Source organism: Lupinus angustifolius, unplaced genomic scaffold (genome assembly GCF_001865875.1).
Source record: "Lupinus angustifolius cultivar Tanjil unplaced genomic scaffold, LupAngTanjil_v1.0 Scaffold_29_48, whole genome shotgun sequence".
In the NCBI taxonomy this organism is placed as follows: domain Eukaryota; kingdom Viridiplantae; phylum Streptophyta; class Magnoliopsida; order Fabales; family Fabaceae; genus Lupinus; species Lupinus angustifolius.
The window spans coordinates 1-71,659 of NW_017720593.1; the positions used below are offsets into that span (position 1 = coordinate 1).

Sequence of the window (71,659 nt, forward strand, 5' to 3'; positions counted from 1 at the left end):
TGTTGAGAGATCGAGGATTGAAGATGGAAGAAGCAAATGAGAAATGAGAGAAAAGATGAGGAGAGAATTTACCTTCTCTTTGTAAATTTTGAAAATGAAAAAGTGTGAGAGTGACGTGTGAAGTGTGGAGGTTTAAGGAGAGAAGGGAAATCAGATTTCCCTCTAGGAAATCATCAAAATCCCCTAGGGTGGCTAATGATGATCTCATAAGATCTTTGAGTAAGGGATGTGAGGTTTGTTTTATGGAAAAGCAAATTTCACATCCCAACGCAAAATGACCACTTCGTGGACACGTGCGATAAACATGCCCGAGTATTATCGGCCAATACTCGATCGGGTATTATAAATCGCCCGATTTTAAGATCTGATTAGAATTTCAGATTTCGGCATTCCGAGTGAAAAATATTTAGAAAATAGATATGGGCGTACTCAGGGTCTATATTGACTCGAAATAAAATTACGAAGCCAATGGCGCAATCGGAATTCGATTCCTAGTTACGGAACTCAAAAACCACTTTTTGCGCCGCACCGGGTGAGATTTGGCCCCGACAGCGGTCCGAAACCGTCTGTCTCCGAAAATCATGAAAATTTACCACCAAATTGGAAATAGAATTACAAGACTAAAACTCAACTAGAGTTTCGTTTAATTCCTTGCAGAAAATTCCCAGAAATTCATTTTTGAAAATATAATTAATAACAATATTAATAAAATCTTATAATTCAAAATCGTAAAATTTGCGGTGTTACAGGCAAAATCATGATTCAAAGGAGAGATGGCAGGAGATCCTACATATCCAATATGCTCTATGTCCTCAAGATAAAGAATAATCTACTGAGTCTTGGACAACTACTAGAGAAAGGATACACTATGAGGATGAAGAATGGAGTTATGAATGTGTTTGATGGAGCCAAGCATAAAATTTTGAAGGCACCACTCTCATCAAATAGAACATTTAGGATCCAGATACATATTGGTGAGCATAAGTGCCTCAAGACAATAGCAGATCAAAATTATTGTCTATGGCACCAAAGGTATGAACATCTGAATTTTAAAAGTTTATAATTACTAAGCAAGAATGGTTTTGTGACCGGATTACCAAGCAAAAGAGTACCAAAGTCACTATGTGATGAATGTGTAGTGAGCAAATAAGCAAGAAGTTCATCTGTCTCTAATGTTCCTTCAAGAACAATGAAACCTCTTGTGTTAGTCTATAGTGATGTATGTGGCCCCTTTGAGGTGGAATCTATTGGAGGAAATAAATATTTCCTGACCTTTATTGATGACTACAGAAAGGTATGGATCTATCTCTTGAAAAGGAAATGTGAAGTGTTTGAAAAGTTTCAAAGATTCAAATCTCAAGTTGAAAGGAGTAGTGAGTTGAAACTGAATAAGTTGAGGTCAGATGATAGAGGTGAATATATGTCTGATGAGTTTGATGAATTCTGCACCAAAGAAGGAATTCAACATGAAGTGATAGCCCCTTATACACCTCGACACAATGGCACTGTTGAAATGGAGAATAAAACCATACTCAATATGGCTAGAAGCATGTTGAAAATCCAGGGTCTACCAAAGAATTTTTGGGCAGAAGCAATATCAACTGCAACATATATCATCAATAGAAGTCCTTCTAAAAGACTAGGCTATAAGACTCCTGGAGAAGCTTGGTTAGGCCTTAGACCAAGTGTGAGTCATCTCATGATCTTTGGCTCCATATGTTATGGACATGTACTTGAAGTAAGAAGGAGAAAGCTTGATGATAGAGGTGAGAAGTTGATATTCTTGGGATATTACACAACTGGTTCATACAGAGTTTTTGATCTAGTGAATTATAAGTTCATGATATGCAAATATCTGAGAATTGATGAAGGTCAGAGGTGGTAATGGAGCCAAAATGAAAAAGACTATGGTCTTGAAACAAGGCTGCAACTTGATGAAGATGAGAAAACGATTGATGACAGTGTTGAAAATCTTGAAATTAAAGCTCAACCTACAAGAAACACGATACAATCTCAAAGGGTAAGACAACCATCATCTAGGCTGAGAGACTATGAAGTTTTTTCTGACTCTACAATCACAACAGATGGTGACCTTGTACACATGGCATTACTTGCAAAAATGGGTATTTAAGGTCCATTGAGAACAAACACACTAGGTTGAAGCTATGAAGGAGGAGTTAAGGTCCATTGAGAAAAACAAATCATGGACCTTAACAAATTTACCACTTAGAAAGAAAGCCATAAAAGTGAAATGGGTATTTAAGACCAAACTAAATCCAAAGGGTGATGTCTCTAATTACAAAGCCATAGTAGTTGCTAAAGGATTCTTACAGAAACAAGGTCTAGACTATGATGAGGTGTTTGCCCCAATTTCTAGAATGGAAACAATGAGACTTTTGATTGCTCTTTCCAGCTACAAAGGTTGGGAAATTCATTAGATGGATGTAAAGTCTACTTTCTTGAATGTGTAAGACTAAGATTGCAATTAAGAGGGGGTGAATTAGTTGAATTAAAAGTATGGCCACTTTTTCTGTAAAATCAAGAGTTAAGTGCAACGGAAAAAATTATGCAGAAAATTAACAAGTAAAAATCAAGAGATAAAGGAGAAGAGAGTACACCGAGATTTTATACTAGTTCACCTTCTTGTCCACCGAAGGCTACATCCAGTACTCTTGCAACACAAGAGATTTCTTCACTAAATATTATGAGTTGTAATTACAATATCTCACCCCGAGACCTCTATGTATCTTACACACTCACTAATACTTATGTCACTCTTGGAAAACACTCTTTTCAAGTGACTTTATCCCCTTTCTTATCACACCCTTGTGAAAGAAAGAATTTTGCAATGTCAATGAAGAATTTACAACAATGACATGATTGCTTTTACAAGTTTGGAATGTAATATCACTTGCAATTCGATAACTCGTTGTATACTAAGTAATAATGCTCTTATAAGTTTGTAAAACTTTGAAACACTTTACTTCAAGCAACTCAGAAAATTCACTTTGAAAATTTAAGAAAAAGTTGCAAAAAGTGCAAAAAATATTTCAGAGAATTTTCAAAATTGTGTTTGAAAGTTTGTAAGAAGATTGTGTAAGAGTTATGATTTGATTTTGAGTTTTAATGCCTTTAAATAGGCTTTCCAACCAGCGATAACACCTCTTTGAAAGGATAAGAATTGATTGGAATGAAACCATTTCGTTTGGGATGAAAACCATTCATTTTGAAATCTGAAAACTGATGCAACAACTCTTAGTAATCGATTAAAACCTTGAGTAATCAATTACCCACACTCTGTGTCCAATTGGGAATTTAAAATTTAATTAGAGTAATCGATTACTCAACTTTGCTAAAACTGGGTAATCTGTTACTCACATACAGTAATCGATTACCCTACACAATTTTTGTTGGGTAACTAGTTTTCTCACTTATGTAACCTGTTACTTAGATATTGCTACTTAGATACAGTAACATGTTACACACTATTTTTGAAAATTGTTTTGTTTATACGTGAAGTGTTTCAATTTTCTTAAAAAAATAACTTGAGCATTACTACTATTGTATATTTGAGAGTATAGGATAGACTTAGACTAATTTGTCTTGAAGCTTTGTCTTCATAAGTATTCTTCCTTTTCTTCTTTTTGGTGATGTTGGTGTCTTCATCAAAACCGTGCCAAGGTCAGAAGCAAAGACCTTATTCACAGAATGGACCTTTAGACAAGGAAGTGTTTCTGACACAATCACCGGGTTTTGAAGAAGAAGGTAAAGAAGACTTGGTGTACAAGTTACATAAAACTCTCTATGGGCTCAAACAAACTCCAAGAGCTTAGAATAGGAGAATAGATGCATTCCTGCTGCAACTAGGATTCACAAAGTGCACAAATGAGCATGGTGTGTATGTGAAGGGAAAGCACACAACAGACCTCATCATATTATGCCTCTATGTTGATGACATTATCATAACTGGTGGAGAACTCAAAAATATCCAAGCATTCAAGCATGAGTTGTAGACTGAATTCGAAATGACAGATCTAGGAGAATTATCATACTTCCTAGGCATAGAATTCAAGAGAACCAAACAGGGAATTTTCATGCACCAAAGCAAGTACACTACTAATATATTGGATAAGTTCCAAATGATGAATTGCATTACAGTTGTAACCCCTATTGAAGCAGGAGTTGGGTTGTGCCAAGGAGGAACATATCAAGAAGTTGAAAAGACTAAGTATAGGCAAATGATAGGTTCATTCAGGTATGTGTGTAACTCAAGGCCTGGTATTGCATATGGAGTTGGATTGGTGAGCATATTCATGGAATCCCCTAAACAAAGTCATCTATGTGCAGTGAAGAGACTCCTAAGATACTTGAGAGGAACTATTGGCTATGGCATCATGTATCCAACAAACTCAAACGTAATTTATAATGGAAAGTTAAGTGGCTTCTCTGATACAGACTAGTGTAGTGACAAGTCAGATAGAAAAAGCACAACTGGCAATGTTCATGTGAGCTGGTGTTCCAAGAAGCAGGATGTAGTTGCGTTATCCTCTTGTGAAGCTGAGTATATTACAACCAACATGAGTACATGCCAAGTTGTGTGGTTGGATGGTTTGATGAAAGAACTTAGAATGAAAATAGAAGAAAAGATGCAGTTGATGATGGACAACAAATCTACTATCAAATTGGCAATGAATTCGTGGCTCATGGAAGAAGGAAATACATAGATATTAGATTTCACTACATTAGAGATCAAGTAACCAGAGGGAAGATAAAGTTGGAATTATGCACTTCAGAAAACCAATTGGCTGATGTGCTTACCAAACCATTGAAGAATGGAAGATTTGAAGAACTTAGACACAAGATTGGAGTCATTAGTCTAGCTAGTATGAATTAAGGGAGAGTGTTGATAATAGTGTAATTCATATAACTAGTTTTATTAATCGACTAATAATTTGTATAATCGATTAAACATAGTGTTATTTATGTTATAAAAGGCATTGTGCCTGAAATGAAAAGTGTGCAAAGTATTATTCAATTTTCTCTCTCTTTACACATCTCACTCAATAATTGATTACTCAACACCTTAATCGATTAATTTCTTTCTCTCTTTTCTTCCAACAATTTCTTCATCCATATTCTTTGTTATTAAATATGTTAAACGAGAAACATCCTTAAAATTTCAACACTATCAAACACGTAATTATTAATATGTATCAATGCGCTCTTTGACAAACCTATAAAGTAGCTTTTCATATAGCCTATAGTTTTTGAGTCACTCAAAAGTTATTAAAGATGTTCGATAAACAAAAATTGAAGGTAGTTTGATTTTAAAAAAATGAGTTTGTAGCTTTAAAAAAATGAGCTTGTAGCTTTTAAAAAAATGAAGTTATAGCGTTTGAAAACTACTTTTTAGAAAGGTACCTTAAGTAGTGACTAGGTAGTAAAAATAGCTTTCAATAATTCACTTTTCAATTTTGTCCTTCATTATTTTAACAAATTATATTACATTCCCTCAATTAAAAAAACCTTATTAACCTTATATGTCACTCTTACATTTCATCCATTTATAGGAAAATTTACATGACATGTGTAATTAGACTTCAAAGTTACGATTTTATGCAACTTTTTAAAATATTACAGAACATGTGTAATTTTAGTAAAGTCATGGCCGGTCATGATTCCAATTATTTTGTCATTTTTTAAGAAATCGTACACAATTTCACTATATATATGTTTTTAATTATTTTTCCATTAGGAGCAAATTCCTTGAAGTAGTTGTACCAAAAAAAATCCTTGAAGTAGTTAGTTAGCAAATGACTTCCATTTATTTTAATTTTTAATTAAATTTTATATTTTATAGTAGTATGTAGTGAAACGGGATACTCTCTTATTTAAAAACAAAATTTTATTTAGTAACACTTTTTAAAAGATAAATTAACGATTCTATGTATAAGTAATAAATGGAATTAGATAGATTTTGATCTTAAATAGGAATGTAAATAATTCTAGTTTAAATCACGAAACTGGTGGGACTAAATCAAATCATAAAATGTGGTTCAATTCAATTTTTCGGTTTAATTTAGATTTTAATGAACTATTTAAATTTAATCGGTTCATGGTGTTGGAAAATTAAAAACCATTGAAAACGAACCATATATTCGATTCAGTTTTGCGATTTTTTTAATATATGGTTTCATCTTAACGATTTCTAAATTTCCATCACCATTAAACGAATCAAACTTAAATAGTTCCTTAAAAAACCAAATTAAATTACAAAATTAAACCGAACCATATTCTGTGATCTGGTTCGATCATACTAATTTCGCAATTTAAATCAAAACTACTTACGATCGTATTTATGATCTTAATCCAAATTTATCCAATTTCATTTATTACCTATACATAAAATGGCTGCTTCAAATATACAAATCTTATTAATTTATCCGATAATTTTTTAAATAAGAGTACCCCATTTCACTACTAACTCAATTTAAAGAAAATATTTAAAAATGACTTAAACTCTTATGGTAATATTAAACAGAAAATGTTTATTTAAAAAATTAAAATGCATGGAAGTCATTTTCCAACTACACGACTTCAAGGAATTTGGAATATAAACGACTCCTAATGGAAAAATAATTAATTATATATATATATATATAGTGAAATCGTATTTGTAGTACACAATTTCATAAAAAATGACAAAAAGTAATTGGAATTGTGGCTGCTAGCCACAACTTTACTAAAATTATTTTACAAGTTACACCAAAATTGTAATTTTGAAGTGAAATTACACCCGTCATATAAATTTTCCATTTACATTTCTTTCATAGAGAAAAAACAATTAATCCTTTTATTTTGTGTGACTTTCCATTGATTATAAGTTCATATATGATATACATTATTATAAACTTATGTAACTTAATTTCATTTTTGAAAGAAAATATTGAAAAATATATATTAAAACAAAACAAACAAATAAAAATATATATTACATATCCAATTATAATAAAATATAAAAATAAATAATTATTTTAAATTATTTGTATGTTTAATTACTTCAATTAATAAATAACTCTATTTTCATTTTAATTACTTCAATTAATAAATATATTTATTTATTTTTAAATTTTCAACTTGTTACATAGTTTGTTTTATCGAACAACTATAGTTTAATAAGCTACTTTCACAACTACAAACTCACACCTATAAATTACAAGCTCACACCTACAACCTCCAAGCTCATAAGCTAGTTTTATCAAATATAGCTAAAGTTCAACCAGATATCTAGCTAACCAAATCCTACACTAGTTCAATTTAACATGTATCTTTTGCTCAATTAATCTACTCAAAATCAAAATGCAATCAAATAAGTCAAATTTGGAAAATAGTGGTTAGAACTGTTTAGTACTAGTAAAAAATTTGTTTGGGCATGAAAAAAGTATATTTGTAAAATAAAAAAACAATATATTATCCCAATATTTTAATTACAAATATAATATTTACATACATATGTTTGTTATAATATAAAGATGTTTGTGCATACTAGTCAAGTTACTTTCATGAAGAATCATGTTAATATTATGTATCAATATTTTGAATCAAAATTTTAGATTTTATTATGCTCACACAACTTCATGTTAATATTATATATTATTTTGTTTTTAAATTATTTATTATATTTTGCTATATGAGGAAGAAAATAAATAATATTTGAAGAGAAAAGTTAAGTAATTAATGAGAGAGACAGGATATGAAAGAGAGAGGATTTTGTTAACATACCAATCGATCATGTAAAGAATACGTGAGTTCTAACATCTATCATTTCATATAAGAGGAGATATCTACTTATTTAAAAGTGAGTTTTTTAAATTTATTCTACATATTTTTCATTAATTTTAGGGAAATCTAATGGTTTAGATCTACTCACCAATTGAAACAATTGAATTTCCCTAAAATTTATGGCTAGGACGAGGAGTAAGTTTTAGAATCTTAATCTTAGAGTAAATAGATCCACTATTCATGATGATGAAAGTTAAAAAACTTTCTACAATAATTACTTCAGTACTGAACAAAACACATAATTGCAGCCTATAATAGATATTTTTAAGTTTTTGCACGATTAAATGTTATTATGATTATACTCATAACACTAGTTTAACTTCTAAGAACATCCAAGTATTTTTAGAAAGAAGAAAATATATAGCTATAGATCAAGGGGCTTTAATTGTATGAGTGGTTCCTTTTGCACTTTAGTAGAACTAGTTAAACGACTGTTATAAAGAATTGATTTGTTTTTAGAATGCCACTTTTAAAAGATTTTCATTTGATTTGTGAAGCAACTAGTCTAATCAATATTAGAATGTCAAATCATGATTCATAGATATATTTTTCAAATATTCTACATGATGCATTTGCTATATATGGAAGAAGATAAATAGTATTTAAAGAATAAAAATTAATTAATGCAAATATAATTTACTCACATATATATATATATATAATCTGTTACACACTCTATATGTATGTAGTATACGATGGACTAATCCACTAGAATGGGTAAGACGTATCAGCTAAGACTCCTTCCAACAGATGAAGCCATAATCCATAATCCATTGATCTTTATTTGTATTTTCTTCTTTTTTTGTTACCAAAGTTAATTAACTCAAATTATTTATTTATTTAAAATTAGTTATTTATTTATTTTTCAACCAGTCAACTCTTCCCTTCCCCAGGTATAAGTTATCCTTATAAGTATCGCCTCCACATAGTTATAGTGCCACACTATTCAACTTCAAACTCTTTTCTTCTAATTCCTTTCATTCACCTTCTCCTCCATTTCTTCTTATCCCATCAAAATCTATACACTATCTATATATATATATATATATAAAGATTCATGATATAATATAATTATATACATGGTGGTTTATGTGAATAAACCATAGAAGCATAGCTACTTAATATATATAATCTTATTTACTTGAGGGCAAAAGGGAACATTTTTTTGCGACCCCATTTCAGCTAAGCAAATAATGAAGGATTCAGCCATCACCGGAGATGCTGAGAACGGTGGATACAACGGTTACAAGCCGTGGAATTCTAGTGGTTCTGGCAGTAGTAGCCACCTTTTGGTGAAAAGGGTCATGAGTATCACTGTGTTCTTTGTTGTCTTTGCTGTGTTGTGGATTTTTCTATATAACTCTGCTTCTCCCTTTGGTTTTCCTTCAGTTTCACATCACTTCATTGGTGTATCAACAAAGGTATCTCTCTCTATATATATATAATATAATATTTCTCTTATTTGTTCTATGTTTTTGTGTGTGAAATTGTGTTCTGCAATTGGGATTTTGAGATTTTAGCTTTTGATGCGTATTTTTGGTATCAACCAATAAAAAAGTTGACTTTTTTAAGTCTGGGTATTGATGCTTTTTTTCATGTCATTTCAGTTCATGCTGGTTTTTTTAATCGGTTTGAACTTTCTTTTTGTTTTTTTGGGTCGGTTTGGATTCCTTGTATCCATAACAACCTTGAAGATATTAAGTAAAAAAGACCACGCTTTTTGGATGTTTATGCAGTTAGGTTATAGGTTGTGTTTGTTTTTTGAGTGGAGCTAACTGTTTCATTACAAATTTTATTTTCTGCAAAGTGATTAAGCTTTTTTATCTATGGGTTAAAAGCAGATTCTGAGAGATTTAGGGAGGGTCCGTTGATTTGTAACTGAATAAGGTAAACAAGCCAAAAATAATGAATAATGGCATGTGGAACGTTTTATTCTAATACTTTATGACAAAAATCTTAGCATAGGTTGCATATCTAATTCAACATCTAAATAAGCACTTTTATGAGTTAAAATTCTGATTTTACAGCTGTAAATTCCCCCTCCTCTTTATAGCTCATTTTTGTACGTTTTTTTAGGAGAATGGTTTTAGAGAGAAATGGAAGACATGAGATGACTTTGGAAAAACTCCCCCATATTTGAAAATAAAAAAAATAGTGTTACATTATCATTAATTTATCCATCATCTAACTTTCATACTCCCAAATAATAAATAAAGATAATTTCTTCTTTTTCTCTCTCCTTCCTCCCTTCCTAACTATTTTATCTTCCCCTTTCATTGGTGAAACTCTCAAAACAAAACCTAAGAGTATTATTCATCCTTTTTAGTGAAGAATTAATTTATTTCGGACTATTTTGGAGTGTGTTGCCTCTCAACAAATTTTGCTCAAAAAATTGAACATTTTGATTATCTTACAAATTTAGTGGAACCTTATAACTAGACTAAGACTTTGAATACATTGCAGTGGGTAATTAATTTCCTACTTGCTACTATTGGCATGAATTGAGGTTAGGTAATTCCAATAGGCATGGTTGTGAATTGGAATGTTTTCATAGGAAAGTACTAGAATGTGTGTTTTGGTCGTTTCAAGTTTCAATCAATTTAATTAATATTTCGTGCATTGTTCACTCCTCCTTCTCTCTCTATGAAGAATATTCTACAATGGGTATCACTAAAATATCTCTATGACATTTGATAGGATCATACGCTATATGTGATTGAATCCTTAAAAAATTTAAATCACACCCATAAAAGCTTTATACCACAACAATAAACTTTTAAAACATTAAATAGTTTTTCTGATTTAAATATGTTTTTTATTCATGAAAATATGAGCAATTTTGGGTTTAGTCCTATAATTTTTTTCTTAATCTTTAGTCCATTTAGTTCAAATGGATGTCAGAATTGACTACATTAACAAATAATGTGACTCATGTGGCATATTGGTGTTTGGCATATTATTGCTATAAACTATAATCAAATTTTGAAAAAAATACAAGAACAATCAAATTTTGAAAAAAATACAAGAACAAAACTCAACAAATAAATTACAGGGACTAAAACCAAAATTCATATATTCAAAACGTCAAAAGCATATTTTAATAGTGATTTATAATTTTCAATACTATAAAATATCTCTACATATAAATAACCATATAATCATTTAACAATTTATTCATACCATTTTGCATCTTACTAATAATAATAATCTTCAACTATTACAATCACCACTAATATAATATTTAAAAAATAAATAGACTAATAAATATAAACCTACGATGAAGGAAAAATAAGTGTTATATATTTTTTTCCTAAAGTTTTGTGGGGGCACATACCCTACTTAATGATTGGACAGAGACAACTGTATTCTTGTTTATTTTTTAGGTACACATGTTTCTTTCGGATAATTAGTATATAGGTATATGATTTAAATATTTGTTTTAAATTTTGCTACCTTGTTCCACTTTCTTTCTAAGCTGTTATAGTTGAAAAATTAAGTTTAAGTTGATTTAATTAGGATTGAGCCAGATACATTTCGTTAGGTGTCTGTTGCTGGGGAATATTATAGTCTATAAACATGGGTGTGTATAAACAAATGAAGTTATTCAGATCCCTTTTTTACTGGTCGTTGTTTTATAAGCGATTTTTTGCTTAAATTAATTTCAGATTATATGTATGTTTAGATTATTAAAAATTAGGATAACTTTAAAATTAATAGAGATACCCACAGTCACAAGGGTGATGGATTGGTAGAAAGTGATGGGCTTTGACCAAAAGTCTAGGGGTGCACCAAGTTATAATTTAAATCTTAATCTAAATTCATTAAATAACGATAAATAGAAACATACATAATTTTATCAAAGTTGCAATATTAACAAAAAATAGCTATAATTAAAAATAAATTAGGAATTACCCGGGGGAAAGACTAATAGAGACATGCTACTTAAAAAAAACTTGAACAAATAAGTCTCAGAATATTTTAATCATATTATATCTATGAAGTATTAAATATTAGATATAATTTGACATTGACAAACACTTGCAGATTAAAAACAATTAATAATATTTCACAGCTAATCAATATATAGAATAATGGGTGATTAAACTGACTTCGATTATTTGGAAAATGTCCTCATCCTATTTGTTTATATTTAAGAGCAGAAGATGACTTGAATTGGTTGAATATTATATATCGGAATCTTGAATATTATTCCGTTCCTACATATCAGCCCTTATATCTTAAATATTGCTCAGGATCTCTACCCAGTGTTTTAATTTTGTTTGTGGTTTTTGTTTTCCATTGGTTCAAAAAATATATTAGCTATTATTTATTTATATTATTTTTATTTAAGAGTTAATAACAATTGAAAATGAATAGTGAATAATACATTAATAATATAAAAAAACTATTACACAAATACATCATTTTCTCTTTTAATTTTTTATAGAATAAATGATTTACCCGCAAAGCCTACACTTGGTAAGATGTTTGACTTCCATAGACATAAGGTTTTGATTTTCTTCCTCTCTATTGTTCTAAAGAGTTTTAGCCTTTAGTTTTCAATTGTGGAACATAAGATCCACAACAAAAAATGGTCTCTCTATTTTCTTTTTTAGTTTTCTTGTTTTCAAAGTTAATATTTTATTAAACAAATAATGTTTTTTGCAGTGATGTAACACCTTTAGTGAATATGTGCAAATACAGTTGGCATCATACATCTCCACTTGTTCTCATGTTGTCCCAATGTAGACTAAACGTTAACTCTTTGGGCAACTTGTTTTATATACTAAGCTGTCTTTGATAGTATTATCATTGGCTCAATATTATTAAACATATCGATTAATAATTGAGTATAATATCTATGTACTTTTAGTGTAAAAACTTATATATAGTCAGTATATTATCCATCGTTCATTTATATTACTTTTCTTGTAAAATTAATAATCATTAGAAATAAATGATAGATAATGCATCGACAATATATAAAACTCATACATTAATATGCAATCTTGGCCACTTCACTCATATTTGAGCTGTTGGTAATATTTATGCTAAACTTACTCAGATTGAATCAGCATGAAAGTGACCATGATAACTGATAAGCCATAACTCATGCCCAAAAACTTTGCATGAAAACGTTTAGTTCCAAGTAGTGAAATTTAGATGCCTAGCCAATCTTTTGATTTCTTGTGCCTTTGATGATAAAACTATTGGTATATCTTGTCACCCATTTGATAACTTTGTTTTTTTATTTGCTTAACAAGGTGTTTTTTTTGTTTAGTATTTGATTGTGATTTGAGTTTTGAAGAGGAAAAAAATAAATAAAAGGATTGAGAGTCCTAAAATACATTAGTGAGATGACTTCAAAGTCTTATCTTTTCATCCATTCATTTCTACAACTCAAATCACAAAACAAACCTTAATCACAAAAGAATTTGTATGAAGTAGTGAATATAGAACATTTATATAAATAAATAAATATCAAATTACTCTTAAAAACTGAAAATATGAAATCATTACAAAAAAAAATATAAAATAGATGGGAATGTTGTGGTTCCCTAGGAAATATTATACATCCAAATAATATATTTTTTATTGATAAACTAGTATAGTAGTAGTACTAACAAGGAAAGGGATTATTCCTCACCCTCTTTCCTTTCTTTCCCCTCATTGATGTAATATCAAATAGTGCCTAAAAGTGGTCAATAATTTAACTCAAAACAGGTTGGAACCAATAGACTAGTGGATATATAAGTAAATGGAGGGGACCATGTGGTTCAATAGTTTTTAGAAGTTTATCTATTTTTGATTAATATGTGTAACTTATTAACTTCAAATTTGATATCTTTCTAAAGTACCTTTTGCCTACTTGCTTCTTTTTGGATGTTTTTGTAACACTTGTGATCCACATAATTCACTTTAATTCTTTGCAGACTTGATTCCTCCGCATTTTTGAAAGGGATTGTTGTACCATTTATTAAAAACTCTATAGTCGATATCTACTTTGGTCCTTAAAACATGTTACCTTTAGTTTACATGCTTTTCTTTCATGAACTGTGAATTTTTAATAATGTCTCATGTTTATGTATCAGGAAATCTATGACCCCAAGCTAGAGGGTGTTCTAAAAAATGCTTCTATGGGAGATAAGACAGTGATAATTACAACTTTGAATGATGCATGGGCAGAGCCAGGTTCTATATTTGATCTCTTTCTTGAAAGTTTTCACATAGGGAACCAAACAGAGAAGCTTTTGAATCATTTGGTGGTAATAACTCTGGACCAAAAGGCACATGCTCGTTGCCTAGCTTTGCACCCACATTGTTATCAACTTGAAACCAAAGGTGACAATTTCACAAGTGAGGCATTTTTCATGACCCCAGGTTACCTACACATGATGTGGAGAAGAATTGAATTTCTTGGCTCTGTCTTAGAATTGGGGTACAACTTTGTCTTCACGGTATATATTACTATGTTATGTTTTATTTTGCTAAAAACTAGTTTCAATGTCTTACCATGCACACACACAACCACATAGGCAAAGGATAACAATTGTTGTCCACCCTTGTGTGTCTTTTGCCATAATTTTAGATTGGTCACTTATTTGAATAAAAATCAATAATAACTGATATAAGTATTGGCATGTAAGTAACATATCGTCTACCTCATTGCACTTTGGGTTACTCCTCTCATTACCAATTGGTTTTGAGATGAAACCTTAACATATATTAGAGTTAGAGCCCAACTTATTTCCAATTGTCATGGGCCAAAAGATGTCTTTCAATCATGGGTCAAATGTAACTTTTTATCTGGTCAGACAGAGTGACAAACTTCTTAGAGGAGGAGGCATATTGGGAAGTAAGTCCCACATCGTCTATCTCATTGCCTGTTAGGTTACTTCTCTCATTGCTAATTTGTTTAATTTTGAGATGACCCTTAATATGGTATCAAAGTCTAGCTTATTCCTAGTTGTCATGAGTCAAAAGATACTATTTAATCATGGTTCAAAGGTAACCATTTATCTGGTCTAACAAACTTATATGGAGAGGCATATTGGAGAGTAACTCCCACATGATATGAAACCTTAACAAGAAGGATTTAGGTTCAAAATTAATGAAGAAAATGACTGTTGTTTTTTGTTCTCTTTGCAGGATACTGATATAATGTGGCTTAGAGACCCATTCACAGAATTTTACCAAGATGCAGATTTCCAAATTGCATGTGATTATTTCAATGGCAATTCCTATGACTTAAAGAACATGCCAAATGGAGGGTTCACTTATGTAAAATCTAATGAGAGAACTATTTGGTTCTATAAGTTCTGGTTTGCCTCTAAGAATGCATACCCAAAGATGCATGACCAAGATGTGCTCAACAAGATAAAAAGACATTATCTAATTTCTAAAATGAAGCTAAGTATTAGGTTCCTTAGCACAGCTTATTTTGGTGGGTTTTGTCAACCTAGCAGGGATCTTAACAAGGTTTCTACAATGCATGCCAATTGTTGTGTTGGTTTAGACAACAAAATCAATGATCTTAAAATTTTGCTTGAGGATTGGAACAAGTATATAGCATTGCCTGAGAATGACAAATGGCAGTCTCATTCTTCTTGGAGTGTACCACAAAGTTGCAGGTAATGTAAATCACTTATGTTAAACAATAATGTTACTCACACACACACACAGATATATATATATATATAAATATTCTCTCTCTACATCAAACACTCCCACTATGATTTTGCAGCCTCTATGATGTGAGGTGATATATGCACAAAACATTACTCTTCCCTAACATGAGCACTCAATTAATTTATGATCTAATACCAATTCAATTAGGAATAGAAACGAGGCGTATCGTGGTGAAATTTGTACTTATCCAACCTGAACTCGAATTAAGTGGGGTTGAAAACAATGATACTATCCTCGAACCCATCGGCTTTCGGTAACTTGACGGGAATCCGTCCAAAACATGTATTTCTATAAATGTGGGTTATATATATATATATAGGTTTTCTATAAGTATATATATCTAATTTTGTAATTTTACATATATATATATATATATATAGGTATTGTATTAGTTGTACCAAACCTGAATCTAAAAGTTGAACTCGAGTAAAACCTGAACCCAGTCATTTAGGTTTCCCCGTTAAATTTGGGTTGGGTTTGGACAGTGTGTTGTAGCCGAAAATCTGAGTGCCCGATTTCTGGCTACGCGACAGACGGGTAGTTATGAATTCGGTTTTCATTGCCATCCTTAAATTCAATATTTTAAAATATTTTTTAATAAAACAAAAAATAGAATTATGGCAGAATTTAATAAGATCTCATTCAATTTTGACATGGTTTTCTGTCTTATGTACTTATTATATTTTCCACATTTTTTGCATCATGAAGGACATCTTTCCAACGTAGCAAACAAAGGAAGAATAATGGAAAGAGCTTGTGACATGCTTCTATACTTTTTTCAATGCTTGTTTATATAAAGAGGTATAGAATTTTCTCTTCAATTCATGGGTTCTTATGAAAACCATTGAGATTTGTTTGGAACAAAGTACTAGTATGCTAGTCTTGTAGTCATTTTAGGGTACAAATATATTGGGATGCTCGTAGGAATCATGTATATCAAAAGTTTTGGATAAATCATTTTTTTTTTCATTCACTATAACTCATAACTTTAACATAGCATAAAAGTGAATTATTAAAAACATATTGATGTTTATGTTGTACTTCTAAAATTTTCTCCTGAATAACACTAATGTTAATTTGGCTGCATTTATGAATTGATTTTGAAGGTTGAAGAATGGTCCACTCAAGTTTAGGAATTTAAGTATCAAAACCATGTCTTTTTTATTGGGAATGAAATGTGAAGTGGTAAACATGTTGAAAATGAAGGACTTGGAGAAAAAATTGTTCAAGTTCTCAGAATTGTGATTATCATGAAACTTAATTTGTGAATGTCAATGTTCATATAGTCCAAGTTGGAAGTCTTGATTAAAATTAAATTTTTGTCATTTCTCATGTATTTATTTCAATCTTCATTTGTTTATTTTTGTTTAGAGTTTAAATAAGTTTCACTGGATCTTGAAAATTACAAGTTTTTTCATCTCTTTACAAACTTCCCTGGTTGGGAATAAATATCTTTATGTTTTAGAAAATAAAATTATGTGTAATGTAATTAATGTTTCAGAAATAAGAGAGTAATATTCTCTTAGGAAACATGAAAATGCTCGATCAAAGAAAAATATGCGCCATTCTTTTTTGTTTATTGGGTGAAGTTCAAAATTCGTTAAACACTGTCTGATTCTCACATAGTGAAAAGCCTTATTTGATTCTTATTTTATCTAAGTTAGTTGAAATCACCGTTCTTAAAAACCTCTATTGAAATATGTTTTGTTCATTCTACATGCAACATTATCCTTATATAAAATAGCCAAAACCAGACATCTCCATCAGATTAAACTCATGCTTGACTTGCTTCAAGTGATGCTAAAATTTCTCAACTTGGCATATTGAAGTAACAAATATTCATATACATTCATTGTACGATTGAGGTAATTAAGTATGTAACTCTATTCAAATATGATGTATGATGTTTAATATAATAGATTAGTGTAATTTATATATTATACACAATTCGTTTGTATTAATGAAATGTAAGAGTTTTTTACATTATTAGTGTAAAAGTTTTTTTACATTTTCAGTGTTTTATCTACCATTCATTTTTAATTATCACGGTCTCTAAAAGAAAAATAATACAAATAAATGATACGCCGAATATATATGAATATTTGCTAAATATCATACTCTATTTTTTATACTACTCTCTTTTGATTGTTAAGATAAAAAATGTTACAAAATTAGTAAATATAGATGTAATAATTTGACATCAACAATATAAATTTATACATCATCATTATATGAATCATCATTTATATGTTATTTATCCTGGACTATCTTAAATAAAAGTATAATAATAAATCATGTAACTCAAGAGTTTGAACCTAAATCTTCCACTTTGTTGTACTACAACTCTACTATATTTATGGTCAATGTAATACGTTTAATAGTGATACATTGATGCACAAGTTTTTATTTTACAACTAGAGGAGAGGTAACAAAAATTCTGATTCCTCAATCTCTATATAATTGGAACTTGGAAGTCATTGTAAGACTTATTTACACCAACGGCCATATTGATTAATCTTTAAAGTAAAATTCATATTTCAACGTTCAAAATACATCTTATAAAAAGTGTTCAAAATATATGGGTGGTCATATTGATTAAGATATAATATTTTGCTTTGGTTGTAAAGATAGATTGGAGATTGAATCGAATAAAATAATATGGTTTAGTTTAATTTGATTTCTACTCGTTCATGGTAAAAATAGGAATTAGACCTAATTTATCTGATTTAATTTGGTTTGATTCATGGATTTACTTATTTTGACTAAAATTTAAAAACCTAAAAAATCATAATATATGTTTTTCTATTGCAAAATTCAAGTCATTTTTCATAAAAGCCAAAAGTTTAAAATAATTATTTAGTGCACTTGACACATATAACAAGTGAGATACTCTTCTTCTAAAATGTATTTGGAATAACACATTTCATAAAATAAGTATCAAAGTACATTAAGTGTCAACATAAAAATAGGTTGTGCATTTCAAAAATGCTAAATCGTGAATCAAACCATTATATAATAATTTAACAAATTTAAAACAATTAAACCATGAAACATAATTGAATTAACTTTTCTAATTTGATTTGGTTCGTTTTCATCAATTTCACGATTTATAAGGCAATAACCAAATCTCAAATGTCAAATATTGATCATTATATATGTGCTCATTTTGATCTTTCAATTTTTTATTTATTAAAAATGACTATTCATTTTTTGAATTATTGAAAATAACATTAACCGAGTTTATAATTTTGATATCAAGTTAATCCTTGATATGTAAAAACATCAACCTATCCTCTCAATCTTATGTTTAGACGATAAAGTTCCATTTATTGCACAATCAAAAAAGTTATAAGAAAGTTAGAAAAATAAATAAAAAATAAATACTAAATCTAATGCTTACCTATTTGGGCTAGCCTATATGGGTCTTTAGGGGAAGTGGTTTTTGCAACTCTTTTTTTCTTCATAACCCAAAACTTCCAAAACATTTTTCTATATGAGTTGAGCTATACATAACAATTGAAATCATTTGATTCTTCCATTTTGTTGAGCAAAAGGAAGTTCATAGTGTAACACTTCCTTAATCTCCATCTTATGATTTTCTAATTAGTGACTCAGTCAGGAGTAGGGGTGGCAATATGGGTTGGCCCGGCCCAGCCCGCCTTTGGCCCACCAAAATAAGGGCTGGCCCGGCCCGGTCCGTATTGTTAAAAGGGCTCAAAATGCCAGCCCGACCCATATTTTGCAGGGCTAGCAGGCTGACCGGCTGTCCCGTTTTCCCCCTCCAAAATGTACATAATTAAAGCTTTTAGACAAAAAATAATCAACAAACTTGATAAATATCTTTTAAAACAAAAAATCACAAACATAAGTCTACAATATTACAATAACAACATAACATTTTAGCTTAAAACTTGTAAAAAACCAACATAGTCTTAAACTTTTAGACTATTAGTTCACAATAAAACTTCTAAGTCATAAATTTCAATTTTTAAATATTAGATGCTCTGTTGGAAGAAGATGCCTCTACTTTTCTATTATTATCACCATCAACGTCTTTGAAATTTTCTTCTTCATCATCATCTGCATTATGTATATGATTAAATTAATATATGCTTATAAGAATAAATAAATAATTAACTAACAAATATATGATAACTGTACTGAAAAAATTTGAGATTAGTATGCTAAGAGAGTAGGAAAGTGGAAAATGGATTTGTAGTTTACTGGTTTATGGATTTTTGCACAATGCAAGTGTGAAGTGGTTTATGCTAAGAGAGAAGTAGTTTAATGGTTTGTGGTTTATGCTAAGAGAGCCTGCCAGTTGCCACGCCCCACGCACAGTGTTACACACTTTAGTTTTTTATTTTTTAACAATGGCCTGCCGAGCCAGCCCAGCCCGACCCTCCTTGGCTCATCTAAAAAACGGGCTACTAAAACGGGCTGAATATGGGTTTTTGGGCTAAAATCCTCAGCCCGGCCCGCTAAAAATAGTTATCCGAACGGGCTGGCCCGTCGGGCCAAGCCCATATTGCCACCCCTAGTCAGGAGTATAGTTGTACTTTTTATGAGAGATTTACCGCATACAAGTGATTTTTTTTTGTATAATCAAAAGTATCTCTTATCATGTGGTTAAGAAACTAATCCTTTTATGGCTATGTGTCTGTCCCTCCCAGTAAGTATTATTCTCATAATCAAACCTTTGATCTTTTGATATATATGGAAATCTAGTAAAATCTTGTACCACTAGATCAACACCTTGTTAGTAAATGAAAGTGACAATTGTAAAATTCTGACCTAGATTCATTAACTATATTATATTTATGACTTCTCCCCTATCCCATTAGGATATAATACAAATTTGTAATAGATGAAGTATATGTTACTAAATGTTGCACACTAACCCATCATTTAATTCTATATTCATTTTGTTAATAACTGCTGGGGAGTAAAGTAACGCTGAAATGGTGTATTTATTAAAACAAGGATGATAGGTCTAATTTTCCAATTAAAACTTTGGATGTTTGGTTCCTTAATCATTCATCTGAGAATAATGGTTAGCACAACCCCATTTTATATCTAATTTTTTATGATAAGTAAGTCATCAAATTAAATTTCATCTAAGTCCTGAATGGAATTCTATTTTGCACTTGACCCCTATCACTAATTTTTTTTTATTTAGGTGTAGATTACAATTACAACAAAAAATAGTATTTTGATCTTACCATTTCTTCACATTACAATTATCATTATCATTTTTTGATCTCACATTACAACAAATAAAGTTATGGTTATAGCATGATGTCACCCTATACATTCTCATTTCAGGTATAACTTCTTTGTTTAAATTTTATAACATGTGCTAGAGTAAGCCTAAAAACACTATATAGGTGTACATAATCTAACTAGACACTAATTCTCTTTTTCTTTGATTGTAGGAGTCATGGAAGAAGAGCAAAATCTAGTTCATGGAAGCACATCTTTGGTGAGAAGTGAAGAAGTAACAACAAAACTTGAGCTCACAATAGATGAAGTTGGAGAAGGGTATGTAGGGTCATTAGGCTTATCACAGTTACTACATGTGTTCTTGGTGTCATTGGCATGTATATTTGATGCCGAAAGTACTTTGGTTACAATCTTCAGTGATGCACAACCACATGCTTGGAGGTGCAAAAATGGAATGTGCAACAACAACAATAGTGCTTTTAAAAGTGGTGGTTCTGTTTGTAAGTTGGTTTTAGGGACTTGGGAACAGGTTTATGGTTATTCAAGTTCCACCATAGCTGAGTGGAATCTTATATGTGAGCATAAGTTTCTGGCTGCAGTACCTGCTTCTATGTTCTTCCTTGGTTCTATTATAGGTACAGGTTAACTACTAGCTCCCTTTATTCAACTTACTCATATAATTCATTATATAAGTGTATCATGTGTTATAAAATAGTGAAGTTGCAGTTGAATTTAATGAATGAGGTGGAACTAAATCTGTTGGACTGGACTACGATCATTGAAAAATCTCTAACTATTGGGAAGTTCTATTGTTACTGAGTATGTGAAGAGTAAGGAGGAGATACTACATATTGAACCAAAACCTTAATGCATGATTTTATGAGTTTTTTTCACTTATAAACATTTTTTGCTCCTCCCTATATCAGATGTGGTACTTCACACTTGAAGAAACCCAATAATCTCTCATTCAAGTGTAGGTATCACACATTTGTAGGTCCGCTCCTCCTTAAGTCCACCATGTCTCAACCAAACCATTGGCTCTGATACCATTTCTTGGACCCGACCGCGATCGTGAAGCCTCCAACCACTAGAGAGTTTCATTGTTATCGGGACACATGAAAAAGAATGGAAAGCCACAAGTGAGGCACCCATGTCTTGAACCAAAACCTTAAGACATATGGTTTCATGAGTCTTTTCCACTTATAAACTCTTTTGCTCCTCTCCTCTTATCCAATGTGAAACTTCACATTTGAATAAACTCAACCAATCTTTATTTCCAATGAACATTGATAGGAATAAGGCTAGGCTTCCTATTAAGCATGTGTATGTAAGAAGAAATAAAAGAAAAGAATAATGATTATGTTTTCTGTTTTTTCAGTTTTCTGTTAAGAGTTAGTTAGGGAAGGGAGTTTCTATAAATAGAAACTATGTTGTAACTAGAAATTAGTTTTGGAGAAAGTAGGAAAATGAGGTAATAACTGATTCAGGAATCAGTTATCAACTTAGAGGGATTCTTAAGCACAATTAGTGTAAACCACAATTGCAATTCTATATTGATAATAAGAATTATTCAAGATCACATTGATCTTGAATATCTTATCTTCTACCTAAAGTCTATCATTTCTTTTTCTAAAAACTAGTTCTTAACACTGGTATCAGAGCACCATCCTGGTGCCTTGATCATACGCTTCTGAGAGAGAATTATACGTATGGTTTCAACAAGAGGCATGGCGAGAAATGTGGAAGAATGGTTTCTGGAACGCGAGGAGATGAGGAAGGAAAGAGAAGAGCAACGCATTCGTACTGAATTGAATGAGGCAATGATGAAAATATTGGAGGAGACACTTGCTCAACTCACTACGAGAGCTAGGGTTTATAATTTGTGGGATGAAGGAAGTGAATTTGGGGGTGAATGTGAAGGAAGGGACAACCGAGGAAGGGAGAGATGGAGGAAGCAAGAGATTCATATCTTTTCAAGGGATAATGCTTTCGGATGGACCTAGAGGCTTGAAAGATATATCTTGCTCAAAGGATTGGTGGAGGAGGAGAAGATGCAGGCCACAATGATGGCATTGGAAGGGAAGGCCCTCAATTGGTATCATTGGTGGAGCAGATGCAAATCCTCAAACATCTTGGGAGGGATTTAAGATAGCTGTGGTCAGGAGGTTTCAACCATCAATGGTGCAAAATCCGTTTGAGCAAATCTTGGCATTGAAACAAGAGGGAACAATGGAGATTTATGTGGAAGAGTTTGAGAAATATGTGGGGGAACTCAAAGAGATTGATCTAGACTTTGTGAAGAGAATTTTCCTGAATGGGCTCAAGGAAGAAATCAGGGAAGAAGTCAAATTATATGAGCACCCTACTCTATCCGAGGTAATCCAAAAATCTCTTATGATAGAGGAGAAAAATATAATCTTGCAGAGGAAATTAAATCTTACAAATTATTCTAGGTATACTAATTTTTCTAGGAGCACTTTTCCTAGTAAATCAATAATAGTGGAATCCAAGTCATGAACAAATAAGAGGAATGAGTCGGGTGTAGGAAGTAGTAATACTGTGACCATGAGTAGTGCAGGGTCCAGTAACAACTCTAGAGGAGGAAATTTTAAACACCTCACATGGCCTGAGTTGAGAGAGAAAAAAGAAAAAAGGTTGTGTTTCAGATGTGATGAACCCTATAGCAGGGATCATAGGTGCAAGAATAGACAGTTGAGAATGATCCTATTAAAAGAAGAAGAAGAAGATGATGAGGAAGAGTTAGACAGTGAAGGGTCTGTAGTGGCCAATCTTAACTCCTTACAATTATATCTTTGGGTTATGGCTGGGCTAACATCTACTCATTCTTGGAAAGTGAGTGGTCATTTGGAAGGCAAGGAAGTTGTGGTGTTGATTGATTGTGGTGCATCACACAACTTCATAGCTTCAGATTTGGTGGATAGGTGGAGGCTTAAGGTGCATGCCACTCCTAAATATGTAGTAGAAGTGGGAGATGGACACAAAATACACCGTCAGGGGAAATGTGAATAGTTGAAATTGGTGTTACATAGTTTAGAAGTAAAGCAAGAGTTGTACTTGTTTGCTTTACACGGGGTGGATGTGGTTTTAGGGCTAGAATGGTTAGCTAGCCTTGGGGAGGTCAAGGCAAACTTTGGTAAACTAGAATTAACTTTAAGGATGGATGGCATATAGTACACCATCAAAGGGGATCCAGCTTTGGCCAAGACCCAACTCTCTTTGGGAGCTTTCATGCAAGTTTTGAAGGAAGAAGGTGAGGGGATGATGTTGCACTATGTGGAAACAGAAGCTGATTCTACCTCAACCAAGGTTATTCCAGCATAGATTGTAAAAGTATTGGACAAGTTTGAAGGGGTATTTGTAGATCCTCAAGGCCTTCCTCCTAGAAGGAGGCATGATCATGCCATCCATCTCAATGAGGGATCAAAAATTCCTAATCTTAGGCCTTATAAGTATCCTCACTACCAAAAGACAGAGATTGAGAAGTTGGTTCTAGAAATGTTGAAGGCAGGTGTAATAAGGTCAAGTATCAGTCCTTACTCAAGTCCTATCATTATAGTCAGGAAGAAAGATGGTGGTTGGAGATTTTGTGTAGATTATAGGGCTCTCAACAAGATAACCATTCCCAATAAGTTTCCTAATCCTATTATTGAGGAATTACTGGATGAGTTAGGGGGGTCAATGTGTTTTCCAAGTTGGATCTGAAGTCAGGTTACCATCAGATCAAGATGAGGGAAGAAGACATTGAGAAAACAACTTTCATGACACACGAGGGGCACTATGAGTTTGTTGTAATGCCTTTTGGTCTCACCAATGCACCCTCTATCTTTCAAGCTTTGATGAATGAGATTTTGAAGCCATTCTTAAGAAAATTTGTATTGGTTTTCTTTGATGACATCTTGGTGTTCAGTAGAGATATCCCAATCCATGTTGAACATTTGTAGTTGGTGTTGGAAGTTATTCAAGCAAATTCTCTAAAGGAAAACAAAAGAAGTGCTCTTTTGCTCAAGAGAGACTAGAGTACTTAGGCCATATGATCTCTAGGAAGGGGGTAGAAGCAGATGCAGCTAAGATTGGAGCAATGTGTTCTTGGCCTATGCTCAAGGACATTAAAGGGTTGGGAGATTTTTTGGGTCTCACTGGATATTATAGAAGGTTTTTGGAGAATTATGACAAAATAGCAAAGTCTCTTACTGAGTTATTGAAGAAAGATAGCTACAAATGGAGTGTCCAATCTACTGAAGCTTTTGAGACTCTCAAGACGACCATGAAGAATCTTCCCTTATTAGTTGTGCCATATTTTTCTAAGAAGTTTGTGGTAGAGATAGATGCCTCTAGTCAAGGGTTGGGGGCTATATTAATGCTAGAAGGTCGTCCCTTAGCCTTTTGGAGTAAATGGTTATCACCAAGGTCTCAACACAAATCAATCTGTGAAAGAGAGTTGATGGCTCTGGTTCAAGCTGCGCAAAGATGGAGGCACTACTTATTTGGCAGACACTTTATTGTCAAGACTAATATGAAAAGTCTTAAGTTCCTCATTGATCAGAGATTATTTATAGAAGAACAGTTTAAATGGGCATTCAAGCTTATATGCATGGACTTTGAGATTCAGTACAAGCCAGGAAAAGAAAACTCAGTTGTTAATGCTCTATCTAGAAAGGGAATGTATGCATCCATTTCTTTAATTTCTGTGGCTGAGATAGAAGATTGGACTCATGAAGTGGGCCAAGATCCTAAATGGAAACAAGCAATACAAGACCTGACCAATGCACTAGAGTCTCATAAAGAGTTTTAGTTCAAGGGAGGATTGTTGCTGAATAGAGGCAGGTTAGTCATCTCAAGGAATTCTAACATGATTTCTCTTATTTTGAAGGAATGCCATGAAACCCCTATGGGGGGCCACTCTGGGTTTTCAGGACTTATAAGAGAATAGTTAGTTGTCTCTTTTGGCTTGGGATGAAAAAGGACATCAAAGAGTATGTGGAAGGGTGTGATATATGCCAAAGGAACAAGCATTCTACACTGACACCTGGGGGTTTGCTACAACCATTACCCCTGTCCACACAGGTTTGGATGGAAGTCTCAATAGATTTCATTAGGGGCCTTCCTAAGGTCCAAGGGAAAGACACTATCTTGGTAATAGTTAATAGACTCACTAAGTATGCACACTTCTATGCTATGGGTCACCCTTTTACTACTAAAGAGGTTGTTATGGTTTTTGTGACTGAGGTAGTGAAGCTACATGGGTTTCCTTCATTCGTCGTCTTTGATAGGGATCCCATTTTTGTGAGAAGCTTCTAGAGGGAATTGTTTAGGTTGGCTGGAACTCATTTAAAACTTAGCACATCTTATTATCCTCTAACTGATGGACAAACAAAGGTAGTTAACATGTGTTTGGAGAGTGACTTAAGATGTTTTGTGGGGCCAAGGCCTAAGTAGTGGGCAAGGTGGTTGCATTGGGCTGAATTCTGGTATAACTCTACTTATCACAATTCTACTGGCATGACTCCTTTCAAGACTTTATATGGTAGAGATCCTCCTATATTAATCAAGGCTGGGGAATTTCCATCCAAGGTATCTAATGTGAATCAACTAACGCAACAAAGAGATTTGATACTAGGAGAACTCAAGAAGAATCTAACTAAGGCACAAGAACAAATGAAAAAAATATGCTAATAAGCATAGAAGGTAGGTAGAATTTGAGGAAGGAGATTGGGTTTACTTAAAGATACAGCCTTACAGACTTAAATCTTTGGCTGCAAGGCCTTTTGCTAAGTTGGCTGCTAGGTACTATGGATCCTATAATGTGATTATAAGGATAGGAGAAGTAGCCTACAAGCTGGAACTTCCTAGTCAAGCCAGAATACATCTAGTTTTCCATGTCTCTCTGCTCAAGAACAGGGTAGTTAAAATCACGTCTCTACTCGTGAAATCGCACGAGTATACACGTTGAGAAGCCATGGTCGTGCTCGATCCCAAGAACATGTTCTAGAGCAGGTAAAATCGTGGAATCATAGTGTTAGGACGTAAACTCGTTGGAATCAGCGTGTTTACCGTTTCAACTTTGTGGTTGTGCAGTTGTTGAGCCTCGACCCGGCTTCAGAAACCATTTCTGCAAACCAGGTCAATGAAACCCTAGAACCTAGTCCACTATTGAACCCTATTCTACACCCATGTGAGTTTTTACAATTTTTTCTCTCCATTTATTTACTTTTCTCCATTCTCCATTTACTGTTCATTTACTTCTAACTTCATGATCACTGTTCATCGTTTTCTCCATTGACGGTCACTGTTCATCGTCTTCTACATTGACAGTCATTGTTCATCGTCTTCTCCATTGATGATCACTATTCATCATCTTCTCCATTACGTGCATTGTTCATTGTCTTCTTCATTACATGCATTATTCATCGTCTTCTCCATTACGTGTATTGTTCATCTTCTACATTTTATCCTTCGTTTCTTCTTCTCCTTTCTCCATTCACAACATCACAACCACTATTCTCCTTTCTCCATTCACAGAATCAGTCACAATCACAGTCCTCAAAAAACCTTTTTCCCCCATATAACCCATTTTCCTCTCAAAACTCTTTTCCCTCACATAACCTGTTTCCTTCCCAGAACATTTTTTCATTACATTTGGTTTACACGTGTTATACCACACTCTGCCACCACTCACCACTCAAAATTATTCCCTTCATTTGTTTTATTATTTACATAAACAGTAGACACTTCTTGTGGTTTTCTCCAGTGCTTATTAATTTAAAATATTCATTACTATTTCAAGCAATCACTATTTGAATATGTTCGAAGAAGGTAACTTAAATTCAATCCCAACTGTAGGAGGATCAAGTACTGCTACTGAGTCCCACAGCAGTGCTTCTAAAGTATTGCCCAGGAATGCACGTGAGAATAGAAGTGACATATCATGGAAGCATGAAATTGTAGTTGATGGAACGAGAAAAATACAATGCAAATACTGTCAAAAGGTTGTAAGCGGAGGAGCATATAGGTTGAAGCATCATCTACATGGAACTAACAAGGATGTTGAACCTTGTATTATTGTGAGTGATGAATTAAAGAAGGAAATGTTATTGATTGTTGCTGGTTTACGATAGAACTTGATTAACAAGTCCAATTCATTTTTGAGTGAGGAGGAACAACCTATAGTTGGTGAAAAAAGGAAAGAAAATGAAAACTTGTTCAAGAGGAAGGGGATTAGCACTCAAGCCACCATCAACAATATGTTTAAGAAGGTGATCAAAGAGGAAGAAAATCAAGCCATTGCAAGGTGTTTTTACATCAATGCCACTCCGTTTAATGTGGCAAGAAGTGGTGAATACTTTGAAATGTTCGAGTTGGTTGTGAAACATGGTCGAGGGTTCAAGCCTCCATCCTACATTGAAATTAGGGTCAAATATTTGAAGGAAGAGGTTAAGTTGACTAATGCTAGACTTGAAGAAGACAAGGTTGAGTGGAAGAAAGTAGGGTGTACTATAATGACTGATGGTTGGACCGACAAGAGGAAGAGGACAATCCTGAATTTCTTAGTGCATAGTCCCAAGGAAACAATTTTCTTGAAGTCTATTGATGCATCACACATAGCACAAGCTGCTGATAGGATCTTTAAGATGATAGATGAAGTTATTGAGGAGATTGGGGAAGATAATGTTGTTCAAGTTCTGACAGACAATACATCTAATTACAAAGCTTCTGGAGAGATGTTGATGGAAAAAAGGAAAAACTTTATTGGACACCTTGTGCCGCTGATTGTATTGACTTAATGTTGGAGGAGTTTGAGAGGAAAATTCCCATTCATGCAGACACAATTTATAAAGGTAGAAAAATTACAATGTTTATCTATACAAGGACTTCTCTAATTTCTCTTTTGCAACAAACACAAAGGGGGGAGATTTAGTGAGATCGGGCCTCACTCGTTTTGCCACTTTATACTTAACTTTGGGTTGCCTTAATGATAATAGAACAAGTTTGTTAAGAATGTTCACATCAGCAGAATGGAAGGCAGCCAAATTTTCTAGGACACATGATGGGAGATTAATTGAGGATGTGATGTTGGATAAGGAATTTTGGAAGAGTATTGTTTTTGTTTTGAAAGGTGCATTTCCATTAATGAAATTTCTTCGTTTGGTTGATTTAGATGACTATGAGAAGCCACTGACGGGATTAATATATGAGGTAATAGATCAAGCTAAGGAAAAGATACAAAGTGCTTACAATGGGGTTTGGGATAGGTAACATTCATGTATTATTTGCAACTAATATTCATGTATTAATACTTTTTTGCTATTTATTTGCAACTAACGTCATTCTTTATGATATTATTTATAGTTATATGCCTCTATGGAAAATCATTGAGGATAGATGGGATAGACAACTTCATAGACCATTACGTGCTGCAAGATATTTTTTTATCCCTCAATTACATTATGCTTCGAGGTTTAATGTTGATGTTGAAGTTAGTAAAGGATTGTTTGATGTCATAGGAAGGATGATGCCCGATATTGAAGATCAATCTAAGATTGTTGCTCAGATGGATCGTTTTATAAATAAACGAGACTTTTTTGGCAAGCCATTGACTTTGGCAACAGTGAAGCAAAAGACTCCAACAGATTGGTGGGAGTTTTTCTGGGATAAAACACGAGAGCTTAAAATTTTTGCTCGTCGTGTACTAAGCTTGATGTGTAGCTCCTTTGGATGTGAGCGTAATTGGAGTGCATTTGAAATGATACAAATTTAATTGAATTGTATTTCTATTGATTATTTGTTAATATCCATACAAATGTAAGCGTAATTATATTTACATTGACTATTTGTTTAGTTCTATTCCAAGAGAAGAAATAAATTAAAGCAAGAAACAATGTACGATTTTATTTTTGTTATGGCCAACTCAAAATTGTCCAAAAAGAAGCAAGCTAGGAAGGGTGTCGAACTAACTATTGATGACATCACATCTGGTGATGAGTGGATTGTGGAGCACAATAATGATGATGAAGATCATTTAGATGGCCCAGAAGGTGATGTGGATGATTTGATGAGAGAAATCCTTGGAGAAGATGTTGGGGAAGATATAGACGACATTGAAGAAAATGAGGATGGAGCCCCTTTAGAAGATGATTATAGAGAGTTTGATGTGAATGATTTGCTAAATTAGATTTAGTTGCATTTAGACTTTTGTTTTGATATTGGATTTGGATTTGAAAGAATGCTTTTAGCAAATTTATGCTTTGAAGTTGGATTTGACATTATGTTTTTACCAAATGTATGCTTTGAGATTGAATTTGGAATTGTGTTTCTAGCAAATTAAGTTTGAATTTGGATTTATGTCTACTATTTTATATATATAAAAATTCATTTGCATATTACTCTATTGTTAAGTAGGATCTTACGAGTCGTGTTACGATCCTACATTTATGATCTTTGACTACTCTCCCGATCCTAAGTAAAATCTTGATTTTGACTACCTTGCTCAAGAAGGCACTCAAACTCAGTCAACAACCTCAACCCCTTCTATCACTACTGAATGAGGAGTATGAGTTAGAGGTGGAACCGGAGGATATAGTAGAATGGAAAGAAAAACAACATTGGACAAGTTGAAGTTTTGGTCAAATGAGCTCATTTGGCACCATGCAATAACTCTTGGGAAGAAGCTACCCTATTGCAAGAGAATTTTCCCTATTTCCCCTTGAGGACAAGGTGGCTCTTTTAGGGGGTATTGATAGGAATAAGGTTAGGTTTCCTATTAAGCATGTGTATGTAAGAAGAAATAAAAGAAAAGAATAATGATTTTGTTTTCTGTTTTTTCAGTTTTCTGTTAAGAGTTAGTTAAGGGAGGGAGTTTCTATAAATAGAAACTATGTTGTAACTAGAAATCAGTTTTGGAGAAAGTAGGAAAAGGAGATAATAGCTGATTCAGGAATCAGTTATCAACCTAGAGGGATTCTCAAGCACAATTAGTGTAAACCACAATTGCAATTCTATATTAATAATAAGAATCATTCAAGATCGCATTGATCTTGAATATCTTCTCTTATACCTAAACTCTATCATTTCTTTTTCTGAAAACTAGTCCTTAACAAACATTGCTTCTCCAACAAGAAACTCTATGTGAAATGTAATCTCAAATCTCTACTAACATGTATACTGTTTTGTGCATCAATTATATGTTTATTAAATTGTTCACTAACTAGTAAAGAATTACATAATTACTTGCATCTTTAATGTTGCAAATAACATTATTCTAATCATAATTACATTTTACATGAACTTCTTGATCCAACTTCGGTGTAAGGTGTGGTGTATATGGCCACATAGCAGATTCATGGTTGGGTAGAAAAAGAACAATGCAAATTTGTTGTATCCTAACATCCATAACAACTTTTGCTAAATCTTTCTCCGCCAATGTCTAAGTCTATGCTTTCTTCCGATTTGCAAATGGGTTTGCAAGATCAGGAATTGGAATATGTTGCCTTGTTCTAACCACAAAATATGTACGCAATAAATGGCATGGTCAAGTAGGTCAATGTGGCTTCATTTTTCACTTTTGGGTTCCTTACACTCCCTCTTGTGGCTTATCCAACTAGAACTTGTTGGAGGAACTTATACAGAATCCTATCCCTTCTTCCACTGATATATTCTGTCTTATTACTTCCTTTGGTATCAGAATCACCACGTTGGCTTTTGATCAAAGGGATAAACAAGGAAGCATTGGAAGTATTGGACAAGTTTGTGAGAAATAATGTCATGAGTTAAGTACTTGAAAAATAATTTTCATCAATTTAGTCCTTCGAAAATCTAAACGACACTTGGGTACTTAAATCCTTAGTTTAACATTGATTTACCTGTCTTAAGGACTTAATCGGTGACACAAGTTTAGATGACGTAACCAATGACATTCATATCTTTAAGGACTAAATTCACGATTTTACTCGATTTTTATTACCTTTGATCAGCATGAATCTAACATTTAACCTATTTTATATCTTTTTTTGACAAGGTTTGCTAGACAAAATGGAAAGAATAAACTTCCCAACAACCTTCATTGGAAAATCCTTGTGGATTATGCACCAATGAAGGTGTTATTGAAACAAGTTCAAACAACAAAGAGAGTATTTGGACCACAAAATGGGCAACACAAAGAATAGTCCTTATTATGATAACTGGCTTTGGTGTTGGTTTTATTTACTATGGAATTCACCTAAATGTTGAAAACTTGAACTTCACTCTTCATATCTCAGTTGCACTCAATGCACTAATGGATCTTCATGCAATAATAATAGGAAGCATTCTCTTAAAGTTTCTCAATAGGCGCATATTATTCTCTATGTCCATTTACATAGCTGGAGTTTCATATGTATCATATGCACTTTTTTTGGAAGAAGTAGGACTCAGCTTATTATTGAAGCAATTGGATTCATGGTTGCTTCAACAACTTTTGATATCTTATACATATATTGTGTGGAACTTTTCCCAAAAAATGTAAGAAACTTTGTTGTGTCAATGTTGAGGCAAGGTTTAATGTTAGGGGCTTCTATGACACCTTTTCTTGTTGTGGTTGGTCATTTGAGTCCATCTTTTTCTTTCATAATATTTGGTGTGTTTTCAATATGTAGTGGCTTTTTGAGTATTTGGCTTCTTGAGACTCGAAATTCTCCTTTGTATGAGACAATGAAGCAGCAAGAAGAGGAGGAGATGCATGTATATGTGTTTGATGATAGGGGTCTTGAACTAGGAAAATAAGGGTAGGCAGAAAAAAAGTTCTCAAATGCTTAAGGAATTTTGAGTGTTTCATCATATATGTAAGGAAATTTTGGTGTGTGCAAAATTCCATTATGATTTTAATGAATAGAAAAGAGGTTGATTATAGGGATTGCAAAAATACTTGTCATATGGGTACTCGCAAAAATACTTATAATATTCATCCGTAAAAATAGTTTATGGTAGAAAATAGTAGATGATTCTTCTAAAATGTTCGATTTTCATTTCCTATAACAACTACATCTCATTAATAATATGTAAGCTGAAATATATTAAGAGACTAGTTAAAACATATATTCTAGTTTCTATTTAACTAGGGAAAATTTGATACTTATTTAATTATTTAGACTAAGACTCAATTCCTCTTTAATCTATTAGGCCCCTAATTAAAAAGCTTGGGTGGCCTATAATGCCATCACATCTAACCATTATGATAATAGCACAAGAAAAAAGTGATATTAAAATTAAACCATGTGAATTGGCCTAGTAACGAGCTCACTTAAAACTTTGGATTACAAATCTCTAAGGGTTAGTTTCGGAGTTAAATTTTGGAGGGGAATGTAGGGAAAGAGAATACTTAGAAGCCATAAAATATGCATGTGAGATGACTTCTAAGCCTTTCATTTCCATTCCTTATTCTCCAAAATCCAACTTCCAAACAAACCATAAATCGATTAAAAGTTTCAATATTTCATCATTTACAAGGAGAATTTAAAAACTTCTTTCTTTTGTGTGCATATTTTCAATCTCATTTTAATGAATATAAATAATGTTTGATTTATGAGTCCCAAATAGGGATGAAACTAGGGACAATAAAAATTATGATATTGGAATGGCAGCAAGATATTCTTGTATGCTTATTTATCGGAAAACTGTTGTGCAATGGCTCATATCTCTAAATAACAACAATATAAGTTATGAGCTTGGTAATTGAGGTTATACCTGATACAAATAATATAACAATTAAAAACTACAGTAGTAGGAAGTGACTCCTAGGTCGTTTCCCAAGGAATATCTTTCAAGCAAAACTTCAAACACCTTATACTCACACACAAAGGGGGTTTTGTTGTTGGATTAGTATGAACAATAAGCAAATTCAGAAACAGTAAATATCAATATGATAAAATGGCTAAATTCCTTTGTTTCATTTGTTCACAACTCAATCCTCAGTTTCAAAAGATTATTTTCAGATTCCAACCATTAACTTCCGAATTTGTTGAGAATCAATTAACTAAGCGATAATCAATTCAAAGTTCCAGAACCTAAACCTCTAACTAGGAAAAATCAGTATAAGCATGAAACGTTTAACAAATTCACACGAACTAAACATTCATGCACTAGAAAGAGTAAATCAACTAAGTGAAGAAAAACTCAACCAACCAGTTTCTAAGAAATGGAATTAAGCAAACCATATTCAGAAATAAGATAGAAGAAATCAACAATAAAGAAACCGAAAATGCATTCATAACGAAACCTCAAGTGTTGTGATACATTACCAAAGGAACTTAGTCCAGAAATTTAGCCTTCCATGACAATGGAAGAACAAACCGAAAATGAAAAAAATGAAGAAGTGAAACCCTAGCAGATCAAAAAGAGGGGAAAACATAAATGTGTGTTTCAAAGTGAGGAAAAGTAAAAGTGTGTGTTTGGAGTGGGGAATTCGAATTTAACCCCTCTAACACACATAAAACCGAATTGGACCTAAAACAATGGGCCCAAAGCTAAATTACAATAAAAAACTCCTAAAATAAAAATCCAATCTTCATTTCAACACATATCTTCCACTGCCATAATGCCCAAAATGTCATTGGTGCCAAATATGATCTGAAAATTATAGTAGATTTAATCAGGCCAAATAATCCCAAATTAACTCATTTTAGGAATATTAGTCCAATAAAGTCTAAAACACTAAACCATGTGAAACAAAGTCAATTAGACACCAAGAATCATCGATCATGCTAAATTAAGGTTATAAATAGTGTGTAATATAATGTTCATCACTTGGGCTGGTGTAAAGGAGTTGGGGTAGAGGACAATATATTTATGTTATGTAAACCTAATGCAACAAGGAGAAAAATAGTCAAACACAAATCCTTATTCTCTAATAATACATAGTGATAGCATCTCAATGCTCCCGGTGATGTATGCACAATTGGTCGAACCTCAGTACCAAATCTTTTGTGTTATTCTCTTTTCTCTATACTCTTTACTATTTGATTGCTTGCTTGTTTCCAACAATTGGTATCAGATGACTCTTAACTTAGGTGTCTAATTCGAGGTGTAGAAGTTCGATGGAACTGGTAATTTCGGATTGTGGCAAAAGAGGGTTAAAGATATGTTGGCTCAACAAGGTCTATCAAAGGCGTTGCGTGAGAATAAACCAGATGGTTTGAATCAACTGGATTGAGAAGAGTTGAAGGAGAAGGCTACGAGAACCATACAACTATGTCTATCATATGAGGTGATGCATCATGTTATGGAGTTGACGTCACCAGCAGAGGTATGTCAGACATTAGAGAAGCGGTTCATGTCCAAGTCTCTAAAAAATATGTTGTATTTAAAATAGAGACTTTATGGTCTGAAGATGTAGGAGGGTGCTGATTTGCAACAACATCTTAACAATTTTAATCAAGTGATCAATGACTTACAAAAACTTGACGTGAAGGTTGATGATGAGGACAAAGCAATAATGTTATTGTTTTCTTTGCCAAATTCCTATGAACACTTGGTGACAACATTGACGTACGGGAAAGACTCAATCAAACTGGATGAGATCACATCTGCACTTTTGTCACACACTCAAAGAAGACAAAATGTAGGGGAAGGGTCTCAGGTGATGGTCTGTATGTGAAAGGGAGCCAAACGTGTGTGAGGAGACAAGGCATAGGAGGTCCTGCCAAAGGGAAAATATCAAATTCCAGGGGCAGAACACTAGTAGAGTGCTATAAGTGCAAACATACTGGACATTACAAAAAGGATTGTCTCAATGAATGGAGTCCTAGCAAGCCGGTGAGGAAAGATGAAGTATATACATCTGCAAATGTTGCACAAAAAGATGACTCTGATTACAAAAGTGAAGTTGATCTACTATCTGTATAATGAAATCATAGTATAGATGAGTGGATACTTGACACTGGTTGTTCCCACCACATGACGCCAAACATAGAATGGCTCACCACATACAGGGCGAACAATTTTGGTTTCGTGTATCTCGGAAATAATAAAGCATATGGAAATATTGGTATAAGAGAAATCAGAATTGTGATGGATGATGGTGCAGTGAAGATGTTATGTGAGGTTAGACACATACCAGATTTGAAGAAGAATTTGGTTTGTTTTGGGATATTGTAGGCCAAAGGATTTAACTATAGAGCTGATGGGGATAGTGATATTCTTCAAGTGTGCAAAGGTGCTTTGACTGTGATTAAGGGTAAGAGGACTATTGAGAACACTTACAAGTTGTTATGGAGAACATTGTAGGTGGGGTTGCTAGAGTGGCTGAAGAGATTTCAGCAGACCATGGTGCTACAAAATTATGGCACATGTATTTGGGTCATATTAGTGTGTGTGGCATGACAAAACTATGCAAAAGAGGATTGTTGAGGGGAGTCATCAAATACAAGCTAGATTTGTGCATGTATTGTGTGCTTGGGAACAAACACGAGTTAGTTTCAAGGCTAGCCAACACAGTACTCGTGGTATTCTAGACTATGTCCGCATTGATGTATGAGGACCCTCTCAGGAATCATCCTTCGGAGGTTCTAGGTATTTTGTTACCTTCGTTGATGACTTTTCTCGCAAGATCTGGGTATATTTTCAAAAGCATATGTCATAAGTCTTTGCCAAGTTCAACGTTTGGAAGGCAGAGGTAGAGAACCAGACTGGTAGAAAAATCAAATACCTTAGATCAGACAATGGTATGGAGTACAAAGACTCACAGTTTTAGAAATTATGTGAGGAGCATGGTATTCAGAGGCACTTTTCAGTGAAAAAGACTCCTCAGCAGAATGGTGTTGCAGAGGGGATGAATAGAACTCTTACGGAGAGGGCCATGTGTGAGACTGAATGCTGGACTTTCCAAAGGATTTTGGGCAGAAGCACTTAGTATGGCATGTTATGTCATCAATAGATCACCACGAGCTTTATTAGATGGTAAAGTTGCAAAAGAAGTATGGACCGGTAACTCAGTCAATTATAATATGTTACACATTTTTGGTTGTCCTACTTATGTACATGTACCTAGTGATGAACGATATAAACTTGATCCCAAGTCAAAGAGATGTATCTTCATTGGATATACCAAAGGTGTGAAGGGGTTCAAGTTCTGGGATCTAGTTTCCAGAAAGGTGGTGTTGAGCAGAGATGTAGTGTTTGATGAAGATTTCATGTTGAAACAGTCAGTTTTGGCAGAGGTGCTCATGCCAAATGGAGAGGCTTTAGGATCAAGTATGATTCCAGTGAGCAATGAAACAGTTCAGGTAAATAAAGGCAAGGAACCATGCACTAGCTCAAGTCAAGAACATAATGATTCTCACGCGGAGAGTTCAGGTGTGCAGAAGTATCTACTTTCTAGAGACAGTGTAGACGTTCTATCAAACCTCTAGAGAGATATGGCTTCAGTTGCTCTCCATATCAGTTCAGGATATACATGTAGCTTTCAAGAGGCTATAAACAGTCAAGAGAAAGAACAACGAATGGGTGCCATGATGGAGGAGATGGAGTCTCTACAGAAGAACCAAAATTGGGAGCTTGTCTCATTGTCCTAGACAAGTGTGCAGTTGGGTGCAAGTGGGTGTACAAGAGGAAGCCATCAATATCAGAAAAAGAAGAGGAAAATTCCAAGGCTCGTCTTGTAGCAAAAGGGTATTCACATCAGAAGGGGATCGACGATAATGAGATTTTCTCTCCAGTGGTGAGACACACTTCTATCAGGGCAGTGCTTGCCTTGGTAGCCAGCCGAGATATGCACTTAAGCAGATGAATGTGAAGACTGCATTTCTCCATGGTGAATTAGAGGAGAAAATTTACATGACACAACCAGAAGGGTTTAGTGCAGTTGGATAGAGTCACTTGGTTTGCAAGTTGAAGAAGTCTCTATATGTGAGTATGATTGTTGTGTTTATGTGAGAAGCCTTGATGATGGTTCTTTTATTTTTCTATTACTTTATGTTGATGATATGTTGATTGTTGCTAATCATTTGAGTGATATCAATGAGATGTAAATCATGCTAGGTAAGGAGTTTGACATGAAAGATTTAGAGGCTGGTAGGAATATTCTTGGGATGGAAATTCACAGTGATAGGGGAGTTAGAAAGCTATGGCTCTTCCAGCAAAGCAATGTTGAAAAGATCTTAGAGAGATTTGATATGAGCAATGCTAAAGTAGTGAGCACTCCATTGGAAAATCATTTCAAGCTTTCCCTAAATCAGTGTCCAAAGATAGATGAAGAGAAGAAGTGCATGTCAAAGGTTCCATATGCCAGTACAGTGGGTTGCTTGATGTATGTTATGGTTTGTACTAGACCAGACTTGGCACAAGCAGTTAGTCAAGTATGCAAGTACATGTCGAAACCATGGAAACAACATTGGGAAGCAGTCAAATGGATTTTCAGATATTTGAAGGGGACTAAAAGTCTCGGTATCATGTTTGGCAGCCAACAGAGTAAGCCTACAGTTATTAGTTATATTGATTCTGACTATGCAAGAGACTTGAATGATAGAAGGTCCACAACGGAGTTTGTCTTCACCCTTACAGGTGGACCAATCATGTGGAGATCATCAATTCAGTCTGTTGTTGTTATGTCCATAACTGAAGCAGAGTACATACCAGTTGGTGAAGCTTCTAAAGAAGTAATGTGGCTTATGGGACTAGTAAATGAGTTATGCATTGAGCAAGGTGGAGTTCTGCTGCATTGTGACAGTCAGAGTGTTATCTTATTGGCAAAGAACCAGGTGTATCATGCTAAGACCAAACATATTGATGTGAAATTTCACAAGATCAGAGAGTTGGTAGCTTGTGGGCAGATACTATTGCAGAAGGTTCACACTTCAGAAAATGCAGCAGAACGTTCACTGATGCTAGACTTTGGAGCGCCCCCAACCCAATGGCGGAAGATGAAGATTGATGATATTCGCCAAGGTGGAGATTGTTGTGCAATGACTAATATATCTAGATAACATCAATACAAGTTATGAGTTTGGACTGATGTAAAAGGGTTGGGATAGAGAGCTATATATTTATGTTATGTAAACCTAATGCAACAATGAGAAGAATAGTCAAACACAAATCTTTATTCTCTAATAATACATAGTGGTAGTCTCTCAACGCTATCTGGGACGTAGATACAATTATTTGAACCTCATTAACAAATCTCTTATATTATTCATTTTTCTATATACTCTTTACTATTTGATTGATGTTTGTTCCCAACAAAAACATCATATAATTATTACTTCATATGTTTGTAATTCTTAAACCGACTAAAACTTCAAATATCATGGCACTTATGTATCATCTGTAGTGCATATTAAACATCTTTACAAAAAAATGTACCTAATCAAGATATTAGAGTTTTATATACAATTAGTATATTACTCACCATTCATTTTTAATTATTATTAACTTTTAGACAAAACTAATACAAATGAGTCATGAATAATATACTGGTTGTGTATAAAATTTTATACTAATGATAATACATAGATATTATACTGATACACTCTATCTTTTTATGGAAATAAATACCAAATTTTAGCAAGAAATTACCATATATTTAATAATGGAGTAGTATAACAGGAAGTATGTTGAAACCTTTATAAACAAAATCTTCAAAGATTTCACGCTAAATTAAAGGGAAGCCTATAATAAAATTACCAACTATGCTTCATAATGGATTTATAACCAATTTTAAGCATGATATAAATTGTTATTCAAGTTTTCTAGGAAAAAAGTTCAGTGTCAAGATGACTAGCATTTATTGATTTATATAACATATTAAAGCAATCAAGTATACTTTTTAAGAACTAAGCCAACTAATGAACCTATCATTCTACAAAAATGAAATGTTGAAACTTAACATGATAATAAAAGAGAGAGAAATGTTTACACTGACAATATACAAGTTTTAAAATATTATTGTATAATTCATCATTCATTTTTATTTAATCATCATTGATTCTAAAATAAAAATAATTCAAATGAATAATGAATAATACAATTAGTCAATAAATAAAATCACATAAGTAATCATATGTTAGATAGAAAAGTGTAAAAGCAAAGTTTTTATAACCGAAAAACAAATATAACTAACTAAATATAAATACTTCTGTGGCGTGTATTAATAACATGAGCAATACATAAAAAGAGGCAAACTTAATATCTGAAAATAAACTTTAGCATCAAATTTAACATTGTACTCAAGGTTTCTATCCCAAGGTTTATTTTCCCCTTTTTAAATGCTATTTTTAGAACAAGACGTATTTATTAATAAAAAAGGGTCGAATTAAATTTTAATTTGTTTTCAAAACAATTTCATTTCAGTGCTAGGGATGAGGACTAAATGTTAGTATAACTAATTTATTGATGTGCTTCTCTGTATGTTAGTATACCTAATTTTTTTCTCACTTGTTTTCCACCATTGGTGATGTATGGTTGATTTTGGTGTTTTCTAATGCTAATAGGAAGACATTGTATACCTACTATTGAAATGAGTGATTTTGCTCGAGTAAGTCCATGGTTTTTAATTCATATTTTGGGGATTTTTTCAATGTTGAAAATTATGAGATTTTGAGATCAATCTGTCTATATATATATATATATTATATAATAACATTTTTGTAACTTATGGCAATAATGTTTAGTTGAACAATGAGATCTATCTCTGGCCCCATTCACTAAAAGAAGTTTTAATATATTTTTGACCGATTGTCTTTTATAATCATGCCATTTTAATCTATTCATTTTATTTTAATATTATTTCGTCCCAAGCTTTTTTCCATATACACTAGAAAACTCTATCTTTATGCTAAAAGTACCCATATTAAAAATATTTGTGAACTAAATATCATGAAAGAACTAAATTATTATTTCCATTTTGTGTAATTTTTTCCACTTTCTGTTAATATTTATTTCATTATATATATTCTGGCAATATTGACTCTTATTATATTCTCCCGAGTTTCGAGCTTTGCTTTGCAATTTTCACACTCTTGTTGTTACTTGACTCTGTTTAATTGCTTCTACTGCAATTTTATTTGCAACATTCTCTCATAATCTTCTTCACTTTTTTCAAACTTCTTTTATTAACTAAATCATAAATCAAACTACACTCTTTCTTTTTTCCTTTCAAATCCATTCCCCTCCCAACCCTGTTTTTTCACCTCTTCTCTGTTTCACATCAACCAAATTCTCTTCCAAAACTTCGCACTGTGAGTTTCTCATTCTCTTTTTTTCCACTTTATTTATCTAGTTTCTGTTTCATTCTTCTTATTTTCAGTTTAGTTTATTGTGTTTATGGCCATTGGAGCAGAGTAAAAAAAACAGAGTATTTTGTGCATATAATGTATTGTAACTATAATTCATGTCTGTTATGTAATCTTATTTTTGTTGCATCGTTTAATAATGTAACTGATCTATAATGGGTATGTTTGGTTTTTCAAGTTTAATGGATCAGTGTTCAAAAGTTTTGAACTTTCTACCCATCTTCCTCTGTTTTTTTTCTCGGTTGCTTAAACAGACATAGCATTTTGCAAAGAACAATATTTCAGTATTGTTTTTGTTATTATTCTTCTATGTTTTTCAAGTGTTCACATGATCTTATTCTTCATTGAATTTGAAAATCGAGAGAAAAAAAGGAATTTTTCTTTAAGAATTCAGAAAACACAGGTTTAAAGATGCTGATGCATTGGGATTTGGGTTTATGTCTATATTATATTCTGAATGTTTCAGACTATTCCTATTTCTAATTTTTAAACATTTGAGACTTTGTTTCATGTGAAGATTATGCAATACTATATTAGTAATTCTCCTTTGTTCATGGAGATCCGAGCTTTTAGTAATGTTTTTGTGCTTATATTTTCTGTAGTGTTTTATTTCTTCTACTTCATGTTTCATTATTTAAAGACCCTTTATTTGCAGCAAGTCCTTTTTTTCTTCTTGCAAGAAAGATTGTGTTTGTTGTTTATTGATTTCATCCATTATTATTGCAATGTTAGAGGCAAGGATATTAATGCAGTGGGGTCCAAGTATTGTGAATATGAGCAAGGAGAAAGTGATTTCAAATCCTAGTCCATTGCTTTCTTCCTCATCCACAAAAGGGTTCAAAGACAAGGGCAATGCCAACAACAATGCCCCCTCTTGGCTTCTCACCAGCATTTCTGGTATGTATTAAATTCATTCTACAGTACCTAAATTAATTTGTACTATTTATCAACTGAAACTTTGGCTAAAACCTTCATAGATAGACTAAAATATTCAATTTCTTAAAACGATATTTATTAGTAAGAATAGTCTGGAATCAGAAAGGGGATTAGTTACTTGTCTACCTCTTATAAACTGAAACTTTGGCTATATTGTGAGTCATATTTATTGGGATTTGTTTGTGATGAATAAATGGTAAAGTACATTAATAATAATTTACAGGTAAAGTTGGATATTTGAGTAGTTGGAATGTTGGATCATGACATAAATTAATAATATTTAGGGGGCATGATTTTAGTATGTTGTAGTAATTAATTATAATGATTCAAGTTATTATAATACAATAGTACAATAATTTAGCCTAATTAATGCAATCACATGCATCATCTGAGATATTACAAGTTATGTTGAAGTGCAATGGCAACCTTGTCCATAAATCATATCATCAATAGTATATGAGTATAAATAATCTATTCATACTAGTAGTTAATTTGTCTTCTCTCATCAATAAAAAGATGACACATATACTGTTTTGTTTAGTTTTAAATGATTAAATATAAACATGTCAAGATTTTAAAAGCAGGAGTAGATAATTTATATCTTTATATTAGTAATTACTTTTATCTTTTAGTAAATAGTAAAAAACGAGGAGATGAATTAGAAGAATAAGAATCAAACCCCATACAGATATGTCATTTTCAACTGTCAAATGTCCAAGTTTTCTTTGAAAACAGCAATTGTCCTACATCATTGTTTATCTCCTTGTGTTTTCAAATCAACTAGCCCACGCGCTTTTTGTCACGCGCCTAGTAATAGGGTAGTGAATTAAAAAAATTCTTCAAACATTTTACATGTATAAATTTGTTTCCTGAAAAATTATAAAAACCAAAATGGTCACAAAATTATTAAATGTATGTCTAATAGATCCTTTTAGCATTATTTATGACCATTAACATTCCTAATCCTTAAGTACTAGTTTGAGTTTTCTAATTTTTAGGTGCAAAAATTGATACATTTGAAAATTTATAAAAACTAAATTAGGTATTCACTTTTAAATAATTAAGCACAGAGAGACAGGAATAACATAGTATTATTTTTATCATTATGTTACATCGTATTATTTTTATCATTATGTTACATAGTATTACTTTTCTCATTATGTTTTGGTTCTTGGGGTGAGATTAAATATTCTACTATGTTTTATTCCATTCCTTTTGATACTTCAATAATTTGATTATGGAGAAAAAACGTTGCTATTATGAGTGTATGATTATTGTTCATAGGTGGCTGTTGACATGTCCATCCCTTTTGGTGTCTCCCTATTTTCAAATTTCTCAATTTGAATTGAACCAACTTTCCGAATACATGGTCCTTGTTTAGGCCAAAAACCCAAAGTCTTTATCCCATTACCCTTTTGTTCTTTTCCTTAGCTTTTTGGGCACCCATTTTTTGTGTTCAAAATTTGAAACTACATGAATCTTAAGGGGCACATACATTAAAATGGACCATGTACCAGGGACCTTTCTATTTTAGCTTAGTTTCCTGTGCACATATTTTCTTTCTTTAAACTTTATTGGTTTTTATTCTAAATATAATAATTTGAAAGTTAGAAGATAAGTGTTTTTCTGTCTATACATGCACAGAGTATATAGTACATGACATTGACCTGTGGATTCAAAACTAGAGGCACATGTAGCCGTGCCTATATGCCTAGTACTCTATTATACCTGCAACATTTAGCTACATGGCAATACCATTTTAAATTCAAATAATGATAGACATGCAATATATCAATTTTGTACACCATTTTATATTAGAGTTATCCAGTGGGATCAGCTACATAAATTTTTATCTTATTTTTATACTTATACTAATCTTGTTAGTGCTAAGCAAACAGTTAAACCCTCATAATGGTTCTTGTGTGATTTGAATTAGTCAATAGATTTGAACTATTAATTTCTTATAGAATAGATGATTAAGATTTAAATTATGTTTTTTTAACTTATTCCTAAGTAAGTGGACCCGTTAATATGACCTTTTTATTTTTTCAAAACTATTATGTTATGAACCTGATGCATATGTTTTTATTGGTTTTGTCTGTGTTCCCTCCTCATGTGTCATTGTTGGGTAGCCTGTCACTTTCCTACACCTTAATTACTCTTTACTCATCAACCCTTTTGAGATATGGGCTTATTATATATATATTATATACCACCTTTTTGGTGGATCTCAATGGTAACTTTGTTATAAGTTGTTGTAACTTTTATAACTAGAGGCAATGGAACTGAGTAAATCAGGTAAGAAAAGGCATTATTATTTTCTGTGTGGTCATTTTCTTGCACACTAATTCAAGTGTAAACTTTGATATTTTGTTGCAGACTTAGAAGAGAGGATGAAAATGTTGGCAATGAATAATAACAATACAATGGAAGATGAAGAGTTTGGTGACACTTTTGCAGAAAGAGCAGAATCTTACTACCAAAAAAGGCCACAGCTTCTTTCACTCTTGCAGGATTTGTACAATGGCTATATCACTTTATCTGACCGTTACATGCAAACATTAACAAAGCACAAGAACCATCAGCATCAGCATCATTATCATAGTAGACACTCTTCTCAGGTTTCAACACTAGATGGAGGCTTCTCAGACCAGGAAGAAACTAGTGGTGTAATAAGTCACATTGATTCAGATATTGAAAGTTCAATCTCATACCAACAACTTTCAATGACAATGAGGCCTATGGTAGTGACTAGAAATGCATTGCTTGATGTTGAAGTTGATGCAATTGTTGCGGAGCTTGTGATTAAGAATGTTGAGTATGATGTGTTGATGCATGAGGTTGGTTTCATGGAGAGAAAGTGTTGTGAGTCTTCAAGGAAAAGTGAGTTACAAAAGAGTTTGCTTGAGGTGTTGGAATCAGAGAGGCTTGTTTTGTTGAATGAGAATGCTAGTTTGAGTTATAGGGTCATTACTTTGGTGGAAGAGAACAAGGAGCTTGCATCCGAGTCGGTTTTCATTAAGCGGAAAGCCGGGGAGCTAGCGAAATATGTGATGAAGATGAGGGAGGATCATAGAGTGTATATGCTGCACAAGAAGATTGAAGATCTTCAGGCACAAATACATGGTTTGGAGAAGAGGAACAATGACTACTATGAGAAAATTCTGAGAAGAGATGATAGTCTTGAAGATGGTAGGTGCAAAGGGAAGAATGGTAGTGATGGAATTGCTTTTGAGGTTAGTGTTCAAATGGAAAAGTTTAGGAGGTTTAAGTGGAAAGATAGCATTTCTAGGAAAGATTCTGAAGTGAAGAAAGTCCCTAGTTTGTGGAAGAAGCTGAAGAACATGGACATGTTATTGTGTGGAATAAATCCAACTTGTACTTGATGATGGCTAATTCAAGAATATTAAAATTTCTCTATACTTTTTGCCATTTTAAAAGTACAAGGTTTCTAGATTACTTACTCTTAAGCCATGATCTACTTAACACTATGAAGCTGAGGTCTCTAGCAAATGGTTTATGAAGTAATTGTAGATCAATTAACATCATCTTCTAATGCTAGAGTGAATGAATCAATGCTTTTGCCTTCACCATTTTTTTAGCTGATAAACTCCATTTTTATGTTAGTGTTAAAACTTGCTTAACAAAAATAGGATACCATCCATGAATAATGTGTTACAAGTGATAATAAGGTAATGAGGGTAGAGTTGTAGTAGAAGTACCAATTTATTGACTGTTAAATCCCTTTGCATTAGTACTTCACCATTTTTTTTTTTGCTTCTCCTATTCATATTTGCCTTTTTTACCATAATGTACAATTTTGAGGATATGTTTCAATATACATTTTCTATTTCCATAACATTTTCCATTTGAAAAGAAAAAACACAGCAAATAAATGAATAATAATTGTTCAAACATTGTCTAATGATACAAAGACTTCATTTTATTATAACATAACACAAATTGAAGTCATTTTTAATACATTCTAAAGAGAGTTGAGCATGCATGCATGTACTACGTGATAATTTGGGTAACCAATGATTTTTACATAACCCAGTGCCACCACCACTACTATGGTATCTCTGCCATTTTTTCTGGTCAACTACCTCCAGCTTCCATCCTCAACCTATAAACAACCACACGCCAACCATCCAAAAACACCGCCACCACAAGAAAACAAACCATTTGACCGCAAATTTTAGAACCATTCCACTGTCACTTCAGAGTCCCAGCTTTCAGAATATGGTTGAAAGCTCTTGCTTGAGAATGCAGCAGCTTCACCTTTGAACAGAACAAATCTGGTAGTTTCCATGTCCCACAATGGTGATGTTACGGGTGTGGCTAGGTTGTGATTCCAGCTTGGACGACGAAGCGGACAATGGCGGCACAACAGCAGTGATACAGGCAAAATAGAGAGGCACAAGAATCATGGTAGCACATCTCAAATGGACAGAAACACCAGTAAGATGGCATGAAAAGGAGTCATCAATAGCATGGTCAAAATAACTAAACACAATACTAATTTAGTTCATGCTCCTATAAATGACCATTACAAACTCAACTACAAAGTCATATCACTAGTTTATAGCTAGAACTACCCGTTAGAAGCAAGTGGAAGTTGGGCAATGTCATCAAAATGGATACATGCATAGAAAATGTGGATTTGGAAACATCCCCTAAAAATTCATGTGATAGTACCAAAGTTGTAGGCATTATCAACCTTGTCCCACAAATTCAGAGTGAAGTGCTTGTTACTTGCTATAAATAATGAAAAATACCCTTGCACATCATTAAGGGGGGAAGCATGTGGGACACTACAGCTAATCAAGTTTTCTGCTATCATCATTCTTAGACTTTGGTTCGTGGCCATAACGACATTTAACATCTTCTCCCTCTATAAGCTTCTCCACGGCATCCGAAGGAAGGCCAATCATCTCTAATGTCTTCTCCCATACTTTATATGACGTTTGAATGTTATGCGCTTCTTCTGATGGATTCGCTGGTCGGCACTCTTGAGAAATAAAGGCACAAACAGGCCACTCATCTGATTTCAACAATTCACAATACTCTGATATTTGAGGATCAGTGGCAGCAAATAGAGTACTCCTAGAACCTGTAGTTCAACAGTAGTGATGTTATCTTCATGGTCCGTCCTGAAAGTTTTATGTACAGTACTTTTGCAAAAACATTGCATCAACTTGGGTGGTTGGCCAATTTAACTATATCTCTGCAATTTTTTATTTTCTTGGAGAATCACTTTTTCAGAATCCTAAATAATATATTTCCTATACTAAAATCCATATTTTACTAGACGAAATGAAAGCTTTCACTGTACCAAAATGTTAGAAATGATTGGAGAGCACGTGAATTCCTAGTATTTGAAACAGTGGATTTCAAACCCAGCCACATCACAAATCTAAAACTCATAAGCAATGGCCACAATAAAGCTTGAAAACTAAACATGGTAAGTACTTCTATCATGAAAACAGTGATAAAACCGACCTTCTTGAGCATTAAAAATGAAGTAAGGTATCAAACGGTAACCAGCTTGAAGATATTTTGGAAGATCCCTTGCCTGCATTAGATAGTTATAGTAAAAAAACAGTAAGCCTATAAAACAATACAACTAAAAAGAGGAATCAATGACAATTGATACCCCATTATACAAAAAAGAACTTAATAAGTCTTAATCCACAAACAACTATCTTAAACCGCAAACCATGAGTCCATGACTACTCCCTTATCGAAAAAATTATAACAGTAAACTCCTAGAGGGCCCAAACAGGATTCTGAATCCTCCAATACAAAATACAAGCATATGCCCTTAACAGCCTAGCCTTTTAGACCATTAGACACAATACAATCATGACCAACATAATTTACCATGCAGCCTCAGTGGTATCTAATTATGTACAGAGATTGATGCAATAATACACCTCAGTTTTATTTAACCAACCTTAATTTTCATTAGATACATCCTTTTCAATCTAGTTGGCACCATATTATTCTCTCAAAGTGAACCGAGCTAATTTTAACACTGCTTACTTTTCTACTTATGGTATAAAAGTGTGTCCCACCTAATACAATGTCCCCCCTCCCACATGTATTATTGCTTTTAGCAAGGCTGACAGACACACAGACATGAGCAAGGAAAGGGCATAAGAAAATTACACCGCAAACTTCTGACACAAAAGATAACTTTCTAAGGTTTATGTTCTCACAAATTTATTAGTCATATATGTCCTCTCGCATTCAGAAACAGAAGTTTGAATTCTTCAAAAGACTTACAACATTTGTTTGGACAATTCCAGGTGACACACACAATACACTGACGCCAGATTCCCCAGGGAGTCGCTTATGAAGAACACTACTAAACATAACCTGCAATACAAACACCAGCTCCTGTTTCATTCACATCTTCAAGAAAAGGTAAACCAAGCAATTCACTTTCAAGTGATTTTGCATAAATGACCAGCAAAAATCAACTTCAAGAGTCGATATCAATAGTAACATACTAACATATTTAAAGATACAAAGTAAATGACTATAAGGAAATGGTAGTAAATGTATTTAAAACAACAACAATCAAGCCTTAATCCCACTAGGTGGGGTCGGCTACATGGATTGAATGATGCCATGATGCTCAATTATAAATCATGTTCATTGACAAAGCATTGATCTCTAAATCTTTAAATGTATTTAAAAAAGTGGACAAAAGAATGTAACTAAAAAGATATTCTGTAGAGGTCAGCAGTGGAATAATTTATGTGCAATCAGAGTCAACCGAGAGCATTTTTCAGTACTTTCTACTCTAGAGGACCACATGGTTAAAGCTATGTAGTCAGATAGCGCACTATAGCGGAGGGTAGCAGGTTTTCGGCCGTTCCTTGCAACGCCATGGTGGACAGCGGTGTAGATGGCCGTAGGGGCCAGCTGTTACGCTACGCAATTGACTACCTAGAAAGTACTACGTAGCAAACAAATGAACTTATTCATGAATTCACTTTTCTTAATCAATAGATTGTTAACACATCTGCCACCGTTGTGCCAGTTTGCACAGCATAGTCGTCTGGATTAAGTTGTCTAGATAAGTAATTGCATAGGGGGAAGAAAACCTCGGAGACATTGGGAAAAAAAGGAAAACAGCAAACCCAGTGGCATATTAGTAAAGGAAGTCATTTAAAACAATCATAAGCAGAGCAGCACTGAAAATTCAAGATAGATAGTTAGATGGATAAATTCCATCAATGAGTAATTTTATGACGGATGAATCTTTCAATATCCACCTTTGGAATGTATGTTTGTATTAATGTGTTATGCATCTCATCAATATTACAATTTTCTTATTTGCTGGCAATTGTTTTGTACTCCATTATCCTAAAATTAATGTACATGCAATTTTCAAAACAAAAGAAAACATCAAGCATTTTATCATTAAATTATTTTTGCTCAAAATCTTCGAAAATTTATGCAAAATACCAACATCAGAAATAATTCAGAGGTTGAAACGGCATGCACACACACACACACAAAAAGACATTTCATTTATGGCATGACCCTATCAGCTGAACTATGCACAATTAATTAAGTTTTATCATTTTAATAGGAAAGATAAATAACTTTACATGAATGTGTGAGATTCAAAAGGGGGAGTTCACCTGTGCCAACTTGCTGTTTGAATACCCAATCACACTAGAATATTTCCTTTTTCCAGATGTGATATTCATGTCTTCAGCATCAACAAAGCCGACATGATGCATCTACAGGGAAAGAAATGGGGCGAAGAAAAGACAAAGCACTCTTAAGATTATGAGGGTAAAAGAATGTGAGATTAAAACATGCTGAAATCTATCACTATAAATAGTATTTTCAATATTATAGGAATAATTATTTCGCAATAAAGATAACAGTAAAGCAATATCAACACTAATCAATAAATATAAAACAGTTAAACAACATAACAATATTACAAAGAATTTTAAATACATGTCAAACATCGACACATAGCCTGTACTCCTCACACTAATTACTTGTCTGGCATGTTTCCTTTTTATAAAGTTTCTGACGGTTAAAGGAGGATCTCTTATTCTCCCAACTCTTTGTAATCACTTTCTATGTGTTCATGATTTTTTTTCTTTCATAAGATATGGCATAAAAACAAGCAATACATGTTGAATACTTGAATCTATCAAACAAACGTCTTGGAAAAGCAACAAGTTTTCTAAGGTACATACATATAAGTTGATTTAAAATAGAAGAAAAGAAACTTTGATGTGTCAGCCTCACATCCTAGGTACATATATCAGCTTTCAGATAGCAAGAGACTTACGATGGAATTCACATTAACAATTCGACTAGGAGAACCCCTAATAAGGGATGGCAAGAGGAGTACTGAAAGCAAAGCAGGAGCAAGATGATTCACTTGCAAGTGTTCTTCATAACCATCTTTCGAAAATTTCTGTGGCTCTGAATAGGAACAAAAAAAAGGAAGTGGGTTAGTTACTTTTGTCTTCAATGAGAATCAATCTGGAAGTATCTACCATTTCCTTTCCCCGATAGTTTTGTCATAACAGAAGATGGTGAGAGTAAATATATTAAAACAAGTTATCCCAAAAATTACCAGTATATTCTCAAACCATGAACAAATAGAGTCAAAAACTGCTGTCTCGGCTTCAGAATGATAGACAAAAGATAAGGAAGGCCAAAATTCAGCACTAATATTGTGATATCATAAATACCAACCTCTGATGGAAAAAATTCCAGCATTATTAATGAGAACATGCAATGGTGCTGATCGCGCATTCCATGCTTCAGCGAACCTTGCTACAGAATCCAATGAGAGAAGATCAACAGCCATCACCTTGACAAGCCATAAGGATATGTCAAATGCCAGAAATAATCTGACTGAATACATGTTTGAATTAGCTTATTTTGCATGAAAATTATTGCTCTCTTTTGAGTATTATGTTGAGAAAAGCTTTCTTCAAAATAAACTAAGCTCCAAATACACATATCATCACACACAAAAATTCCATAGATCATATAGGATTATAGGATCTAACAAAGGCTGCCTAGTTTGGTGTTCCTTACTAAATAATGAGTAATGGATATAAGTTACCTCGACATTGAGGGCAATACCCAACCCGGCAGAGTCGACCGACCATTTCTGGATCAATTCCTGAGCTGCTTTTGTATTCCTCACTGCCATAACAACATGAGCCCCTGCTTGTGCCAATTGTCTGCATGATGAGCAGAATAACAAAAAAAATCCGCTTTTCATCGGCTCCCCTTTTTGTAAACAAAAAAGGTTGACTGTGTCACCGGCCCATAAATTAAATAGTTGCTCATGTGGAATTGTGAGCTATGCTTCACTACCTGCCTAGCCTTGCCGATGAGGGAAACACGCAGTAACCAAAATGCTACATCATTTATGATGTCCTCCATTTCCATAAAATTTAAAGTTACCTGATTTAAATATTCAATAACTTGATGGGTTTTTTTTGTGACAAATTGGTAGTGTAGGGAGTGGGGCAACAAATATTATTTCTTCCCAAACAAAACCATAATTGTTAATTTGTTGCCATCATTCAAGAGATCCTTTGAAAGTTAATCAAGTTAAAAACACAAAAACCCATAACTACAAAAGCAACACATACCTACTTCTCAAAAGTCCCCCTTTCTACATAATGCCACAATACCCCCAATCCCACAAGTAAAATAGAAGAAGAAAAACATTGTTTTCTACAATTACTCAATAGACTCTTTGAAATTTAACCAAGTTAGAAATTCAATCCATAACAAAAACAGAAAAACATACACCCACTTAACAAAATGGTCCCTTTCTCCCTTTCCCCACAATTAAACAACAACACCAACCTCAACTCCATAAAAAACTGAATTTTAGCAAAACCCCACCATTTATAAACATTTTTGAAGAGACCCATGAAAGTTAACCAAACAGAAAACCCAAGAATAGAAAGTAAACAAAATGAAACTGAACAAAACCTTGCAATTTCAAGGCCTATGCCACTGGTGGATCCGGTAACAATGCAAGTGAGATCATTGATTGGAGGTAGAGGCATAGGGTTATCTAAGTGACTTGCCAAGATTCGCTGAAACAGCATTTCGTAGATGAGATAGAACCAACCTCTGAACCACTCTATCCAACCCAAACACTGTTTCTTCTTCGGTGCTTCATTGTCGCTGCTTGAAGACGACGTCGTTGCCATGTCTATGTCTTTCTTTGTGTGTTGGCGTAAAATAAGAGAGATCTGTGTTTTTTAGGAGCGTCTGAGTAATGTAGTGGTACTCGCTTGTTGATGAGTTCCAAAAGTTATTCAAATTTTACACTTATCTATCATTAATTTTACCCTTATCTATCAATAATAATTATTATATGAACAATAGATTAACGGTGTACAAAACATTTACATTATTAATGTATACATATTAAATTCATATATACTTTGTGCTAACAATAGAAAAAAAAATTCATGTACTAACATTGTATGCATCATTCATCATTTATTTTTAATTATCATTATCATTGACTTTTCAATGAAAAATAATACAAATAAATGATAGATAAACTGACAGTGTATAAATCCTTACGCTTAATATTTTTTTGGTGAATTGGTGAAAAGAAAGAGACCTAATGTCTTACAAAGGAAATTTCCATAACATTCCCTAACAAAATATAGTCCAATGAATCATGAAATGGAAGTATTGTTATCATAGGCACACCATACTTAGCTAAGAAATTAGTATATATGTTATCATCCCTTAGAATGTGTTGAATTTCTATATATCAGTTTTGTTGAAGAATATCTCAAATTGCCTATATGATGGAAGAATACATATAAGTTGATTGGGAAGAGTTTGTGACCAGCCACATAATGTCCATAGAGGCATAATACATACTATTTTTTAATCTCTTTAGTCCAACATGTACTCAAGCTATAATAGAGAGTATATGATTTCACCTTCAAGTTGTTTACTATACTGGCGCTGGTTCAGGATTTTCTAAAGAGCTAATATCAACATTAAGTGCCACAAAATCTCTAATAGGGCAAGTCCGACAAACCAAATGAGAATTATAAGAGTCATTGACATGTTGAAATTCACCATATCATTTTGGAGATGTCTTGTTTGAAAGCAAATGGATTAGATGTCCACTAGTTCATTCTTGATGCAAAGGATACACACTAGGGCTAAATGAATCAAAGATATATATCAACAGGCTAATTTGCAATCAATAAGGTGTTGGTCTAGTAATGTAAGACTCCAATAGATCTCAAGATATATCAAAAGTTCAAGAGTTTTATTCTAGTGAGCGACACTTGTTGAGAGTGACAACCACACGCCCTACGATAAAATAATACACTAAAAATCGTTCTACAATTATATCCACAAATATAACTAACGCCCCTCAATAATATGGCTACCCAACACACAAAAATCCTAAAGAGAAAAGAAATAGTCATGAGTTAGATATAAAGTGCATTTGAAGAAACATGAAAAAAATAAAGATTAGAAATGTTGTTCAACTAGAAACCCAAATAGTTAGAAAAGGAACATTTTTAGATCATACAATCGAAAATGAACGATCAAATGAAGAAATTGCGAGGTGCACATTAGAGTATGACCAAAAATTCAATGGTATGTCAAAGATATGTGCTAATGTGAGAGAAAGGTGATGCGGATCGATTTCTAGGAGAAAAAATAAAATTTAAATAAATCAATTTAAAATATATAATTGGAGAATGGTGATCTCTAATTAAAGTAAATGTAGTGTGCATCTTCCTCTAATACAAAACTCATTGTATCTCTTCTAACACACCGAAAGAGTGAGTTCTCTTACTAATAAACACTTATAAAGTGTACACGCTACCAAATGTGAGACTTTCTATATTGCCAAATTTCCATTAGAAGCATATAATTTGGTATCTTGAAGAATTATATATTTGCAGAAACAATTACCTCATATATGATACACACTTAGCACAAAAACTATGTTGACTGAAATTACAATTGACAAAGGTCTGAACAATGTTTGAGTATGGTAATCTAGGGTGAAGAGGATGGTTCTGATTTTTTATATGAGATTTTAAACTAATAAATTTTGGTACAAATCTAAACTCCCAAACTAATACACAAGGTTGGCCCAATCATAACATGGGCTTTAGGCCCCAAAAATTGCAGCCCCCAATATATTTAGCCTACAAAATTGAATAGGTATTTAAACTAAATGATCATTTTTGTATTAAGACTAGTAATTCCTTTTTGCTTCTTTCCATTCCTTCATTCACAATACTGAAAAGGGAAATACATAAAATATAAAAGAAAAAGGATTTAATATGTATACACTGATAGTATAAGTGCTTTTTACACTGTTAGCAAATCACATCCATTAATTTATTAATTATCATTGACCCTCAAAAAGAGTGATACAAATCAATGATAGATGATTGACTGACAGTGTAAAAAAATTTACACTATCAACATACAGATTTTAAACTCAAAGAAAAATAATATGATATAACATTTTTATTTATTAAAAATAATGTGATAATATTTTTTTATCTCACTTTTCCTACTAGACAGTATTCTCCATAGACTATGGATTAATAATCATGCAAGGAATCTCTAGTGCCTGTTTTTCATATTTTAATGTTCCCTTGCTCCTTTATTGCTTATTTGTTCATCTTATAAATTTTGTATTGTCTTCAGTTGTCTCTTATTGCTGGCACAATCATTGAATTCATTATTCCAATTATAGTAAAGTACATATAATCATTGGCTTAACTGTTAAAATAGTGGTGGCTCCCTAGCTAGTTTTTTTACATGAGAATTTATGAGATGAAGCTTATGAGATCAGGACACACCAAAAACCATAGAGATAATTGACATTAATATTTACTGGCTAGAATGTGAATAAATGGTTACATGGATTAAGAGGAGAAATATACTCTAAGGGTCTATTTGTGAGTTGAATTTTGGAGATGAAGAAATAGAAAATGAAGGCTTTGGAGCCAACTAGTGTATTTCGTAACTCTCAAGTCTTTCATTTTCTTATATTTCTCTCTAAAGTTTAACTCATAAATAGACTCTAAGGTGTTATAGTCACTTAATTGAACAAAGCTTGGTTGTTGAATATATAAGAGGGTTATCCAAAGGTCTTGTTAAGAGATATGGCCATCAATGTATCTATAAGATGGTTTTAAGTTTTATAAATAAAGAAATACTTAAATTTGTTTTCTTGTCTTTTTTCAAGTTCTGAAGGACACCAAACTTATCCACAATTTGGGATATTTTATATTATGAAACCGTAGGACCACAATTATGGGATCGATAATACCTTTTCTAAATGTATTAGTTTTTATGCCTCGATTCCATGTATTATGCACTTTCCAAGCTTAGGAATTAAAATAGTGTTATGATATTTGAATCAAAATGTTGACAGATTTTTAGGTCTTTCTAGAGCAAGATAAACTCTATGATTTCATTATGATAGACTTCAATGATATTTTGATCTTTTATTTTGTAATCAAATTTTATTCTAATCTTTTATGTTTTTTAAATCACATTACAAACTATAGGTTTTAAAAATGTTCTAAGTTTTTCCTTCTCTCAACAATCATTAAGAATCCTAACATCATAAAAAGAAGTTATTTTTACACTAAACTCCTTGTGCATCCCAAAACCTTCATAACTACATCATTTCAATATGTCACTTTAGGGTTCTTAATAGTTGTCGATGGAATAATAAATTTAAAATATTTTTTAAAACATAAGGAACAAAATAGAATTTTATAAACATAAAGGATCAAAATATAATTTGAGCAAGAAATAAAAGATAAAAATATCATCATCTAAGTTTATATGTGATACTATTAAATTTTTTGTTCATATATGATATACATTAAAAAATGAAAAAAATATAACTCCTATATATAACTCAATAATTTATCATATTTTACATGCAAAACCTAGTTAATATATTTCCAAACTAAGATGGCTTGACCTGTTGTTTGTGTGCAAGTACAGCGAGACATGCATGGATGCAATCAAACCCATCATTTCAATTTTCAATATCATATTAAGTAGGTATCCCAACTGTTCATCCGGACCCTCTAGATCATATAATTAGGTGATATATGAACACAAATTTGTTGTCTTAAATCATGTCTCATATGTTGTCTCATGTCAATAAAAAACATATCATATCAATTAAAAACTTAAAAGTTTATTGTTTTTATTTTATTATTATTAGTGCGGGAAAATATGTGAGACAAAATCTAAAACATCAGACATATATATATATATATCATTTAGCATGTAGGGTAAATGATTAAGGTATTTGGTCAAGCTTATACGAATTATATGAATTAGCTATATGATCCAATGTACCAAGCTTTTAGGACCCCAGAAAAAGAGTGCTAAGGTTCTTAGCAATTTCTTTGGTCAATAAGATAAATAAATTAAAATGAAATATTTAATTCTTCTTCTACTTGATTAATAATGTTGGAAGAAGGGCACATAAAAATGCTTGCACTTATTATTCATGTAACATAAAAAAATAGACTATTGACTTCACAACCGACAACATCATGTGCAAATTAATTTGGTGATTTATTGGATGAAAAAACAATTTTTATACTCATAACCATACTCTTCTGTCTAATATAGATGGAGATCTTTAAGGCCATCAATTTAGAATAATAATGAAGAAAATGCACCTAACCTTCTATTCTCTTTTTTTTTTTTTTTCAACCATTAATTTTGATGATTAGCTTAACACACAGGTAAAATTGTTGCTTATTGACCACGAGGTTATAAATTCAAATACTGAAAATAGTCTATCCAATAGTAAGATAAAACTGTGTATTTACTCTCTCCATACTCCACTAAATGAGAATCTCATACATTAAAGCACCCTTTTATTCCACCCTTTCAATTATATTTTGTTGTTTTCTCAAATTTTTGTGTCCTTCCGGAACTACAAAATACATTATGTAACAAATCACTTTTAATGTTTATCTATAAAAAAACTCGTGCAACACATCATGAAATTAGCACACCATTAACCAATAATGTGACAGGTCTTACAAGGAAGAAATCAATTAATAGTTCTTTTTATAACTGTGGGGATGGCATTGGCAATAGTGTATATGTGGACTTTGAAAGTGATATATATTCAAAGCTATATATAATTCAGAGAAAGTTTGAATTGAAAGGGTAACATTAGGTAACATAAGGAACCCACCCAACTTGAACCTTAGGATGCACGAATGTGCTATTCATTAAATTGCAATTTCTTATATTGTTGCTTGTGCATTGTGGATTGAGTTTGTTCTATTTTATTTTTGAGGTTTTTTCTTGTTCCTTAAATTGATTTAGTATTAGATAGAGATCGTGACATGTGGCAAAAAAATCTTTACCGATTAAGATTTTAAGTTACTTTTAATTAATAAAAAAATTAAAAAAATATATTTTTCTCCTCATATTTAATACTGAAGATGAGCTAATAACAAAAATCAAATATTATCCCGCTAGATGAAATTGGAGTCAACTAGGATGAATGAAAGAAAGATAAGATAATTAAATATGCGTCGAATTGATACTTTATTCAAGTAATTCTTTTTATATTTATCTTGTTTTTCAATTTCCCCTTTTTTCAAATAAACATAGGAGGAGTCTTTTCTTTAAAGTAGAGGAAGTACACCATGTATAAGTTGCATGTCAAGTCCCAATTTTGATCAAGGAAAATGACATTTCAGGTTTCAGATTCAAGAAGCAATTCAGGTACTGTCCAAATTGTTTAATCAAAATTTATATTAATCTACCGACTAGATACTGGTTTAATAGTGTAAGGTCTAACTGAATTATTAGTTATCTAACTAGTCAAATATAAAAAAATTCAGTTTTTGTTAGCGACATTTGTTAGAAATGATAACCGCACATTCCGAAGATGAATAATACATTACCCCGAGTATACAAAAAACTATAGCAATGCCCGTAAAAAAAAACTATATCAAAGCACATAGGTTAAATAAGAATTGTAGATGATTGATTATTCTGGGTTTCTTTGATAGTAAGTATAACTAACTATACATTTGGCATTAGATATTTGAAAATGCAGATTGCTTGTGAATTGTGATAGTTGAACTTGAGCCATAAATTGATAGTGGTTAGTAGCTGCATTTGGCCCACAAATGTATGTATTTCAATCCACTTTGAGATTCTATTTATTGATTGCATGTGTTAGTGGATGAATTTGCCTCTTAAACTCCGGAAAAAATGGCTTTTGTCCTTCGGCTTTGACCCAAACAATAGGGACAGTGCTGTATTAATGTCTTCATGTTATTGGAAAAAACTCAACTTAACTAAAGATTAAAGATCACATATTCTAAATAGTGTCACATTTATTGTCTGAACCAATTAAATGTTATTTTTATTTTTAATAATTTTCTTTTATTCATGTGACAACAATATGTAATTAATTCGGAACAGAGAATATGAAACCATTACAAACTCCTTTAACTAAACTCTTCTAAAATGAACCTGATTATAAACTAAACAAAATATAATATATTTATTATTGAATCACTCAAATACATTTAAATCTTGGGTACTACTCCTGTAAAATATATTTTGCACATTAAAGGATAAAGTGCATTATGCCGTTTTTTGAGTAATTTGGTGTATTTTATTAATGGCTTGATATGAAATATTCCAAGGTGAAAATGTGCTTAAGAAGCCTATGTGAGGTTAAATATTTCAAGGTGAAAATGTGCTACAGAAGCCTATGTGAGGTTTTTAAGGACAGATTTTGGTTTGTGAAAAATACATCTAATGTTTTATGATTTCTAACTTTCTCATAATATAATAGCACGTTAACGGAAAACAATTACCATATCAGAATCAATATACTGTTATTTTAGGTCATGCTAAAATTAAACAGCAAATAAATAAAAAATTGTGAATAAAATAGATAGGAGTGAACATGATTATGACTGGAATTTATGTATATTGAAGAGTGCAATAAAAATAGTGTAAAATTGGACTCAAAAAACTTCCAATGATGGCATGCATGGTTGTAAAATACTATGCTAATTTAACAAGTATAGTGAACAAAGATGGTTTAAGAGTTAAATTTAACAGTTCCTGATCCTGTGACCGGTTACTTCTCATTTATAACTTGTTACATAAATTCTGAATAAATATAAAGATTGTAATTAAATCTGATGCATAATCAGTGTACAAAAATTACAGCTTCGACCAAATCATCTTAAATGACTTCTACAGTAATTAATATAAAAGTGGAAGATTTTGAATTGTTTGATTGACTACACTACCATTCTAGTCAAATCCTAAAGATTATTGTTAATTATTTGTCCAATACTATTATTTAATAGTAAAACTTTATATTCATATTTCTAGATTAGAATATAAAAACTTAATGAAAGATGTAATGATGATCTTTCCAAATTATGAGGCAACTTAAAATGTTGCCTTTTGAAGACTTAGCTGTATGTAATGGAAATTGGTAGCTCCTTTATAGCAATGTGTTACCCTATTCTTGAATCTTGAACCCTATGGATAAGGACATTAAGGTCACATTCTTTAACTACTAATGACCTAAGAGCTACGTTATAATGGTGGTGGGTCTCACTTTGCAGCATTCTATGCCCTTTCAATTATATTTCTTCATCTTATTTTTGAGTTTTTTTATTCATGCAAGTGTAGAAGGAAGGGGTTATTTTGAATGTGAAGAGAGACCTATACTAAGGGACAAACAATAAGTAAAATCTATTTGGATAGGGTCCCCCAAAGCTTTGAGGGTGATTGAAGAGTATATTTTGGGCAAGGCTATGTATGCTTTGGCTGAATGGCTATGTCACCCATTCAAATTTATGGCTCTCTTTCACAATGTCTTTGTCCTCATCATACATACACATGTTGTCACAAACCATGTTTTGTCTCAAACTAATGAAAATATATCATATAATTAAAAAATTAAATGTTTATTAATTTTTGTTTTTGCTTCATTTGCATTGATACATGACAAGATTTAGGATATATTGTGAGACAATAGATCCTTATGTTGGAAAGTAAATCTTACATCGCATACTCATTGTCTCGGGAATGGTTTAAATACATGTTGGACTACTCCTCTCATTACCAATTGGTTTTGAGATGAAACCTTAACATGATATAAGAGCCAGAACTCAATTTCTTTCCGGTTATAATGGGCCAAAAGATGACCTTTAGTTATGGGTCAAAGGAACCCTTTGATTGGTCCGACAGGCTTATGTGGAGGGGGGCATGTTGGAAATTAAGTATCATATTGCCTACCTCATTGTCTCGGGAATGATTTAAATACATGTTGTACTACTCCTCTCATTATCAATTGATTTTGAGATGAAACCTTAATACCTTATTCTCATTTCCAAACAAAAATGTTTGTTACAAATGTTTCTCATGTGTCAAAGATTTTTTCTTTTTTTATAAACTAGTATTATACTCATGCGATTCGTACAAATCGCTCCGTGTTGGCACTGAAAAATGTATTTAAGAATTATAGTTAAATGAAAGATTTAAGTTTTTAATTAAATAGAGTCACAATAAAAAACAATATAAATATTAAAGTTATATGTGTTAAAGGAAAAAATAGACATGTAAGTCAAAATAGTTACAATACAAAAGCATAAAATAAATTTGAATCAACAGTTTGAAGTGATAAATCTTAACGATATAAACAACATTGTTGACGTTCAATCTCAGTAAATCAAACTTTAGTTCATAATCAGGTTCGGAAAATCTGTTTTTATTTTTAGTATATATATTTATTTTATAATTTTACTTACTTTTTATTTTCTAATTAGTAATTATTTTTAATTAAATTTTTTTTTAGTTAATTAACATTTTGTATCTTAATTTTAGATCATTAGTTTTAATTTTTTATAGGATTATTTTTTTATCTACATTTTTCTATATTTGAAAAATATATGTAAAACATAAATTATTTGATATTTTTCTAACTTTAAATATCTAACACATTATATAAGTATGAAATTGATATGATTATAATTCAGTTCTAATAGTCATTTGTTTTTAAAATCTAATTATAACCATTTCAACATTTTAAAATTTGAATAGCATAAAAATAAATTAATAACGCTTCTGGATGCAAATTCAATTTTCATAAATTCAAATTCAGTTTTTCATAAATTCGAATTCAATTTTCATAATAGTATTCCAAAATTTCGTATAACTCAAAATATTTTGATATTTTAGAAATTTAAACAAATTTATATTTTATTATCTAATTATATATTTATTTATTGCTCCTCATTTTCAGATCTTATTTATTCATTTTTTAATTCAGTTTTAAATTGATTAGATGAGGTTATTTTATAATTGTACCAAATTTTACGAGTTTAATTTCTTAAACTATATACATAATCTTAAAGACCGAAATATATGGAAAGGACGTAATACTTTTATATTCTAATAGTGATGATTATTGATTAGTTAAAACATGTCAAAAGTACACGCTCAAACTGCAAAATTGCATCTTTATATGTAATTAAGCACTGACTCATTTTATGTTGGTTCTATTCTCTGTATTTTGTACACTACTAGCTTTGTTTTTCAAATCAAAATTTTCTTTGCCCTTACTTTTTATGATCGTGTTGGTTTGACTTAAATTGATTGTGACAAATAACAAGTTCTATTATGCACGGTGTAGTGTTACATGCGTGCAAGTAATAGTGATTCATTAGAGGACTATTTTCTAGACCCACATCTTGGTTAAGTTTGTCAATTCAAGTCTGATTAGACCCTATGTCCATTAAATTGGCTAAAAGTTATGTTAGTTAATGTCCTTAAAGTTGATGCCTATTAACTTTATTTGGATGCAGTTTTGGAGATCTAAATAATTTGCAAGATGGATAGGGATTAATTAGGAATACACAAGCAATGAAGCAAACCAAAGAAGTTTGGGTGAACTTACCTAAAAGTGAACTACAAATATGCATAAAACCATGAAAATGATGAAATAAGGAATTAAGGTGTGGAAGTCAATGTAAAACTAGTTATGAGTATCGTTGTAATGATACTCGTCAGGTATTGACATGATGATATAACGGTTTAATTTTTTATTCACTAATACATTGCATTCTAGTAAAGTTAGATGCACATATATATTATAACTAGTAAGTTATCTGTGCATTTGCACGGGACAATAATTTTTTATTGCATGGTTAAGAACACATGTGTTACTCGTGTATTCGCATGGTTAAGAATACACATGTTACCTGCGCATTCGTTTGGTTAAAAACACACACGTTACTCATGCATATGTATGGCTATGGACATACATGTTATCTATGCATTCACATGGTTATGAATACACATGTTGCTCGTGCATTCGCATGGTTAAGAACGATATGTTACCCGTTCATTCACATGGTTAAGAATACATGTGTTACATATGCATTCACATGGTTAAGAACACGTATGTTACTCGTGCATTCAGATGGTTAAGAATATGCATATCACATGTGCATTCAGATGGTTAAGAATATGCATATCACATGTGCATTCACATGAGACATGTTGATTTTGATGCAAGTATCAATATTATTAAATATATATTATTAATATTGGGTAATAATTTGATAAAATAAAAAGAAATATATAAAAACACAAACATTGTAGTCTAATTTAATTGTGTGTGTTTTGTTGTAACTATTCAATCTTCATTTGACGTCTATATAACTATCATGTGCAAAATGTTTTCACACCTTTTGTATTATCAAGAACAATTATAAAATCCATAAGTTCACCACCAATCTGGGACGGAATAAACATATATTCATTAATCAAATATAAATTTATAATGAAATCAACACAATCATGTATGTGTTTAAGAGATTTTCAATATTACGCATTGAGCTTAGATTATTAGGTTGATATATAATTAATTGATAACCAAGAACTTGTTACCACCAACAAACCTCAACAACATTAGTATAATATGAGATATACATCTAATGACATATATGAGAGTCATTGAGAGATTTGAAAGCATGATGTTAACACATAATGTAGAGAGAGAAAAAAATGATTGAAAAATGGAACTAAAGGCCTAAACATTTAGAAAACATAAGAAGTTGATGGTAATATTAGATAATTAAAAAGCGAACATAATATATCAAAAGCAAAATAGTGAAAAGCAATGAGAAAATTATAAAAGTTCTTAAGGCAACAAAACTTCTAAAAGGCAAGAAGAAAACCAAAGGTAAGAGCAACTAAAATGCCCATACTTGAGATGTATTCTTTACACGACCACATATATACCCCAAGCCTAACCATTGAAGAGTATGAGGAAATATTAAATGATCTTTTAAATGACTTCTTAGTATTAATAAATAATACATATATTACTTTGAAAACTTCTTAAAGGATGTGTAAATTCTGAAATGTGAAAATGAAAATATTAAATGCAATGGAAAGTAATATTAAATGGAAAAAGGAAAAAAATTCATGGCAGCATACCTAGATTGAAAAGTAAATGCAAAAATGTTATTACATATGCAATAATTAATTGAATATCGAATCAGCGAAAAGTCTTGAGTAAAAATTTAAACAATAAATAAAATCTTTAAATTGAATCACTAATAATATAAATCAATAATGATTTAATTTGAAAATGATAATTAAATTACTAAATGTTTGAATTTCTTACCTTTGAGAACGGGAAAGTTGGTACAGAAAAATATTTTACATATGAAAATAATTCATTAACAAAATGTTAAATGCCCTATAGTCTATATATTTGGTTGACTAATGATACAATAAAAATTTATGTTGCACATTCTTAATATTCTTTTTCTGATATGTTATTATTGTTACTATTTTAAATAGTAACATTTCAATATTAGAATCAAATCTAAACTCTAAAAATATATATACACAATTAACATTGTCTAAATTAAGGAATCAGAAATAATTCAAACAAAATATAAATCAAATATGTGTTATAATGCATACAACTCTGTATATCTTATGATTGTTTATCTATATTTATACTTCTATATTATATATATCTATATCTATACTATTAATAAAGGGAAAACACAAAATAACCATCCATCATGGTGTAATTTGTGTTTTCCTATTTTACCCTCAATATCTTTTTATTTTTACCAAAAAACCATATAATATTATTTTCTTATTTTATTTTTATTATCTTCTTATTTTAAAAGTATATTTAAAAATTGAATATTAGACCAATTGAATAAATTCAACCGTAAATTTAGCGCAAACGATAGGATAGGCACTGAAATTATATTTGAATTTATAAAATACAAACTATACATTACAAACGATAGGAAAGCGGGTTGACAGGCACGACGGTGCATGTCAACACGCTAGTTATATATAAAGCCAAAACTTGAAATAACTTCCATCATGGTGTAATTTTCGCTTCCTGTTTTGCCCTTAACATTACTTAATTTTTAAAAAAAAATCATATAATTCTAAGCAGCTACCACTAACACATTAATTAACCATACATCTCATCTTAAATTAATCATTATCATAAACATACAGTATATAAAAAATGAAATATATAAAAATTGGATATGTAATATCATGCAATATTCACGGGCAGACACGATGTTTCATTTATTTAATTGGAAGAATATTATACTCAATGGATACATTATTATTATCTTTATTACAATTTCAGTATTCATTAACTTTAACAAGAATAATATTATTAGTATGTTTATTTTAAATCATGACTGATTATGTTTTATACAATTCATAAATATTAATATTTTAAATTAATTTTAATATCAATAACATTAATAAATAAATGTTTACATAGGAAAGTTATTATTATGTTTATATTATTTTTCTAATATAAACTATAACTTTTATAGTATACATATCTGACTTAATATTTTCATTATTTGAATTTAGTTTCTTCATCTACATTATTATTGAATTTCTATTTCTATTATTTAGAATAGATATATGTTATAGGTTATACATATTTCTTATTAGCTATTTTAGAATTAAACAACAAATGATTATAAACTTATCTATAATGACCATTGTCTAAAATTAAGGAATCAGAAATAAAATTGGTTAAAATTGTATTAATATTTGAATTAGTCATTTTCCTACGGTTACTATTCTATTTTTGGTGGTTGATTTTATCTACAGGATAGAGATAGGAGAAAACCTCGTTACACTTTATATTATCCTGTTTGAAGATGGATGACATGAAACTTTATAAAGTATTAAGAAATACATAATTATCATATTAATTAAAAAATTATCAATAAATTTATAACTCATTATTATTTGACTATAAAATAAGATTAATTTCAAAAAACACATTATTATTAGTTGACGCTAAAATAACTGCAATCAAATAAAATTCAAAAACTACTATTGTTACTACTCTTAATAAATACTAAATATTGGAAGTATGCAACAATAACATTGCAATATTAGAATCAAATATAAATTTTAAACAAAATATATCAATAATGATATTGTCTAAAATTAAAGAATACATATTTGTTATGATTTATAAATATTTCTTATTACCTATAATTAAACAATAAATGATTATAAATTTATATTTATAATGAACATTGTCTAAAATTAAGGAATGAATAATAGCTTTGATCAGAATTGTACTAATATTTGAATTAGTCATTTTCCTAAGATTGCTATTTTATATTAAGTGTAAAATATCAAATCATTTATTAGTAAAAATATAGCTGATCACTTTCAGAACTAATAGAGAAAAATTTAAAATCACAAACATATATATTAAAATTTATAAACTTTTTTGGTTACAATTGTAAGGTTATAATTCCTTTTTTACAATTCGAATTTTGTGAAAATATATTATTACAATGTTACAATTGTAATATTATAATGATGGCACTTTATTTAAACAATTTTGTACATGGCATAAAATCTCTCTCCTCAAATAAATGCATATAATAACATACCTTAAATTACATAAGATTTGATTCTATTATACTTGTGATCTTGAATGAATTTTCTAATCGATCAAATTAAAAGTATTAACTACAATAGAATAAAAACTTAAACGATACGCTAAAAAATATACTCTTAAATTAATATACAAATCATTATAAATCACAAAATGACATTAAACACAATAAAAATGATATTATCACAAAATGTAAACTTTAAATTTAAAGTTAGTGGTTGATTTTGTAAGGTAAAAATCATTTTTCTAAAATAATATCAAAATGACTATATAGAGACATACAATTTCTTGCTATAGTTTAAGTGGATAACATATAATACATTGTCTAGTACTTACTTTTAAACAATTATTCTTTACAAATTGAAAGCAAAATGATGAAAATACCAAATTGTCACGGGCTATTAACTTTTCTCTTCCATTGTGCCATCCATCGCTGTCGGCGCCATTTTCAACCGTTATATTACAACCTGGTTTCAAGATCTTTGTTAAAATAATGAGTATTTCGAGTAGAAAACTATACAAACCAAATAATATATGCACAAATATATAGAAAACTAATGTACAATAATGCTTCAAGAGTGAACCAACAATAAGAGACACCATATCGAATACAACTGTCGTCACCGCTCACATCATTAGAGACAAATCGCTCATTCAGTTATCCTACAATAAGCACACAAAAATTAATAAAGAAGAGACTTTAATGCAATATATCCTCAATTGAAAAATAAACGAATAGATCTATATTCATAGAACCAGTGTAAAGTTAATTATAAAACATTCTACCAACAAAAAAGAATACTTTCGAATGGTAACATACATCTTTGGTCACTAACAAAAGAATATTTTGAAATGAAATGAAAGAAGAATACGAACCAAAAAGAGAAAAAAATGGTGGAAGATAAGAAAAGTGATGAAATAAGGGAGTGAAAAAATAGAGATAGAGAATTCTATGCTTTAGAATGAAATATGAGAGAACAATATGGAAGAATAGAAAACAAATGTGAAAGATAATGAATTATTATGTTAAATTGAAACAAATAGAAAATAAAGTTTTTTAACTTATGCGTGAGGTTGCGCACTAAGAGGTAGGAAACTTTTAGAGGGAAAATTTTGCATAAGGTATTAACATGTGTCACTTGCTGACGTGACAAGAGTTTTTTTTTTGTTATATAGTAATATAGTAAATAGATAACATTAATATTAAAAAATAAATAAATAATGTGATAAATTATTTACACCATTTTTTAAAACAAAATGTGTGACTTCCTCCTTAACAAAAATTTGGTAAAATTAAGTTATTTTTCATAAATATTTTGTAATTTTAAATGCAAATCGGTTAGTATGATTGATATAATTTAGATTACTGATTTTGACCCGTATGATTACATGATCGATATAATCGTCATATCGTATTGATACAGAGAACAATTTAATAATTTACCTCTTGAATGAGCTTATATGATTCTTTTTTTTTGGTACATCAGAAAAAAGCAACAAACTACAAACACACGAAAATATCTAACTATAGTAAAGATTGACAATTTGTTGGGTTGAATTCCAAGTCTTCATCTCATCCATTGAGTGAGAACCCAATTTAGCCATGAATTCTGCCACCATATTAGCCTCTTTATTCACATAGGATACCTTAACTACCCAAGAACGTGCCAAGCAAGATCTAATGTTAGTGGTCACAGATAAAATGCGAGCAATCCGAATTGGAATCTCCTCATAAATAATTTGAACAACCTCCAAGCAATCACTTTCCAAAACCACATTCCTGAATCCAAGATTCCAGGCCAGAGACAACTCATATTCCATAGGCAATAATTCAGCTAGAATAGGTGATCCATGCCCAAAGTTGGCAGAAAAACCTGACAACCACTGACCTTGATTATGCCGAAGAACGCCGCCACCTCCCATAATATCATTTCCTCTTATACAACATCCATTTACGTTCAGCTTTACCTAATCAAACTCCGGGTAACTCCAACGTGTCATAGGGGCATATTCCTCAAGAGACAAAGAACCCTCGTAGTTGCGCCACTCCCAAAAATCTTGGTGTGTGAAGCGAGCACCAAGCTTACATCCCACTGAGAATCCCTCATAATAGAGTTGTTCCTCCATCTCCAAGTCCACCAAAGGCATGCAAAGAAAAGAAGACCATTTCTGCAGTTATAGTTCTCCAACAGCCAGCCCTGAAAGGACAGAGGCGTCCATAAGGTAGGCGGCGTGAAGCCAAGCCGAACCCACAAAGAGGAAGAGTCCTAGCAATCCCTAAATATATGCATGAGATCCTCGACACACCCTTGACACCTAGCACAATCTGGGTTTGTTGCCAAGTGCCGATTATAACGAAGATCATTCGAAGGAAGCACCTTATGAACACCAAGCCAACACATAAGTTTAACCTTCTCAGACACCCTCAGCCTCTAAAGAGTCCTCCAGATCTCAGCCGGAGCTGCCTCATTTCCTTCCACGTCCATAATCCACTGGTAGGCCGATCTAGTTGAGTAGGAACCTGTAACATGTTCGCCCTAAGTCCACTATTTAGTAGGAGAACCAGGCGAGTAGTTAGCACAAATAAATTCTTGAACCTGCAGTGAAAAATAGTATACATTCTAGCAAATTTCTAGTCTTCTTTGTAACGCCCCGAAAATTACTCCAAAAAATCTTGCTCAAAAATGGGGATTTTTTTTATAATGATGCCATATAAAATTTATTTCCTTATATTTGTTTCATTTTCGGAATATCATTTTAAGTAACATACAATACGGAAAAACAAAAACACCATTACCTAAAGGTAATGAAAATATAACTCAATATAACTTTAAATCATACTTCATTAGAATATCATGAAATGTTGGTACAAAGTACAAGGCATAACCTAGTCGTCGCCCAAATAAAACTACTCCAAAATAAATACCCTACACAAGTACACTAATCAAAAAGCGTAACGGCCTGTGTAGGTATAACGGTTTCCCTCAATCCTCCATACCCCCTCCTGGGACATTGAAAAGCGGTAACTCGGAATCCTGGCAGAATGATCCATCTGAAAAAAACTCAAATAGAAGACAAACATAAAGAAGATGGAGTAAGACATCTAATGAATATTACTCATTGACGGCATGGAATTACACGCAATATCACATCTAGGCACACACGCATAATAAACACAATATATACATCACATATAAAAATGCACAATGATGAATGATGTTATAATCTAAGATTATGAGGATCAAAGTCCATAATCTCAATGTATGAATGTTATGCTTGTTTCATCCATCCATTCACCAATATCCTCCCAATATACTATTCGTAAATAACCAAAAGTACAGGTCCCATAACAAGTCGATTTGAACGCACCAAAATTATTCCTCGCAAGGATATATGATCAATCTGTTCCAAAGAATTGTCCATTTCAGGACGTTGTCGTATCAAACACTTTCTGGGCATCCCTCTCATTGATCCTGATTGCAAAGAGGGGTTGTTAGAACTGTCTGATCAAACAGAATACCTCATCCAGGAATACAAGGGACTCGTCTCACCTAGACTCACCCTCAAGACTTTGTTGACGAACCACCGCCATCGTCGTCCCTCTCAACATCTCGTGGCTCTTTCGTCTCCCGTAAATTTCCTCTCCACTACTTCATTATCCATAATGAGTATGCACACTAACCGAGGTTAGCCGATTAAATCTTTTAATCATTATTTTATATGATCGGCCCAACCTAAGACATCTCCTAAAGGAATGCTTCTTGTGGGACCTGATCTTACGTCAACACGTAAATAGAGGAATAACATCCCTACCACTATGAACTATCGGTAAATCACCATGGACGGCCACATGGCCAAACCTATTACGGTCAAACGACCTCGTTGCGTGGTATCATGTAATCCTTTTTTTGGACATCGCCCTAATCACGACATCACAGTCGGAAACCTTGCCCTAAATAGGCGCAAGAACAAAAGTACTTGTATACGTTTGTCGATTTTGGGCACCGGGTTCAATAATCTGAGTCACAGTCTTTCCCGAAGGTAAATACACTTCACACCCAAGCTAAGGCTATTGCCTAAGCAATCAAACAATCACAATCAGTCAAAAATATTGTTTGTCTTTCACCCAAGCGAGAGACTGTCGCTAAAGCAACCAATTTATCAAAACAGACTCAATTTCCTGCATGTTTCTTGCTCGAGCGAGGGGATTGTCGCTCAAGCTAAAAATCCACCAAAACCTGGTCAAATTACCTGTCTGGACTTGCCTGAGCGAGGTACGGTCGCTCGGGCGCCAAAAATGCCCAAAACAGGCTGTCTGGCCCTCGCCCAAGTGAGGGGTTGCTCGTCCAAGCGCTATTTGGAACCGTTCTTCTCTGTTTCTCCCTCGCCCGGGTGAGGTGGTCCAGTTCCCAGGACCATTTTCCTCGCCTTTTTTGGCTACCGAGTCGAAACTCTCCGACGTTTTCGATCCCTATGCATTTTAGTTTCTCGAGTGGTGTTCTTTCATGGATAACCACCACAATACTTGATATTTTAAGCTATCCTAATCATACAACTTAAGAAAGTATCCGTACAAAATCCAGGCACGCAAAATAATTGATTAAGTACGGGTTTTCTTAATACACAAATATAACTCCAAACTTTTGAGATAGTTTAGGAGATCCGGGTGTCATATTCGGACACCACCTTACCTTAGGTTGTTGCATGGTCGATTTCCTTTACGAGAGAGTGGGTTGATCGTCTAACTTCGAAAGCTTCGAAACTAAACACACAAAACAATTTAGTGATTTGCGAATAAATTTTACATGATAACTCCAAAGTAAAATATTGTTTAACACTTTAATCTATTACATGAACTCAAAGACTTTCATCCATCCGGTCCAAGATTCATATTTTTGAACCATCCTTTATCATGGAAAGTCTTGTTTCCGATATCCAACGTTTTCCAAGATAAGTTTTTAATAAAGTTTACACTTTTATCACTTCATAGATTTATATTTTCATGGAGACTTTGTAAGTCATACTTCACCATTTTAAGGTAAGTTTCTTAATCCAAGTCTACACTTTTAAATCCATATCTCCCAAGTTGATCTTACCACTTTAAAGTAAGTCATCTTAAGTAGATTCCATATTTTGTATAATAGGTTTTCATGGTCATTTCAACACATTCTTGATAGTGTTGATCTCATACTTAAACAACATTTAAATCAACATTTCTTAAGTTACACTTACCACTTTAAAGTAAGCTTACCTTATCAATGTTCATCCTACAACAAATCAACCATCCTTTACTTCATAACACTTTAAGTTTATAAAGTCAAGACTTTTAGGTAAAAATCAAAGAATATCATTTACTAACCAACTTTTAACTCATAATATTCTAAAACAACACTTTTTCACAAAACTCATCCATAAACATTTTGGATTTCAAAATTAGAAACTAAACTTTTACGAAACACATATAGGCCATGATTTAGACCTAATGCGAAGAAAAGCTTTGCTCTTTCAACTTATCATTAAACATTTTAAAGGTTCCTTTGATAACAAAATCATCCCCTTTGAAACAAAATCAAACTTCAACATTAAAAATATACTATTCTAAACTTGTCCAAGGCTATGGTTTTTCAAGCCAAAAACAAGTGGAAAA

General features: G+C 32.2%; 5 protein-coding genes and 1 long non-coding RNA gene across 8 annotated transcripts; 4 read left to right on the forward strand and 2 right to left on the reverse strand.

Annotated features, from left to right (window-relative positions):
* Positions 1-4,025: 4,025 nt before the first annotated feature.
* On the forward strand, positions 4,026-4,724 carry LOC109338575 (uncharacterized mitochondrial protein AtMg00810-like). The gene is made up of 2 exons (XM_019575847.1): positions 4,026-4,415; positions 4,461-4,724. The coding sequence occupies exons 1-2, from the start codon at positions 4,026-4,028 to the stop codon at positions 4,722-4,724; spliced, it is 654 nt and encodes a 217-aa protein (XP_019431392.1).
* Positions 4,725-8,858: 4,134 nt separating this feature from the next.
* LOC109338579 (uncharacterized protein At4g15970-like) lies at positions 8,859-16,877 on the forward strand. Its single transcript, XM_019575851.1, has 5 exons — positions 8,859-9,263; positions 13,935-14,300; positions 14,992-15,473; positions 16,240-16,332; positions 16,638-16,877. Exons 1-4 carry the CDS (start codon positions 9,036-9,038, stop codon positions 16,289-16,291), a joined length of 1,128 nt encoding a protein of 375 aa, XP_019431396.1. The 5' UTR covers positions 8,859-9,035; the 3' UTR covers positions 16,292-16,332; positions 16,638-16,877.
* On the reverse strand, positions 15,426-30,133 carry LOC109338580. Its single transcript, XR_002106566.1, has 3 exons — positions 30,122-30,133; positions 21,690-21,695; positions 15,426-15,508 (listed from the first exon to the last, which is right to left on the reverse strand). It is a non-coding gene; the product is annotated as an uncharacterized LOC109338580 (long non-coding RNA).
* Positions 20,724-32,644, forward strand: LOC109338576 (organic cation/carnitine transporter 1). Its single transcript, XM_019575848.1, is given in 9 exon segments — positions 20,724-20,856; positions 20,967-20,993; positions 21,030-21,072; positions 21,172-21,389; positions 31,081-31,321; positions 31,323-31,514; positions 31,787-31,827; positions 31,830-32,140; positions 32,143-32,644. Coding segments are annotated over 8 exon segments (1,455 nt in total). The 5' UTR covers positions 20,724-20,856; positions 20,967-20,971; the 3' UTR covers positions 32,530-32,644.
* An 8,069-nt stretch (positions 32,645-40,713) lies between these two features.
* On the forward strand, positions 40,714-45,720 carry LOC109338578 (kinase-interacting family protein-like). Of its 3 annotated transcripts, XR_002106565.1 has the most exons (4): positions 40,714-40,973; positions 41,760-41,924; positions 44,343-45,410; positions 45,465-45,720. XR_002106565.1 is itself a non-coding variant. In XM_019575849.1 (3 exons), the coding sequence occupies exons 2-3, from the start codon at positions 41,774-41,776 to the stop codon at positions 45,347-45,349; spliced, it is 1,158 nt and encodes a 385-aa protein (XP_019431394.1). In that variant the 5' UTR covers positions 40,714-40,973; positions 41,760-41,773; the 3' UTR covers positions 45,350-45,613. The 3 variants fall into 3 exon arrangements, 2 of the variants coding, with proteins under 2 accessions (XP_019431394.1, XP_019431395.1); XM_019575849.1 differs by having other exon boundaries at positions 44,343-45,613; XM_019575850.1 differs by lacking the exons at positions 40,714-40,973; positions 41,760-41,924 and adding an exon at positions 44,030-44,261 and having other exon boundaries at positions 44,343-45,613.
* Positions 45,721-46,375: 655 nt separating this feature from the next.
* LOC109338581 (retinol dehydrogenase 11-like) lies at positions 46,376-52,304 on the reverse strand. Its single transcript, XM_019575853.1, has 8 exons — positions 51,969-52,304; positions 51,082-51,202; positions 50,706-50,823; positions 50,293-50,429; positions 49,622-49,723; positions 48,252-48,344; positions 47,466-47,538; positions 46,376-47,076 (listed from the first exon to the last, which is right to left on the reverse strand). Exons 1-8 carry the CDS (start codon positions 52,190-52,192, stop codon positions 46,784-46,786), a joined length of 1,161 nt encoding a protein of 386 aa, XP_019431398.1. The 5' UTR covers positions 52,193-52,304; the 3' UTR covers positions 46,376-46,783.
* Between the last annotated feature and the right edge of the window lie 19,355 nt (positions 52,305-71,659).

Bases quoted from the DNA above. Each gene is read 5' to 3' on its own strand.
- LOC109338578 (XM_019575849.1), top strand. From the start codon at position 41,774: ATGCAGTGGGGTCCAAGTATTGTGAATATGAGCAAGGAGAAAGTGATT. The intron at 41,925-44,342 runs GTATGTATTAAA...ATTTTGTTGCAG, and splicing joins GCTTCTCACCAGCATTTCTG to ACTTAGAAGAGAGGATGAAA.
- LOC109338575 (XM_019575847.1), top strand. From the start codon at position 4,026: ATGACAGATCTAGGAGAATTATCATACTTCCTAGGCATAGAATTCAAG. The intron at 4,416-4,460 runs GTAATTTATAAT...GATACAGACTAG, and splicing joins TGTATCCAACAAACTCAAAC to TGTAGTGACAAGTCAGATAG.
- LOC109338579 (XM_019575851.1), top strand. From the start codon at position 9,036: ATGAAGGATTCAGCCATCACCGGAGATGCTGAGAACGGTGGATACAAC. The intron at 9,264-13,934 runs GTATCTCTCTCT...TTTATGTATCAG, and splicing joins TCATTGGTGTATCAACAAAG to GAAATCTATGACCCCAAGCT. The intron at 15,474-16,239 runs GTAATGTAAATC...TGCATCATGAAG, and splicing joins AGTGTACCACAAAGTTGCAG to GACATCTTTCCAACGTAGCA.
- LOC109338581 (XM_019575853.1), bottom strand. From the start codon at position 52,192: ATGGCAACGACGTCGTCTTCAAGCAGCGACAATGAAGCACCGAAGAAG. The intron at 51,203-51,968 runs GTTTTGTTCAGT...CTCATCATGCAG, and splicing joins ATAGGCCTTGAAATTGCAAG to ACAATTGGCACAAGCAGGGG. The intron at 50,430-50,705 runs GTTGGTATTTAT...GTTCCTATTCAG, and splicing joins TGGAATTTTTTCCATCAGAG to AGCCACAGAAATTTTCGAAA.